General features: G+C 38.4%; 9 protein-coding genes across 10 annotated transcripts in view; 6 read left to right on the forward strand and 3 right to left on the reverse strand.

Annotated features, from left to right (window-relative positions):
• Nucleotides 1-3,709, forward strand: part of LOC139154145 (zinc-binding protein A33-like) — a 27,584-nt gene extending 23,875 nt beyond the window's left edge. The window contains exon 5 of the mRNA XM_070728577.1: nucleotides 10-3,709. Within this exon, the coding sequence (XP_070584678.1) occupies nucleotides 10-560 (551 nt within the window). The 3' untranslated portion in view covers nucleotides 561-3,709. The remainder of the gene's footprint in view (nucleotides 1-9) is intronic.
• A 1,742-nt stretch (nucleotides 3,710-5,451) lies between these two features.
• Nucleotides 5,452-6,454, forward strand: LOC139175978 (olfactory receptor 10AG1-like). Its single transcript, XM_070767413.1, has one exon. The coding sequence runs from the start codon at nucleotides 5,461-5,463 to the stop codon at nucleotides 6,409-6,411; it is 951 nt and encodes a 316-aa protein (XP_070623514.1). The 5' UTR covers nucleotides 5,452-5,460; the 3' UTR covers nucleotides 6,412-6,454.
• Nucleotides 6,455-12,344: 5,890 nt separating this feature from the next.
• Nucleotides 12,345-18,228, forward strand: LOC139154811 (olfactory receptor 5V1-like). Of its 2 annotated transcripts, XM_070729809.1 has the most exons (2): nucleotides 12,345-12,356; nucleotides 17,314-18,228. In XM_070729809.1, the coding sequence occupies exons 1-2, from the start codon at nucleotides 12,345-12,347 to the stop codon at nucleotides 18,226-18,228; spliced, it is 927 nt and encodes a 308-aa protein (XP_070585910.1). The 2 variants fall into 2 exon arrangements, with proteins under 2 accessions (XP_070585910.1, XP_070585909.1); XM_070729808.1 differs by lacking the exon at nucleotides 12,345-12,356 and having other exon boundaries at nucleotides 17,296-18,228.
• Nucleotides 18,229-25,422: 7,194 nt separating this feature from the next.
• Nucleotides 25,423-27,713, forward strand: LOC139154776 (olfactory receptor 5V1-like). The gene is made up of 2 exons (XM_070729748.1): nucleotides 25,423-25,474; nucleotides 26,806-27,713. Exons 1-2 carry the CDS (start codon nucleotides 25,423-25,425, stop codon nucleotides 27,711-27,713), a joined length of 960 nt encoding a protein of 319 aa, XP_070585849.1.
• A 7,100-nt stretch (nucleotides 27,714-34,813) lies between these two features.
• LOC139175716 (olfactory receptor 10A4-like) lies at nucleotides 34,814-35,755 on the reverse strand. The gene has a single exon (XM_070766939.1). It carries the CDS (start codon nucleotides 35,753-35,755, stop codon nucleotides 34,814-34,816), a length of 942 nt encoding a protein of 313 aa, XP_070623040.1.
• A 5,497-nt stretch (nucleotides 35,756-41,252) lies between these two features.
• LOC139175879 (olfactory receptor 10AG1-like) lies at nucleotides 41,253-42,194 on the reverse strand. Its single transcript, XM_070767244.1, has one exon. The coding sequence runs from the start codon at nucleotides 42,192-42,194 to the stop codon at nucleotides 41,253-41,255; it is 942 nt and encodes a 313-aa protein (XP_070623345.1).
• A 3,798-nt stretch (nucleotides 42,195-45,992) lies between these two features.
• On the reverse strand, nucleotides 45,993-50,667 carry LOC139154146 (olfactory receptor 10P1-like). Its single transcript, XM_070728578.1, has 3 exons — nucleotides 50,649-50,667; nucleotides 47,210-48,137; nucleotides 45,993-46,227 (listed from the first exon to the last, which is right to left on the reverse strand). Exons 1-3 carry the CDS (start codon nucleotides 50,665-50,667, stop codon nucleotides 45,993-45,995), a joined length of 1,182 nt encoding a protein of 393 aa, XP_070584679.1.
• Nucleotides 50,668-54,193: 3,526 nt separating this feature from the next.
• Nucleotides 54,194-55,138, forward strand: LOC139154147 (olfactory receptor 10A4-like). Its single transcript, XM_070728579.1, has one exon. It carries the CDS (start codon nucleotides 54,194-54,196, stop codon nucleotides 55,136-55,138), a length of 945 nt encoding a protein of 314 aa, XP_070584680.1.
• Nucleotides 55,139-69,405: 14,267 nt separating this feature from the next.
• On the forward strand, nucleotides 69,406-70,341 carry LOC139175745 (olfactory receptor 10AG1-like). The gene has a single exon (XM_070766983.1). The coding sequence runs from the start codon at nucleotides 69,406-69,408 to the stop codon at nucleotides 70,339-70,341; it is 936 nt and encodes a 311-aa protein (XP_070623084.1).
• The last annotated feature ends 1,405 nt before the right edge of the window (nucleotides 70,342-71,746 follow it).

Consider the following 71,746-nt stretch of genomic DNA (forward strand, 5'->3'; position numbering starts at 1 on the left):
TCCCAACAGTCCCAGCCCCTATAACCTTGGATCCTGCCACTAATCATCCCAACCTTGTGCTCTCCAAGGATCTTGACACAGTACTCTTGGAAGATAATCCCAAAGAAGTGGTCCTGGATGGTCCAGAAAGATTTAGCAAGACTGTATGTGTGCTGGGTGCTCAGGGCTTTACTTCAGGGTGCCATTATTGGGAGGTAGAAGTTGGAAATAAAACCAGCTGGGATATTGGGGTGGCCAAGGAATCAGTGAATAGGAAGGAGGCCAAAGTGACGGTCAAGCCTAGCAATGGCTTTTGGGCCATTTGGCTACGGAATGGCAATGAATACAAGGCACTTGACTCTCCCTCCAGGCAGTTGCTCCTCAATGTCAAGGCTCAGAAAATAGGAGTCTATTTGGATTATGAAGGAGGACAAGTCTCTTTTTACGATGCTGACACCATGACCCACATCCACACCTTTCTGGATGTCTTCTCCGAGTGCCTGTACCCTATGTTTAGCCCTGGGGTCAACAAAGATGGCCTCAATGGTGAACCTCTCTGCCTCCTGTGCCCACGGATCTAGCAAAGGACTTTTGTAAGAGATATTGGACTCTGTATTGACTTTGATTTAAGTTGTGAACAGTCTGAAAATGCCTAACATTTGCGAACTGCGACATGAGCCAGACATGGGCTGGACTTGGAACTGAACTGCAGCCTCGAACTCAGGAGCTCAAGCTATCCACGCCAGTCTCATCCTCCATACGCTGGATTACAGGATTGAAACTGGGTGGAACTGAGACTATTTCTGCGACCACATGAAAGTTGGCTTGAACTTTTCCATCTATATAAAAAAAAAAACATTTAAGGAGAGATAAAGTTAGATCACCCAGAGTTCTTTTTTGATGGAGATGAGAGGTTCAGAAATGTGAAATATAAATAAATAAATATTCCCACAAATGCAAACACAACACAGCAAGTTTTGAGGGGCTCTGGAGAAAGTCTTGAGATTAGGACTATCTATAATGGATGTTCTTCTGCAGACTAGCTTTCTTAATCTTTCACTATACCAGTGGTCTCCAAACTCAGGAATTTTAAGACTTGTGAAATTTAACTACCGGAATTCCACAATTAACCATGCTGGGTGGGGAATTCTGGACTTTAATCCTCAGGTTCACTGCACCCCATTTGAAAACCCTATTCTGTTAGTAATGACATTGAATTAAATCAATCCAAATTCCAATTTATGTGACCAGCATTTTTTGACTATTTTTTCCCCTTTTCAATCTGCATATTAATGCATTGAAATTTGTGTTCAGCATATCTTCATTTAGAAGATATTTTACCAGTTCTATAGAACTAGTAGTAACTTGGCATCCTGGGTTACTACAACTAGCAGTGACCCAGGCCTGTCACATCCCTGAACCAGTTCTTTTGGCAATACCATAGGCTCTGCCGTATTGTTTTTTTGCTTCTGTGTGTTTTGTCTGACTAGGCAACCAGTCAGCAATTAGACCCCAATTAATACTCAGAAACAGAGTTCAGGAGTATAATAGTCTATTGTACAAGCAAACTTGTTGAAAACCACAAATGAAAGCAATGAATGTCTGTCGATAACCAAAATTCAAAGCGAGTGGCAAAACTGATAAAGAATGTTCCAAAAACTGAGTTGTAACATAAAACCTTTAGCTTGGCTGAAGCAGAAATACTCACATACTATTATTATTATTATTTATTAGATTTCTATGCTGCCCCTCTCCGAAGACTCAGAGCGGCTCAAACATAGAAACATAGAACATTGACGACACAAAAAGACCTCATGGTTCATCCAGTCTGTTCTTATACTATTTCCTGTATTTTATCTTAAGATGGATATATGTTTATCCCAGGCATGTTTAAATTCAGCTACTGTGGATTTATCAACCACCTCTGCTGGAAATTTATTCCAAGAATCTACTACTCTTTCAGTCAAATAATATTTTCTCACGTTGCTTCTGAACTTTTCCCCAACTAACCTCAGATTGTGCCCCCTTGTTCTTGTGTTCACTTTCCTATTAAAACACTTCCCCCCTGAACCTTATTTAACCCTTTAACATATTTAAATGTTTCAATCATGTCCCCCCTTTCCCTTCTGTTCTCCAGACTATACAGATAGAGTTCATTAAGTCTTCTCAAAACTATATTTTTTCAAGACCGCAGCGATACTTGAGAGGGGGAAAAACTCTGAACTTGCTCTTTCCCTCTTGTAGGAATAAAGGTTGATTTCCTGCAAAGGGAACCTCCCAGTCCCCTCCCCTTTTAAACACTCTGTGATTACATACTGCGCACAGCAGTATTCAAGGCAACCCTCTATGTCTGTGTGACTGCTCTTGTCTCCCATGCATTCTTCTCACCCGTGTATCTAAAATAGGATCCACAATCTCCCCCTCCTCATCAGACCCAGACAAGGCCCCAGCTGGGCGTTCTATAGTCTCTGCAGGACCCTCAATCTCCATCCCTTCCTCACTCTCACTATCCGATTCATCTGACAGCCGCACGAGCCTATGATGCTCAAATGGGCCCGGTTCCTCCTCTTCAGAGTCTGTGATTAAAGGAGCTGGCTGTGATTCAACCACAACACTGTATATGTGCAGAAGCTTTTTAAAAGCAAAGTGCACGTGCGCCCATGTGGTGTGCCCATGCGGTATGCCGCTGAGTAACCTGCAGTGGAGAAAAAACGAACCCACCCCTGAAACATTTAAATATATTAAAGGGTTAAATAAGGTCCAGGAGGGAAGTGTTTTTAATAGGAAAGTGAACACAAGAACAAGGGGACACAATCTGAGGTTAGTTGGGGGAAAGATCAAAAGCAACATGAGAAAATATTATTTTACTGAAAGAGTAGTAGATCCTTGGAACAAACTTCCAGCAGACGCGGTTGGTAAATCCACAGTAACTGAATTTAAACATGCCTGGGATAAACATATATCCATCCTAAGATAAAATACAGAAAATAGTATAAGGGCAGACTAGATGGATCATGAGGTCTTTTTCTGCCGTCAGTCTTCTATGTTTCTATTTTGAGAAATGAGAAGTTTTACCTAGCCAGCCAATGCTTGTCGCTCATTCTCCATTAAAAGAAGTGGATTTTTCCAGTCCTACAAATCAAATAATAACAACATTCTGGTTGTTTAAAAAAAGAAGTAGCTTGTTTGTTAAAAAGTATCTAAGGGACCCAAATGCTTTGGGGAACTTGTCATTACTTCTGGAAGAGAAAGTATACATGTCCACTGGGGAAGCCTCATGGGGAACACAGCAATATAGAAAGACATTGGTTAAGCCAACCAGAGATTTTCTTCCCTGACAATAGATTGGATCAGATTTTCAAAGATAAGTGCAAAGGTAAGTGTCTGTGAATAGAGTGAATACACTGTCTTAATTTTTTTAATATAATTTCAGGATGAAAGAAAAATCTTTAAAAAAAAGAATTTTAGGTTCCAGAAGACCCTAGTTGTGATTGTTCATGAAGGCCCATTTGAGAGTTGCTTGTTTGATAGAATCTCAGGTAAAGCAATCATTTTATTTCCATTTCAAGATGCTGGAATAATTTTCTGCACTTCACTCTTTGTGATGGCAAATGTACAATCCTGAAGTGCATTCTGGAGGACAGGATAGTGATTCCCTGGGAATTTGTAGTCGCTCATGATTTGCTATATGGAATAAGTTAATATTAAAATTTTATGTATCCAAACACAATAACCTTATGTTTCAAAATTTTTATTTACTACTACCATTTTGATTCTTTTGACCTCTACATGATTCTGCTTAATTATCTAGTGGTTTTACTCTAGAGATTTTTCATTCTGGATTAAAATTAAGACTATCCAAGACCTTCCTTCGAAAAACTTTGGGAGAAGCCTATGATGGGATCTGTAAGTTGGCACTTTTAGCGTTATCATTTATGGGAAGTTGTCCTCCAATATTCAGGAGAATGAACTGGAGTTAATTTGCAGATGACAATTTATTTTCTTTTTATAAATAATAGAAACTTCCCAACCCCTAAAGTGGTACTGTGGTTGGAACTGGAACATTTAGGAAACCCAGATTTATTTAGAATGAGATATAGTTAGATTCAAATATTGCACCATGCCATAGTTTGCTTTAAATAGAATAGAATAGAATTCTTTATTGGCCAAGGGTAATTGGACACACAAGGAATTTGTTTTTGGTGCATATGCTCTCAGTGTACGTAAAAGAAAATATACATTTGTCAAGAATCATGAGGTACAACACTTAATGATTGTCATAGGGGTCAAATAATAAGCAATGAAGAAACAATATTAATAAAAGTCTTAAGGAAACAAGCAACAAGTTACACTTATACAGTCATAATTGGGAGGAAATGAGTGATAGGAATGATAAGAAAAAATTAGTAGTAATAGAAGTGCAGACTTAGTGAATAGTTTGACAGTGTTGAGGGAATTGTTTGTTTAGCAGAGTGATGGCATTCAGGGAAAAACTGTTCTTGTATCTAGTTGTCTTGGTGTGCAGTGCTCTGTACCGACATTTTGAAGGTAAGAGTTGAAACAGTTTATGTCCAGGATGCGAGGGGTCAGTAAATATTTTCACAGCCTTCTTTTTGACTCGTGTAGTATACAGGTCCTCAATGGAAGGTAGGTTGGCAGCAATTGTTTTTTCTGCAGTTTCGATTATCCGTAAATAATACATAAATAAAGTAAAAAAATATGTAAATAAAGTGCAATTGGGTTCTCTCTCTGTGTCCCTCTGTCCCTCCCTCCTGCCCTCCCTCCTCCTCCCTCTCTCTGCTACATGTAGCAAACTTGTTTTCTCTTTCTTACTTTTATACAATTACTCCACAGCTAGGATGAGAAATCAGAGCGTGTCATTATCAAGGAGATAAGTCCATCTTTCTATTAAATAGCAATAACATTTAGATTTATATACTGCTTCACAGTGCTTCACAGCACTAGAGTGCCTTCCGTCCCCTGTCCTATTGCTCTTCTATATCTCTTATACCTTTCTTCTATTCCTATATCTTTTCTTCTATTCTTTCATTGATATGTTCTATTACTATACCTTCTTTTCTATTATTTCTTAGATATATTTTACTATGAGTATCTCCTCTATAACCTTCATCATGTATTTTACTATGTGTATATAGATATATACCCACTAAAACCCTCATTGTGTATTGGACAAAATAAATAAAATAAATAAATAAATAAAAATAAATATTGTCCTGAACAATCTGGATCCTCATTTTACCTGGAAGGGTAGAAGGATGAGTCAACCTTGAGCCTACTTAGATTCAATTTTCCAAACTTCTGGCAGCCAGTGATCAGCAGAAGTAGCTTGCAGTACTGCACTCTAACCACTACACCACCGCTATTAAATAGCAGCAACAAACGAAGAAACAGATAATTTTTCATTGATGATTCTTCATTTTTTCTTATATTTTGCAGATGAGTCATTGTCTGATATGAATTATGTCCAATCATTCTTTTCTGGTGACCGAGTTCATCTTTGCTGGGTTTTCTGAACGGCCACAATTACGGATGCTCCTCTTTGTCCTGGTTTTCTCCATGTATGGCATGTCCCTTACAGGAAACACCATCATCACCACTGTGATCAGGCTCAATCCGGTCCTTCATACACCAATGTATTTTTTCTTGACTAACCTATCCCTCCTAGAAATATTCTACACCACCTCCATTGTTCCTAAGATGCTAGCAAGCTTGATGTCAGAGCATGGCAAGAAGATAGCTCTCTGGGGCTGTGCGACCCAGATGTATTTCTTCACCCTGTTTGGAATCACAGAATGCTGCCTCCTTGCTGCCATGGCCTACGACCGCTATGTTGCTATCTGTAACCCCTTGCGTTATAATATCATCATGAGCCCAGCGATCTGCGCCCAGCTCTCAGTGGCCTCCTGGTCAGTGGGATTAGTGGTGGGGCTGGGTCAGACCAACTATGTCTTTAGCTTGACCTTCTGTGGCCCCAATAGGATCAACCACTTCTTCTGTGACATCCCCCCACTCTTGACGCTGGCTTGCGGTGACACCTCCAGAAATGTAATTGCCGTGTACATGGTGGCTGTGCTTTTTATTACCACACCTTTCTTACTGATCCTGACCTCTTATGTCTATATTGCCATCTCTGTTTTGAAAATCTCATCAGCTGAGGGCCGCCGGAAAGCTTTCTCCACCTGTTCTTCTCATCTCATTGTGGTCTCACTATTTTACGGGTCAGGCATTATCACGTACCTTCGCCCCAAATCCAGCTATTCTGCCAAGAGTGACAAACTGCTGGCCCTGTTCTACACCGTGGTAACCTCCATGTTGAACCCCATAATCTACAGTTTGAGGAACAAGGAGGTTAAAGTGGCTTTGAAAAGAATGTTGAGTAATAAACTATGTTCTAGAGAAGATCCAAAGTGATTCTTATTAGAATGGTTCTTCCTATAACCATCATAAAATACAGTCAGATGACCGTGGGACACAACAAGCCATTGTCCTATGAGGTCCATATAATCTTATTGTGAATATTATTTTTTCTGACCAAAACTAGTTATCACCTACTTTGTTATATTTTTGTATCTCTGCTAAGACAAGTATGTAAATTTTGCTTGGTTGTTACTCCTTGATCAGATAAATCAATGGTTCTCAACCTGAGGGTTGGGACCCCTTTAGGGGTCGAATGACCATTTCACAGGGGTCACCTAAAACCATGGGAAATGATAAATTTCCCATGGTGTTAGGAACTAAAGCTTCTATTCTGGAGCTTTGGAACATATTTTTACAATCTGACCAATTAGGCATTTACAATGGGTGTGTTCCTCTGACATTCCTGCCAATCACCTTAAAGCTCTGTAGGGAGAATTGGTGCTAGACTTATGGTTGGGGATCACCACAACATGAGAAACTGTATTAAGAGATTGCGACATTAAAAGGGTTGAGAACCACTGAGGTACATCTGAATAATAGCAATCTAGAAATTCTGGAGGAGAGTATCCTAAGTAGTTAGGATCTCAACCTTGGTTAGTCTAGTTAGATCTCAGCCTTGGTTAGCTTTTGGATGTGAAGTATCGGAAATTCCAAGACTATAGAGTGAAATGGAAAACTGGAAAAAAAAAATATCCCGAAAGAAAGCAAGGATAAAACACTTCTATTTCACAGCCAAGAAAATATCTATTTATTTTAATGCTAGTTTTAATCTGGATTGAATTAATGTGACACCCAAGGTGCTTTTTCAAGAGGCAACTGGACTTTCTGGTTTTTCTTTGCAAATGTTTCAATTCTCATCCAAGAAACATTTTCAGTTCTGATGGATGGTGGGGAATGGAAGGATTATAAATATAAATCTTTCCATTCCCCACCATCCAGTTGGAGCTGAAGAGGCCTCTTGGATGAGAAGAGAAACATCTTCAAAGAAAAAACACAAAGTCCAAATTGCCTCTTGAGAAAGCACCTTTGGGATAACCATGACCTGGATGACTGTGAATATCCATAGACGAGTAGTGTGACAGTATTTTCTTTGCTGTTAAAAGTCTCTTTGACTGTCACATTTATAGAAAGTTTGGGTCCAAATCCATTACACGTAAGTCAAAGTGAATGATCATATGCAATTCAGGTTGACTTAAGGGAACCTTCGTAATTATTTAGGGGCATGTAGATACTAGATCAGATTTTGGCATTTTATGGATTCAACCCACATCCTGCCCTTTGGTTGTCCCTGTCCAGCCAGCATAAGGTCAATCGGAAACTAGAAATCCAATGTAACTAAGTATACACCATGAACATAATACAACTGCATTACTTTTATTTTGAAGGTGACTGTACATCGCGTGCAGTCCACAACCCATTAGATGTCAAGGTCCTCTGCCAACATAATCAACGAATACCATCACATATGTGCATACATATCTTCATAACTCATGTTTCAACCCTGCGTAACAGTGCCAGTTACTCTTGTGGCCCCTTGGGAAAATTAACTGCCTACCCCTTCACTAGTTTTTCCCCAATCTACACTTTCTATTCTGGTTGCTATAAAGCAGTGATGGCAAACCTACAGCACAGGTGCCATAGATCAGTGTTTCCCAACCTTTTTTGAGCCACGGCACATTATTCACATTTACAAAATCCTGGGGAACATTGAGCGGGGGGAGGGGGTGTGTAAAAAAAGTTTGGACAAAAAGAATCTCTCTCTTCCTCCCTTTCGCTCTATTTCTCTCTCCCCCTCTTTCTCTCTCTTCCTTCCTCTTTCTTTCCCTCTCTCTCTCCATCCCTCTTTGTTTCTCCCTTCCTTCCTCTCTTTTTTGCTCTATTTCTCTCTCCCTCCTTCCCTCCCTATGTCTTTCCCTCACCCTCCTTCCCCCCTCACACACTCTCTCTCTTGCTGTCTTTCTCTCTCTTTCTCTCTCCCCCCTCTCTCCCTCTCTCTCTTTCTTGCTATCTCTCTCTTTCTTTCTCTCTCTCTTTTGCTTTCTCTCTCCCCCTCTCTCTCCCTCTCTTTCTCTCTCTTTCTCTCTCTTGCTTTCTCTCTCTTTCTCTCTCTTTCTCTCTCTTTCTCTCCCTCTCTCTCCCTACCTCTTTCTCTCTCCCCCTCTCTCTCCCTCTCTCTTTCTCTCTCTCTCTCTTGCTATCTCTCTCTCTCTCTTGCTATCTCTTTCTCTCTCTCTCTCTTTTTTTGCTTTCACTCTCTTTCTCTCTCCCCCCTCTCTCCCTCTCTCTCCCTCTCTTGCTATCTCTTTCTCTCTCTTGCTATCTCTCTCTTTCTTTCTTTCTCTCTTTCTCGTACACCACGTTGCAGCAGCGGCATTGGGCAGTAGCCGTGGGGTGGCGGCAGGCTGGTCAGCTGTGAGACGGAGCTCCAGAACGGAGGCATCGGCGGCGGCTGGACGTGTTGCTAGATGCCATACATGCTGGTGTTGTGCTGGGCATGGGCGTGGGGCTGGAGCCTCCATCCAGGCCCAGCCAGCAGGCAAGTGCTAGCCATGCAATGTCAGCATGTACGGCGTACAGCAACATGTCCAGCTGCCACCGTTGGTGCCTCTGTCCTGGAGTTCTGGCTCTTAGCTGACCACCCTGCCGTCATCCAACGGCTACTGCCCGGTGCCACTGCTGCCGCCGCCCTCCCGCTGCCGCCGCCCATCCACCGGGCCCCAAAGCAATTGGTGGTGGTGGTGGTAGTGGGATTGTCAGTTGGGTGATGGGCACATGCACTGTGCACCATTTTATGTTTGTTTTATGTAACTTTATGTGCAAAACCAATAAAAATATATTTTAAAAAAATAGATTCGAACTAAATATAAACCGCTCCAAACTTGACTGCAGAAAATATGACTCCAGCATTAGAGTGATGAATGCCTGGAATGCCATACCTGACTCTGTGGTTTCTTCCCCCAGCCCCAAAATCTTTAACCTTAGATTGTGTACAGTTCACCTCTCCCCATTTCTTAGAGGTCTGTAAGGGGCATGCCTAAGCGCACCACTGTGCCTTCCGTCCCTGTCTATGTGAGAAAACCCTTCTAAAATCCTTCATTTTATACATATTTTCTCATATCCATTCTCAGCCGTGGACCCATTTTGGTTAGACTTTACAGCCACATTGGTAACGGGAGAGTAGCAAAGTGAATAATTAATAATATCTTAATTTTAATATTTTTCTTTCTTTTGTTTTGTAGATGTATTTATATCATTATGTCTTTGTGTATTTTTTGTGTATTGTTTTCTTTTTGTGTGTGTGTATTTTTTTAGTGTTTAAATTTTAATAAAAACTATTTTTTTAAAAAGAAAAAGAATGAAGGGAATAATCATAACATTAAGAACATAAGAAGAGCCATGCTGAATCGAGCCAAAGTCCATCGAGTCCAGCATTCTGTGTCACACAGTGGCCCACCAATTGTCCATGGGGATCTTGAGCAGAGAGGGCAAAACCCTCTCTTTCCCTTGATCCCCAACAAATGGTACCCAAGGGAATCCTGCGTGCCTCAACCAACATAGCGGCTGCACTTGGCGTCATTCTTTCACATGAGATCAAGGTCAGGCAGTTGGAGGGGAGCGAGTGAATTTTGGCAGCAGCTGAGATGGGATTGATTGGGCCATATGATGTGAATGTCACTGGGCAGGGCAGGGTATGAGTTTTAGTGTGGGTGGGGGGGAAATGCAGAATTTCAGATTTGGGTTTTTCCCAGATGTGCTGATTTGACTTCTCTAATAAAATATTAATTACTTTGATGGACTTTATTTTGGAGTTATGAATTGCAGTGAGGAATTAGCTGGAACTGACACCCATCACTTCACATTTCCTAAAAAAAAGATATATTCATTATTACTCTTCTATTGTATATTTTTCTTTAATGAGATCAGCCATTGCATAGCTCAAAACGTATGGTTTACGCCCTGTTATTTTGCATAGAGATGAAAGATCTGGGAAAACAATTCAATGTAATCCAAATTCTAAACGGGCCAATTTTTTTTTGGGGGGGGGTTGCTTTTTTTCTTTTGTGCATGTGCAGAAGCAGAATCTCCAACACTGTACATGCATTGCCATCTTGTTTTTTGAGGGGAGGGGGATTTTTCAGATTTTTTGGCATTGCACATGCATGTATGTGCAAAGTGTGTGCACCCCTTATTCTGTGCTTGCACAGAGGGTAAAATAACCCAAATGTCAATGTCTGGGTAGGTGGGTAGAGTCTTGCACTGCCTTTGTGACAGTCTCTCCAATAACCAAAAGGCACGACTGAACCGGGAGCATTTTACCCCTAGGTATGTGTCTGGTATAAGCTGTTGGGGCCCACCAGTAGCCCATGCACCTAATAGCTGATTCAGACAATGAAGAAACTGATATGGTGATGCGCCTGTGTCCTGTGCAGCTGGTGTCTGATGCCGACAATGAGGAGGCTGGAGAAGACTCAGTGCTAGAAGTGGAGAGTCAGACCGGACCTTCAGAACTTGGAGAAGTGACAAGGAAGAAGGGGAGGAGCCTATTCTTAAGGCATGGGCATGCAGAACTACCAAAAGGCAGGAATGGTTTCTCAAGAGGAGGTCTCCTCAGGAGTAAAGCTTCCTTGGGAGTAAGCCACTCCTCTAGCCTATTTAAGGGATGATGGTGAAGGAGCCAATTTGCAGGAAACAACTTCATTCCTATTCTTTTGTGTCTTGACTAAGGAAATGTCTGATCAGCTCTTGTTCTTTCTCTTGGCATTTTTCCTACAAATTGCTTCTGGGCATTTTGCCAACCCACTGTAAGATTCCTGAAATCTCCAAGACTGTTTGCTTAGACTTGATTTATTATTTCATGGACTTGTGCTGGCTGTCAAGGAAGTTGAATTAACAGCCGGTGTGCAGAAAAGACTGTTTTAAACTGTATTTGTATTTGATGACTACTAAGAAAACTCATTAGTAGTCTTTAATTAGTAAACTAAAGTTTGTACTGCGTTGTGCTGCGTTCTATGTGGTTCATAGTTGGGAAGGAACCTAAGCCATGATGATGGCATACACTTCATGGTGTCATCACCCAATTATATTATAATGTATATGTCACTTCCCTCTCCATAATATTATTTTGCAATGGATTTTAATACAGCTTTCTGTTGAAAATTGGTGAAAAATTGCAACAATTTATTTGGCTTTCCTGCCAAAGTGGAACAGTGTAATCTCAAGGGGATGCAACTAAGGGTCTTGATTGCCCATCCCCTTAACTCAGGCTAGGCCGAATTCAAAGAATAGTCCCATCCTCAAAATGGGGGTAATAATTCAATAGGTATGGGATTATAAAGTGTAAGGAAAACTGACTTTTGTCTAATTGAACCCAGGAGACGATCTGTGAACCTTGAGACATTTGGCTCAGGAGATACCATTACTCACCTGTACTTTGAGGCTCACCTGAGGAAATGCTCCATTGTGAGAGGAAATGAATTTCTTGCCATTAAATTCATTAGTCTTAATAATGCCTGCTGGGATTTGTTTACCAAGTTAAACAAAAGTTGCATCATTTACTTTTCTTTTGTTCTCCTTCTTGAGCTGTTCAATTTAATCAGCTGTAAAACTTTTATATGTTAACACCTTGGTTGAGGTGACCCATTACACTAAGTCCTGATTTGTTAAATTGTGATTCATTAATGCAACATAATTATTCACATTAGACCAGGTCTACAAATTATTACAGATGGGGTCGTACACCAAGCCAGTGCTTCTCAACTTCAACAACTTGAGGATAAGTGAGCTTCAATTCCCAGAATCTCCCAGCCAGCCTAACCAAGGGTGGCAAACACTGCTCTAAGCCAATCCAAAACCAAATAACTTACATCATGTCTTAATAGAGATGTTTCCAATCTTTGCGGCTAGTAGGAACATGTAGAAACTGGTGGATGCTATGTCAGGTGCAAAACATCAGGAGCCAGAATAATGCTCAAAAGCACTACCAGTTTATTTCACGTTACTTGTATACAAGAATCAAGGCAAATTGGTGCCAACTAAGAGTCTATGGACTTCAAAGGGGGCTGGATTAAGGTCTCTTTTGATGGCCTAGAGCAGGAGGTCCCCAATCCCAGCTGTGGTCAACCACTGGGCTGTGTCCTATTTGCAACTGGGTCACGTGAGTGCTGGGGCAGCACATATGCCCATATGCAACTCAATTTGCAAGAGTGGGGGGCTGGCCACTTGCACTAGTGTGCACAGTTCAGCTTGCACAAGTCAAACTGCATATCCATGAGTGTGCATGCTGGTCCACCGCTCTGTGGCCCAGTTCCCCTCTCTCTCCCCACTGGGTTGCCAAGCTGCAAAAGTTGGGGATTACTGGGGTGGAGACTATTTCAGTGATGGCGAAACTATGGCAAGTGTGCCACAGGTGGCATGTAGAGCCATATCTGCTGGCACGCAAACTATAGCTCTAGTGTGCATGTGCACAGCGGCCAGCAGATTTTTGGCTTGCGCGGAAGCCTGGGTGGGTGTTTTTGTCCTCTGGAGGGCCCCCGGAGGAGGCTGGGGAAGCCATTTTAGCCTTCCTCAGGCTCCTCTGGAGCCTGTGGAGGGCGAAAAATGAGCCTACTGGGATCATGCACAGAGAGCGGGGCAGCACTGGGGGACCACACATGTATGCAAAAGGGAGTAGGGGGCATTGAATTATGGGTGTGGACACTCGCATGTGAGCAATAACATGTACGCACGGACTTTTGGCACCCGAGAAAAAAAAGGTTCGCCATCACTGCTCTAATCTAATGATGCACTTGACCCCACCTTTGGGCGTAGCCTAGTCATCTCCTACATACTGTTACAAAACAATGAAGATTTATGTCAGGCTCCAGAAACTAAGAAAGACACATTCTTAACAGATTTTTAAAAAATTGTTCTTCACCTATAGACAGAAATCTTGCCAAATTAAAGCAGACTACTTTCACCATAAAAGATATGTTCTGTGAACTATTGGGGAGGAGTTGTCCTAACTCTTTTCCCCACACAAACTGTCTAAACGTCTCTTGCTTTTCTGGAATGCAGCCTTCCTCTTGGGCAGTGGTAGGCAAAGTTGGCTGTTCTATGACAGCTGCACTTCAAATCCCAGAATTCCTGAGCTAGCATGATTGGTTCGGGGCATCTGGGAGTTGAAGTCCACAAGTCATAGAAGAGCCAACTTTGCCCACCCCCTGATCTTGGGAATCCAGACAACATTCCATCACACTACCATAGTTGAGCTGCAATCATCTGGATGACTTCAAGATAATAGCAGGGTTGTCATTGAGAGGCCTTCTGGAATTTTGCATTCTAGATCTAATAACTCTTCCTCTTAGTACCTCTGTTAACTCTAAATCTAGACTAGGAAGGACAAAGAAAACAGAATTGCTAAAATGAATCAAAGTGAAGAAGAGCAAGCTATTAACTGGGTTCATACAGTCCATTGACCTGTAATGTGTATTTGATCTGGCATTTTCAGTTGAACTTAAAATTTCTGTTGCTAAGTGAGGTTTGCCGCATTTTACAACCTCTCCACATTTGTTAAGTGAGTCACTACAATCAATAAATTAGTAATATGGTTGCTAAGTAAACATTTGCTAATCAGTTTGCAGAAGGTGATCACATGATTCTGGGACACGACAATTGTCATAAATATTTCAGGAGGAATATATATGTATAATGATTTCCTTGCAATTACTCAGAAGGTGCCAATTCCCTTGTGATCCTAATGTGGTGATTTAAAACAGTAGAAAAATATCCCCCATTACCTCCTTTCAGGCAAAGCAATATGAGCCAGTTGCAAGTAAGTATTGGAGATTAGCTTTAAGGGTTTGTGGAAGGCAAACATATCATGTGTTGGAGTGGTTAGGTTTACAAATCTGGGCACTGCCAGAACAAGAAGATTCATAATTAACATGATTGGTGGAGATATCTTTACCTACCACTTCTCCAATCTACAGGAAGATGAAAAGAATTATAAATATTTGATCTTCTGTCTCTGCAGGATGTTCTGTCAAAATCTATTTCAGCTTTGAAATACTAATCCACAGCTTTTAACAATATTTGTAGAGCTATTGTGCATAATAATAGGGTAAAAATGAATGAACATGAAATTTTTGAGACTGATGTTCAGTGATGTGACATCAATTCCTTTATGACTGAAGGGGCTCAAATTTTATTTTTTCCTCCCTGCACAACTACAGCAGGACAATTGTTAGCACTGGTCTGAATCAGGGAATGGTTTTATCAAAGTGCTTTTCAGAGGCAGCTTTGGAAGTCAATGACCCATAAAAATCTGCTCCTTGAAGATCCTCCAGATCACTCTGCAAATAAAGACGCTTTGAACATGATTACCAAGAAAAGATAATTCGGTATGGAAATATCAAAAGAGTAGCTGAACTTAACAAAAAATACTCTCATGTTGATTAGAATTATGAAATTAAATTGATTGACAGTGGATTCAGCGTGGGAAGGGAAGAGTGAATGCAAGAGTCCTTGGAGAGGGGCAGTCCAATTAATAAATAATAAAATAAATAAGAATAGCTTTTATCACAAGAAAGTTCTTCCTGTTGGTTACAATTTATTTATTTTGTCAAGTATGTATTGGTAGTATACATAGAGATAACACTGTTTATATACATGGCATGATACCAATAAGAGGGAAACATTAGGACAGGGATGGTAGGCACTCTGGTGCACTTATGCACACTCCATACTGACCTCTTAGGAATTGTTAGAGAAGTTCTCTATAGTATAATACTTCCAATTCATTTTCTTTCAACCCCTATCATCTCTGGCAAAGATGCACAAAGGCTGCTGATTAGAGGAACTGGAGATAAAGAATTGGGAATGGAATTTAACATCTGGTGATAACATAAGGTGGGGAGAACTGTCAGGAGTGATTTATTAACATTTTAAAATCAAGAACATCCTTATCATCAAAGGCCAAAACAACAGAATAACTCTGCTTAGATTTAAGATATTCTTCCTTTTTTTCTCTATAATGTTTTCGGAGGCTTCACATTGTAGGTTTTGGCATCAGATGTTGAAACATTTTTCCACTGCACACAACTCTGTAATGGAAAGGGAGTGTATTTTATTTTGGATAACATCACAGTGGATTAGACAAGAGTGGGGATAGTGTTTGTGTGTGTGTGTGTGTGTGTTTGTGCATGCATGCATATTTTTTTAGGAGGGAGAGAGATATACTGATTCATTATTCCATTAGCTTTAATGGGTGGGAATGTAAACCACAAAAGCTGAAGTCATGATAAATCCATTTGTCTTAAAATATCACAAGTTTCATTACTATTATTACTATTACTATTACTATTATTATTATTATATTTGCATTAAAATGATAGTAGATATCCCATAATTGTTATAAAATATAACAATTTTAAAATACAATATCTATGGAGATTCCCAGTCATCCAGGTCATGATTGTCCAAAATATGTTTATTCAAGAGGCAACTTAACTTTCTGTTTTTTCTTTGAAGACATTTTGCTTCTCATCCAAGAAGCTTCTTCAGCTCTGACTGTATGGTGGGGGATGGAAGGACTGATACTCCTTGCAGACAACTTGTCATTTACATTTTTTTAGCGAGTCATTAAGGCTACCCAGCCACCTATCAGGGTCACCGGAGTGATGCAAATGGGTGTGAAAATGGCACCACTCAAGTAACCCTGAGGACATAGATAAAGCTCCAGTTGGACACAACGACTTGATAAAGAATGCAAATGACCAGTTCTCTGCAATCAATACAAATCCTTCCATCTCAAACTATCAATCAGAGCTGAAGAAGTTTATTGGATGAGAAGCAAAATCTCTTGAAAGAAAAAACAGAAAGTCCAGTTGCTGCTTGAAAGAAGGAACTTTGGGACAACAAGCCACCTAAATTTTCAGTAGAGAGTGAGGGGATAGAGAAGAAGAGGGAGAGATGAAGGGAGGTAGTGGGAGGGGGAGGGAGAGAGAGAAAGAGAAAGAGAAAGAGAAAGAGAAAGAAAGAGATGGGGGAGATTCACATTTTAGACATGGAATGCAAAAGTTGACCAGTTCTGTAGGAAGTATCTTGAGGAAGACTACAGAAATTAATTTAGGAAATAAAGTTGAAGGTCTAACTATTAGAACACTTCTTTAAAATAATAATAATAAAGTTTTTATTGAAAATCTTAAAAAATATATACAATATCAAAATTGTGATACATAGGCTAAATAGTTACGACAAAGAACTAAACAATCAACATAAAAAAGACAACCCCCCACAAAACAACATGAAAAAAATTAACTTACTTTTAGCTTGTATCATTCCATATCTGATGTAGTATTTCATATCGTTTAATGTGTTAAAGTTCCAATAATTATTGGTTGATAATAAAGATATTAAAATTAAATAGTTTATAATATAAATAAGTCTCTCCACATTTATACAATAAACAATCTTCAGTTTCACACTTCTTCATTTATCATACACTTTTGTCTAAAAATTGTTCTACTTCTCTATATATTCTAATTAATATCTCTTCTATGCTAGTTATATTATTTTGTTTCCTTCATCTTGTCCAACCATTTATACCATTTGTCCCAAAATTTGTAATAGTCTGTTTGAACATTTCTAAAATCCCAACATTGGACAAGTATGCCTTTATAATGTGTTTGTAGCAAATAACATCTACCATATTACACTGTTTGATCCTACTGGGTGGCAATTGGAAGTAGATAACCTCTTTAGGGAGTTGCCGGAAACCGTGTTTTGTTTTATTTTTTAAACTGTGGTGTATCATGTAAGTATTATTACAAAATTCTCTATGCGTTCTCTATGCTTTAAGATGTCACATCTTTCTTCAATTTCTTTCAGGAGAGCTCGCAGATGGGCAATCAAGTGAAGAATGTCACCACGGTGACGGAATTCATCCTAACTGGACTTTCGGAACTCGCTGCCGTCCGCTTCTCCTTGTTTGTGGCTTTTCTGCTTATCTATCTTATAACACTGCTGGGCAACGGCACCATCCTCCTGGCCATAGGTACCAATTCTCAGTTGCACAACCCCATGTATTTCTTCCTCAGTAATCTTTCCTTGTTGGACATCTTCTGCCCCACAGCTACAGTGCCCAAGATGCTGGAGAACCTATTGACCGAAAACAGTTCCATCTCCTTTGCTGGCTGTGTGCTACAACTCTACTTCCTGGTGGCCCTGGCAGGCACTGAGGTCTTCCTCTTGGCCGTCATGGCTTACGACCGCTACGTGGCCATATGCAACCCTTTGCGATACACGGTCATCATGAACAAGAAGCTTTGCCTTCAGATGACTGCAGGAACATGGGTCACCGGCTTCCTCAATTCATTGCTTCACACTGTCATGGCCTTCATGCTTCCTTACTGCCAACAGAATAAAGTCAACCAATATTATTGTGACATCCCACCTGTGTTGGCTTTAGCGTGTGCTTCCACCTATTCGGCTGAGATGGTTGTCCTTATCTTTGGGGGGATTTTCGGGGTGGGGGCGTTTCTGGTCACTCTGATCTCTTATGTTTATATCATCTCCTCAATTCTGAGGATCCGTTCTGCGGAAGGGAAGCGCAAGGCGTTTTCCACTTGCACCTCTCATCTAATAGTAGTCTGCCTTTTCTATGGGACTACCATCTTCACTTATGCCAGGCCTTCCTCAAGCCACCATCCAGACCAGGACAGGCTGGTGAGCATGCTGTATGGGGTGATCACCCCAATGCTGAACCCCTTAATCTACAGCCTCAGAAACAAGGAAGTGAAAGGGGCCTTGAAAAAACTGATGAACCCTAAATAGTTCTAGCACTGAGGTGGTGGAAAGGGTGGGTCCAGCAAAATTTGTTGTACCTTCAGCGGTGTTTAATTTAGTCATCCTTGAAATTACTATTACATGGACACTCATATAACTGTATGTTATGTGTTATATGTATGTATGTAACTGTAATTTTAAATTTAATTAAATTTGCCTTTGTGTTGTATTGTTATATTATATGATGTGAGCTGCCATGAGTCCTTGGAGAAGGGTGGCATACAAATCTAATATCTATCTATCTATCTATCTATCTATCTATCTATCTATCTATCTATCTATCTATCTATCTATCTATCTATCTATCTATCTATCTAGATAGATAACCTTAATCCTGATTCAAGTAAAAGAAGCACCTAATTAATGTATTTGCTGTTCTGTTCTATTAGTACTATGTACATAACAGTTGGGTTTGGCAATATGTAAACTAGCTAACAATGAACACTTGTATGTATTGAAACACTATGGCTTTAAGAGTTAGTGTTGGAAATTGTCATAAGAGGGAGGTAGAAGCATGATTTTTGCTCTCCGTGTTTTTCTATTTATTTGTGCTGATTCATTGTTTCTGCTGTAGTAAGAACTGTGTGTTCGATGATAGTTTATGTATTTGTAAGCTGTACAAGTAAGGCTTGTAGTATTGTTAATGTATTGAGAGATATTGACTGATTTGACTATATATGGCTGGACTGTTCAACTTGACTACAATATTTGCTAAAGTAAATACTATTATATATACTTTAATATATCTGGTTTATATGACTGAACCATCTACTGACTATCAACTGGATATCTGCTAGAATTCCATGCTTCTTTTGCATAAGTGTATCCTTGATAACTCAGGGGTCACTCTGCATACTTCTTAACATATTCTTCTTCAAGGTAGCCTGCCATAAATGTTAAAAACATTTGAATGCTAAATTATGAAATTACAATAAGATAAGGAGGAATGTTGCAGTGGCCTAGAGGTGGAGCTCTCACCTCACAATCAGGAGGTTGTGAGTTTGATCCTAGGTAGAGACATATATTTCCCTCTCTGGGCACAATAAGACTATATCTGCTGAATGAAACTCGGCATTGGACATCTGGCCATTAAACACACTTGTAACTCTATTTAGTTCCCCAGACTCCACCCTGCAAGGGATTATGGGGTCATTAAAAGATGATGAAGGGATCTTCCTCAAAATCAGTGAATATTGAGAGAATGTTTGGTTAAGGAGTGTAAAGTTTTTACTTATTGGCTAAAAGTGATTGGGCACAGAAAGAGGTAGCACCTAGGCTCCGAGATCTGGTTTTTTAAATCTTTGAGGCAAGATGTGGTTAGTACACTCGTAGAAGAGACCACTAGAAAATCAATTGAGGTGTACATAAATGCACTAGTGTGCCTTCTGTCCCCTGTCCAATTGTCTCTCCTATATCTCACATATCTTTTCTTCCTTTCATATATCTTCTCCTCTATTTTTATATCTTTTCTTCTATCCTTTTCTTTATATATATTACTACATGTCTATTCTCTTCAATGTGTATTGTGTATTGGACAAAATAAAAAAATAAAAAAAATATAAAATAGAATGGGAAAGTGAAAAAAAATGTTCAAAAAGAGTAATCAAATACTTCTGTATGGTTGTCTAGAAAATGATAGGAGATGTATTCATGTAGTCACAGAAAACTGAGCTTAGGTGTGAGAGTAGAGAAGGAGGAGAATGTTGAACTACTGTTGTTGGAAAGCATTTCAAGAATGATCAAAAAACCATATTCTGCTGGCTGTAGTTCACCAGTTCAAATCTCACCAGGCTCAAGGTTGACTCAGCCTTCCATCCTTCCGAGGTGGGTAAAATGAGGACCCAGATTGTTGGGGGTGATATGTTGACCCTTAGAGAGGGCTGCAAAGCAATGTGGTATATAAGTCTAAGTGCTATTGCTATTGCTATATTATACAGTAGCTAGAGTTAGAAGTAACTATTTAATCTTCACACCAAGTGAAATTTTTCTTTAACGTGAGAGCATTGTTCATTTATGGTGGCAGAAAATCAGGAATCTGGTGGTCCCTTTTCAAATTAGAAAATTTTAATAAAAGGCACAATACATCTGATTATGTCAGTTGCAGTTAAAAAAAATACCTCTCTACTTTTTAATCAAATGTGCTAATCAGAAAAAGTGCCACTAGGCCCTCCTGATTTTCAATCCTTTACATAAGTTAACATCCCTTGATGCTCTTCATTGCATTGTTCCACACGAGCTTCCTTCTTTCTTCCTTTTCTGTACATATATTAAAATTATCAGATGTTTGAAAAAGAATCTGTTTTTGTTTTTGCTCATAGGGACTCCATAAAATATATATACCGGTTTATATATATTATTATTATATATATATATATTATTATATAGAGCCTACAAAACTTATGCCAGACCCATCCTCGAATACAGCTCATCTGTCTGGAACCCACACCACATTTCAGACATCAACACTATCGAAAACATCCAAAGATATTTCACCAGAAGAGCCCTTCACTCCTCCACTCGAAACAGAATACCTTACGAAAACAGATTAACTATCCTATGTCTTGAAAGCTTAGAATTGCAGCGCCTAAAACACGATTTAAGTATTGCCCACAAGATCATATGCTGCAATGTCCTTTCAGTCAACGACTACTTCACCTTCAACCGCAACAACACAAGAGCATGCAACAGATTCAAACTTAATATTAACCGCTCCAAACCTGACTGTAAAAAATATGACTTTAACAATCGAGTCGTCGACGCGTGGAACTCATTATCGGACTCTATAGTGTCTACTCCCAATCTCCAACATTTCTCCCTTAGACTCTCCACGATTGACCTCTCCAGGTTCCTAAGAGGCCAGTAAGGGGCATACATAAGTGCACTGATGTGCCTAACGTCCCCTGTCCAATTACTTTTCTTTTTCTCATATATCCTATATATTCTCTCCCTCTCATCCACTCCTCTTCTTTTTTACTTACTATCCCTATATATACTACTTAATGCCTATTTCATTTCATATGTATTGTATATTGGACAAAGAATAAATAAAAAATAAATAAATAAATATGTATAAAAAAACAAAAAAACGAATGCATGAAAAATCCAAAACGTTGTGGTTTCTTTTACTGTATACAAATACTCCTTGACTTACAATTCAAACTGAGCCCAACATTTCTGTTACTAAGCAAGACAGTTGTTGAGTGAGTTTGGCCCCGTTTTATGACCTTTCTTACCACAATGGTTAAATGACTCGTTACAGTTGTTAAATTAGTAACACGACTGTGAGGTGAATCTGGCTTCACGGTGGACTTTATTAGTCAGATGGTTGTGAAAGGGCATCACATAACTCTGGGGCACTACCACCGTCATGTTAGTTGCTGAGCCTCTGAATTTTGAACATGTGACTATGGAGATACTGCTATCATTTTAAGTGTGAATAAGTCAGTGGTTGGACTACCGACGGAGTAGCCATGATAGCACATGGAGGGTCGGTCTCCTCGTCGCCCATGTAATAACTCTCAAAGAAGGTTGAATCAAGCAAGGTTTATTTGCCACAGGACAAGGTAGTCAATTCAGTCAAAAAGCAATGAAGTATTGAGAGCACTATATAATGACAGTTCTCCTATTTATACAATCTAGCCCAGCAACAGGGCAGTTTTACAAAGATACATTTTAAGTGCCAAAAAGAAGGCAATCAATCAACATGCAATAAACAAATCTGAACTTTTGACTTTTACCCTGTCTGGGTAGGTCACCCGGGCAATATCTAACAATTATAATTTCCAACTGTCACTAAACAAAAGGTTCAGAACGTTTCTCTCTTTTTAAAGCTTTCCTGTTAAAATCAACTTAGAAAATGATGCAGATGTCTCATGATTGTCTGCGACTGTGTAACTCAAGGTCGAAAATAAAATAAAGTCTAAATTTAAATTTAAAAGTCTCCAGGAACACTTGCCACATCCAGAAGACCAAGAGCAATTAAAATATCCAGAATTGATTCCAGACTAATGCTCAGGCGGGGATTGCTATTTACCGCTGCCTGCAGTGTGATGTGTGCACAGCTTTGTGTCACTGGTGTACACGCACATGTATCTCAGTGAGATTTTGTGTCAGGCCAAAGTCTTCATGTGGAGTTATAGAGTTCAGCCTGACACAACACAAGGGGGGATGGGAGGGGTAGTGAGTAGTCAGAGGGGAAAGTTACTAGACACAACCAAAAATTCCTTTCTCCAAGCCAAGGCCACCACTTGTTCTGCCTCAACTGAAGAGAAGAGGAAGTTGATAAGGCCCTGCACAAAGACTGGTTCTTGTGATGAACTTGTGGGTGTGGGGGATGTAAGATGAACCTTAACCTAAGTGGGATTCTGGGAAGGACTCAGAATCGGAATGACAATGGCGTAGCTAACATGGTTCTGTTAATAAATCAAGCTCTGATTGAGAGAATTGGACTGGGACTTGGTTTATTTCTCAGATGCTATTTAGAACGCTGACATTTTGCTTCTGGGCATGCGCAGAAAGCAAAATCTTGTGAGAGGACGTGCAGGAGCGCAAGATTTCAGTGATTTCAATGCCAAAATCTCATACATATGCGCATGCTCTCACAATATTTTTCTTTCTGTGCATGCGCAGAGGCAAAATCTTGTGAGGGGATGTACACATGTGAATACCAGAGCTGCGTGCACAGCTCCATTTTCACCAGCGGTGCTCAGTGTTGCCCATATGGGTAGGAAGCCGATCCTGTTAATGTTACAAATGAAGACTCAAGGACCTGAATGTAAAGAATAAACCAATTTTATTGACAGCTGCCCTGGAATGAACAAGACATCACTTAGTTGTTGGATCCATGACAGTCCATCCTACATAAACAGCAACTCTAAGAAAAGTTGACCCAAAGTCCCCAGAGAGCTTCTGTGGTTAAGAGTGGACTACATATTCCTGGTTTAACAGTTTTGCCATTGAACCCCCCCCCTCGCTAAAAGAAATGGACTAGCCCAGTCATCCAAGAAGTTCCATTGTTGAGAGGGTGGTGGTGGCTAGAACATGGATTTCTCAACTTCTAGGTCAGCATCTTTATCATGGAACCATTATGCCCCTGAGAGTCTGAGAGAAATGGACTGGCCCAGTTACAGAAAACTTCCATTGCTTGGGGGGGGGATTATAACTTGGATCTCTTAGCTTCTAGTGCAGCATCTTCACCACTGGAATAACTTGCCCCTTTTACTGACAAAAATAGACTCGTCCAGTCACAAGAAGCTTCCAATTGTTAAGGTGGACTAGAATTTTGATTTGTCCATTTTTTTTTGTCCAACACCTTCACCACTCAATCATCTTGCCCCTGAGAGTGAGACATGGACTAGCCCAGTTACAAGAAGCTTTCATTGCTGGGTGGGGGGGGGGGCACTAGAACTTAAGTTCTCTTAGCTTCTAGTGCAACAACTTCACTACTGGAACAACTTGCCCCTTTGACAAAAATGGACTGACCCAGTCACAAAAAGCTTCCATTGTTGAGGGGGAATTAGAACTTGGATTTGTCTATGTTTTTTTGTTCAACACCTTCACCATTGAATCATCTTTCCCCTGAAAATCTGAGAGAAAGTGACTGTTACAGCTACAGGATACTACCGTTGTGGAGTGAGGGACTAGAATTTGGGCTTGTCCATTTTTGGGGGGATTTGTCCATTTGTTTGTCCAACACCTGCAGCAATGAAGCATCTTGCCCAAGGAGAGTCTGAGAGAAATGAACTGGCCCAGCTAAAGGAAGCTACCATTGTAGAGGCGGGGGAGACGACTAGAAATTGGATTTATCCATAAGGGGAATTCACAAGCACACCATTGTGCCTGCCATCTCTGCTATTCTGTCCTATTGTCAAAATTTACCTATACCTACTTTGCTTTTGTTTCTGTTTATACCACACTTATTGTCTTGTACACATTTCAATCAATCAATCAATCAATCAATCAATCAATCAATCAATCAACCAAACAACCAAACAACCAACAAAAAATAAAGACAAACAAACATTTTTTTTGTCCAGCATCTTCACTACTGAATCATCTTGCCCCCTAAGAGAAATGGACTAGCCCAGCAACATGAAGCCAATATTGTGGAGGGGGATACAATAGAATATGGACTATAGGCTATGCACACTTGTAATCCAGCACCACTGAACTCTCTTGCTCTTCAGGCTGTGATAAATGTTTTCAGTAGCAAAGTAATATAGGTATTGGAAACCAAAATAAGGCCTTGTCTTGAGCTTGGGCCTTTCGTGGCTTTTAAAACTCAGGTTTTAACCATGTACGGTATAAACCGTGGACCTTTATAAACTAGGAATCATAGTTTAGCCAGCCCAGTGCCTCCTAAATGTAGGGAATTATCCAAATTGGATAAATGTGTGTCTCCTTTTGTGTAAAGACACTGGAAACAATTATCTATTACAACAAGGAAATTTAAATTGACTTTAATTTCAATTTAAAATTTCAATTAAAAATTTTCAAATAAAATTTAAATTACCCCCTGTGCTAAAATACATTATTATTATTATTATTATTATTATTATTATTAGTAGTAGTAGTAGTAGTAGTAGTAGTAGTATTTAGATTTGTATGCCGCCCCTCTCCAAAGACTTCAAAGATCTCCCAAAATATGCCTATAAGATCAAAATCAATGAAATTAGCAATCATAATTTGTTAAGATAACATTTAAAAAATCATTTGGTGATATAGTTTTTATAATGCAGGGAGTCCTCAAGTTACAACTGTTCATTTAGCAACTGCTCAAAATTATGGCGGTGCTGAAGGAGACAACTATTCTACTGGGCCTCAAAGTTCGATAAGACTTTTTGATAAGTGGTTTTGGGTAATGAAAGATAAAGTTTGGGCAGCACTGGCTTAGCTCTTGGCAAGAGCCTGACCCTTATGCATTAAAGATTTGCTTTGCTTTCTCCTCTGTTGCAGCAACTTGCCATGGGAGGAATAACAACACGACGGAGAATATCATCCTTCCCTCGCTGCTCTGAGAAATAGTTCTGTGGTGGATATTGAAAAGACAACATTGCTGCGAAATCCTTAGAGCTTCCAATTCCCCAACCCCAATAATTCCCACTATATTATTGCAGACTTCATGGAGGAAATTTGGCTGGTGACAAAAAGGACGAGTCCCCCTTTTGTGTGTTTTCAGAGCACATGGAAACAATTATTGGGTTTTTGGAGTTAAGAAGATGGAAATACAGCAGCGGTCGACAGTGAGTACTGGGAGAGATTAACAAAAAGAAAGCATTGTGAGGGCCAGGACTGAAGGAGGAGAAGAAGGAGGAAGAAAGGAAATGGGGCAACTAGGATTTAGTCCAGCCATGACTAATCAAATCCAGCAGGAATACCAGGAAGGATCTAAAATATAAGCCCAGGGATTCAGACATCCCAACAGGAATGCAAAATAGAAGAAAAACAGCGCTGAAATTGACCAACATCTAGAATAGAATAGAATAGAATTTTATTGGCCAAGTGTGATTGGACACACTGTCCCCTGTCCTATAGTCTCTCCTATATCTCGTATTTCTTCTCTACTATATCCTCTATAACCTTCATTGTGTATTATTGTGTATTGGACTAACTAACTAACTAACTAACTAACTAACTAACTAACTAACTAACTAACTAACTAGATAAATAAATAAATAAATAAATAAATAAATAAATAAATAACTGTTATCTTTTGGTTATTGTGGAAATTAAGATTCCTCTCAAATAAAGCAAGCAAAAAAACCTTTAAAAACCTCTAAATTATGTACTGCTCCCAAATGAAAATTTGAATGGTTTTGCAACAAACTTGAGTAAAACCCCTATGAGAACATATTGGGATGGGATTTAATAGACCAAGATGAAGAGAAATCAGTGGTTGCTATCTGAATTATGAGGCTCCAGGGCTATCTGATGCTTTTAATACATGGTTTTATACATTTAAAAAAGGACTTTCCATATTTCCCTCAGATTAAACATATCAAAATGATATGATAATGGTTGTCATTTTCCTAAGGCACAGAAAGAATTAACGAATTCATTGCTCATTTCCTATGAAGTGGAATCTTTCCAATTTAACCTTTAGAATGTAATTTCTTTTGTGTTTGGTCTCTTACTGCAAATAGGCCCTTGGTATGGAAACCTATTTAGGTCAAGATGGATTTTGTTTCCAAAAGAATGATTGTAGACCCAAGCAAGGACTGTTGTACTCATATTAGCTAATAACTCTGTCCCTGCAAGAAAGAATTGAATGCTTTAAATTACTACATTTTGCATCTATTCTACTTTCTGCTTTTTAGATAATACTGTCAGCTGTAGACATTGGGAATATCTGGGAAGGACCTGATTGGGAAATAGCCCATTTTCTGTAAAATAAATCAAAGTCAGTATTCCATTCTTGAAACAGAAATACATTATGGCTTTCTATTGTCTGTCTCTCCTACTTTTTTTTTTTTACATGTTTTGTACATACACCCCCCCCCCCCTTTTTAAACATCTTACAGGGAGAATACTCCCCTACAAATCAAGGACCAGAGAACTCAACACAAGTGACAGAATTTATTTTAATGGGACTTTCAGACCTCCCAGCTGTCCGCTTCTCCTTGTTTGTCATCATTTTGCTTATCTATCTTGTCACACTACTGGGCAATGGCACCATCCTCCTAGCAATAGGAACTAATTCTCAGTTGCACAACCCCATGTATTTCTTCCTCAGTAATCTTTCTTTGCTGGACATCTTCTGCCCCACAGCTACAGTGCCCAAGATGCTGGAGAACCTATTGACCAAAAACAGTTCCATCTCCTTTGCTGGCTGTGTGCTACAACTCTACTTCCTGGTGGCCCTGGCAGGCACTGAGGTCTTCCTCTTGGCCGTCATGGCCTACGACCGCTACGTGGCCATATGCAACCCTTTGCGATACACGGTCATCATGAACAAAAAGCTTTGCCTTCAGATGACTGCAGGAACATGGGTCACCGGCTTCCTCAATTCATTGTTGCATGCAACCTTGACTTTCATTCTACCTTACTGCAACTCCAATAGAATCAACCAATTCTATTGCGACATACCACCCGTCTTGGCCTTATCTTGTGCTTCCACCTATGTAGCTGAGATGGTTGTCCTCATTGTTGGTGGCATATTTGGCGTGGGGGCTTATCTAATCACCTTGATTTCCTATACTCACATCATCGCCACCATTCTGAGGATCCGTTCTGCCGATGGGAAACGTAAGGCCTTTTCTACCTGCGCCTCCCACTTAACAGTGGTTTGTCTTTTCTATGGAACCACCATATTTACGTACATAAGACCTTCCTCCAGTTACCATCCAGACCAGGATAGGCTAGTGAGCATGCTCTATGGGATGATTACTCCCATGCTGAATCCTCTGATTTATAGCCTTAGAAACAAAGAAGTGAAAAAGGCCCTTGAGCGCCTAATAGTTCGCCAATTTCATTAACAGGCAGAAGAATTGAATGAGATTGTTAGAAAATGTAATTTGTTTAGTTTATTTTACTTTAACTTACGTGATACAAAGGTGTGTCCATAATTTTGGAACATGGAGAAATATAATTTATTGGGGGCAATATGCTCTCTTTGTAAAATGTTTGAGAAGGATGTAAAGCAGTGTGAAACAATATATAGCTCTAAGTGCTATTGCTATATGACAAGTCACATTACTCAAACTGTTCTGGGCTATTCCCCTTCTCGCCACTTTTATTAATCCTTGATTGGAATTAAGTAGAAAAGGATTTTATCTAATGCACTGATGGGTGCCTCAACCCATGGTGACAGATGAGGTAATTCAATGGCCTCATTGGAAAGGTCTATGACAATTCAACACAGCCAATTTGCCATGATTAACTCATCATGGCCAACTCACTAGAGGACAACTCATTGCAGAACAAGAGTTACAGTCAGGGGTAAGTTGCAACTTTCCTTGCTGTCAGTTCCCTTGCTCCCATGCTGCATGGCAGCGCCTCGCGGCCATGCACGTGTTTTGGGTGCACAATTATGTACAATGCACAATCCCCCAATTTTATTTAAAAAAATACCAAAAACAAAATGATAATGCATATGAAGTGCTGGAAATTCAGCTTTTGGTATTCACAGAAGGAAAAATAAATCAATATTTTTTTAAAAAAATTTGGATGGCGCCCATGGCCTGGAACCGACCAATCTGGTTTGGTGACATCATCATGAGGTCACCAGCGGACTGCTATTGGTTCAGGTGAACCGGTCAGAACCCACTCTGGTTATACGAATATCAAAGAAATGGTTTAATAGAACCTTTTTAAAAATGATGCAAAAGGAGGGACAGAATTACATGCCCATGGCAAAAATTAAAACAATCTTTTATTTATTTAAAATAATTAAATACAGTCATTAAATTTTCCCAAAGCAAGTTGGCCTGTGGTTAATTGGCTGCAATGAGATGTCAAGCAGTGAATTTTGGCCATGGTGAAATGGCTGCAGTGAGTGGTGCCTGACGAGTTGTCCTATTCAGTTATAGGAATGGAAAAAGTGTGTACCTTGTGGCACTCCACATAGTAAGAATCAAGAACATGTTGACCCAGGCCCTGATGATTCAGTATACAGTGGAACCCCGACATAAGAGCTGCTCTACTTAAGAGCAACTCGAGATAAGAGCTGGGAGGGGAGAGATATTTTTGTTCTACTTACAAGCCCAAATTCGAGATACAAGCGCCAAGGAGCTGTCTCCTGAAGCCAAACGCTAACTTCCGCGTTCGGCTTCAGGAGACAGCTGCGAAGCGGCGCGCGTGTTTTAAAAGGTTGCAGCCGGCCTGGGGGGCTTGGGGGGGTGCTTGCAGCTTTCTTTCTTGCTCTTTTTCTTTCTCTCTTTTACCTTCCCTTCCTCTATTTCTTCTTTTCTTTCTCCTTCTTCCCTTCTTCCCTCCCTCCCTTCACTCATTCCTCTCTTACTCTCCCCTTTCATAAGTTTCCTTGCTTCCTTCCTCTGTTCCTGTCCCTTCCCCCTTTCTTTCTTTCTTTCTTTCTTTCTTTCTTTCTTTCTTGCTCTTTTTCTTTCTCTCTTTTACCTTCCCTTCCTCTATTTCTTCTTTTCTTTCTCCTTCCCACCTTCTTCCCTCCCTCCCTTCACTCATTCCTCTCTTACTCTCCCCTTTCATAAGTTTCCTTGCTTCCTTCCTCTGTTCCTGTCCCTTCCCTCTTTCCTTCCTTCCTTCCCACCCTCCATCCATTCATTCACCCATTCCTCTCTTGATCGCTTAAAGCCGGTCCCTGGTGCAAAAAGGGTTGGGGACCTCTGTCCTACAGGATTGGGTGGCAGAGAAGTTGAACATATGTAAATTTAAAAGTTTAAGAAAGTTTACAAGTTAAGTGAAAGAAACTTCATTATTCATTTATATGTACATGTACATTTCTTCATTAAAAACATGTCTTTCTGCATAATTTAGACTAACTTTGTGAGTTTTTTGAGGGCTGGAACCAATTAAAATTATTTACATTAATTCCTATGGGGAAAAGTCGTTCGAGATAAGAGCTGCTCGACTTAAGAGCCCAGGTCCGGAACGAATTAAACTCGTATCTCGAGGTACCACTGTACATGCATACCAAGCCATAGCTCGAATCTGGCACAAAAGATGGGATCCCTCTTCCCCAAATCACCAGCAACTAGAATTGATCCTGAAGAAATGAGATTGTGTTCTCCACCCCAATTCTCTGAGTTGATCCAGAAGAATACTATAACTGAGAAGGCCAAGATGGGCTAGGATGGATGTATAACGCTCGCCAGATATTTGGGGATGATCCAGATTTCTGTAATTAATGGTGGAGACAGAACTCTCCAATGGGGGAGATCCAATATCCTCCAGCTAGCAACTTTCTCACAGTTGGGCTACCAGTTCGTGCTCACGCTCGCGTGTGTGCATGACACTTCTGTCCATGTGCAGAAGTGTTTGGGGTGGGTAGGTGGAGCCTCCTGCCACTGCCTCTACCACTGGTTGTGACACCAGAGTTGTAATTTTCCCCATCTTAAACATATATTTAATGGATTTGTCAATGAAGAATGAGACATATACAACATTTCTATTTTATACAGCGAAGCATCAATATTATATACGTGTGTGTGTGTGTGTGTGTGTGTGTGCTTGTGTGCGTGTATACTGCTCAAAAATAAAGGGAACATTCTAATAACACACCCTAGATCTGAATGAATGAAATATTCTAATTGAATACTTTGTTCTGTATAAAGTTGAATGTGCACAACAGCATGTGAAATTGATTATCAATCAGTGTTGCTTCCTAAGTGGACAGTAAGTTTGGAAATTATGGTTTGGTGTCTGGATGGCCTTTGGAGTGGGACTGAAAAGGCAAAAGGGAGCAGTGATCTCCCTCCCATATTTGGATATGCTGTGTAACTTGACAGAAAAACAAACAAACAAACATACATACATACATACATACATACATACATACATACATACTGTATATACATACATACATGAACACACATACATACACAGTGTGTGTGTGTGTATATATATATGTATGTATGTATGTAAGTATGTATGTATGTATGTATGTATGTATGTATGTATGTATGCATGCATGCATGTAGGTAACACATTGTCCTGATAATGAAAAGGAAGGGAGACTACTATAGATCTATTTTGGGATTATTTGCCTTCATCAGGTAGCCACAGTGTTACTGGGATTTGAACCTGGGGCCTTTGCCTTGTAATATACATACAGGCCTTATTCTTGGTGCTGTTTTAATAATGGAAAAAAAATACTAAATTCATTGTTTAGTTCCATATGTACTTTAAAATAAATACTGGTTGATAGTCTTTTATCTTCATTTGTATGGAGGTAGTATTTATTTATTTATTTATTTGTTCTCATTTGTATGCCGCCCTTCTCCTCGCAGACTCAGGGCGGCAAGTAATATTAGTACTATCACACTAATATTTCCTAGATTCAAAGTATTAAATAGATTTCCTTGAGTTTATTGAAGATCAGCACTCTGAAGTTGAAGATGAAATCCATTTTTGATGATTTAGTATAACCAGTGACAAAGTTTTCTTAAATTTTTAATTATTTCAGAGTAAGTTGAGTTACACTGCTACCGGTTTGGCCTGGTTTGGGCATACCAGTAGTGGCTGCCACCAGTGGTTTGGATAATCGATAGTGGTGACAGCACAAGTCTCCACGTGCCTGACCAGATGTCATCATTTTCTTATTTTTAACCCTCTGCATGCACAAAGCCTTCGATGCATGCACTGATTGTGAAAAAACGCATGATGGTAGTGTACACATGCAAAGCATGTGCTTTCAAATCAGTAGGGAAGGTAAGTAGATTTCACCACTGCAAAAAAGCACCTATTCAGAAGAATGGATTTACTTAATGCCCACACAGCTTGCTTAACAATTGCAGTGATTTCCTTAATGACTGTGACCAAAAAAAAGTCAGAATAATGTATCTGCTCACATAGTGCCTCAATTTACGACTGCAACAACCAGATTTTGTTAAGATATTCATGAACTAAGAGACCCATGTTAAGAAGGTCAATGAGTAGGCATAGCAACTAAGTCAGCCAATGGGAGTTAAACACTTCTGAGTCTGTGCAGAGAATCAAAACTGAAAATTTAAGCTTAAGGCTGGGCGTAAATCAGCTGATTCTGTACTCTGTGTCCATTCTGTACTCTCTGAATTCTGAACTAGAAGCTGCTTCTGTTTTGTTTTTAACTGTTGCTACATTGAATATATAGAAGATTATTAATGTATATTTATATATAGATTATAAAGAAGTTAATGAATCCAGCTGAATCAGTTATCTCTGTGCGCTTCTGATCTTGATTTTTGCAACAAACTTTAATAGATTTGTAATCCTAATTATAGTCGTAAGTGGAAGATTATCTGTAATGCTATAAGGAAGAGTAAATAAAGGAATTTTTAAAAAAGCAGCGAGGTAATTTTTTTCTTTTCCCTGTACATGTCTATTTCTGTTTGTTTCCCTTGTTCAAACCTCCCCCATCCCCAAACTATTTATGTGACCTTGCCTCCAAAAGGTGAGAAGCTGTAAATATATGCTTACCAGGGTGAAAAACTACTGGTTCAGCTTGGTCCAGGCATACCAGTGGCAGCGACCAGTGCTGGTGGTTCAGAGAATTGGTAGTGGAGGCAGCGTGAGGCTTTGCCCACCTGCCTGGATGTCACAATTTTCTTGATTTTACATGTGCAAAGCACTCAAAGCATGCAAAGCATACACTTCCAAACTGATAGGAAAGGTACCCAAAAGAGAGTGGAAATGTCAGTGCATCTTATCTACCAAATATAGCCATTTTTGGCCTCCCGAAGACAAACCCTCACATTTTTATTTATTTATTTATTTATTTATTTATTTATCCGTTCGTTCGTTCGCTCGTTCGCTCGTTCGTTCGTTCATTCATTCATTCATTCATTCATTCATTCATTCATTCATTCATTCATTCATTCATTCATTTAAGCCCAGTCCCAAAGGACTCAGGACCAAAGGACACATCCCATTTTTGTAAACAATGGGCCTGGGTTTTTTTGCAAAAAATAGGTGGGCCGAGGGTCTGGGAACTCTACAGAGAACTCCTGGGGACTTGAGGAAGGCAAAAACACCCCAAATTTTGCAAAAAACCCCAAGAGGGTGAAATGGCCTGTTTTTCGCAAAATGGGCATTTTTACCTTCCCCCAGCCCCCTGGAACTCTCTACAGGCTTCCCAGACCCTATTTTTTTTGCGAAAAAATGTACCTACCAAGAAGGCTCAGAAAGTTCTCAAGGTGGACAGGAGAAGTTCAGCAATGCTACAACGATAAACATCCAGAGTGCCAATGTCACATTCCAGCAGAGGAGAATAATAAAAAATAATAAAAAAATTGAAAGGATCTTTAGAGTTCTTCTAGTCCAATTTCTTTTTTTTATTTTTAAAATAGAGTTTATTAAATATATACAATTTCTATATACAGTACATTTCAATGAGGATAAGTCTCCTTCAAGGAGAGGTTTCTTATAAATGAAATGGCTAATTTCTGTGGGTCTGCAAAAATGTAACATGGATAATAACTGAACTGATAGGAATGCTTTGCTTTGGTAAGGGAACTTAGAAGCATATATTGAGCTGTGGTGGCACAGTGAAGTGCAGTACTGTGCACTGGTTAGAGTGCAGTATTGCAGGCTACTTCTGCTGACTGTTGGATCCCCGAAATTTGGCAGATTGAATCTCACCAGGCTCAAGGTTGACTCAGTCTTCCATCCTTCTGAGGTCGGTAAAATAAGGGCCCAGATTGTTGGGGGCAATATGCTGACTCTGTAAACCATTGTGAAGCGGTATACTATTCAATAGCTATTGCTATTGAATAGCATGCATATCAATAAGAAATACAAGAATGATAAGACACATTTATAGAAAACCAAATCACTTATAATTATGGGAGTGAAAAATAAATCTAAAATATAGTTTTAAAGATAGTCAATAATGTTGGATCCTCTAAGATATTTTCAGACTTTCTAAGACTTGCATGAATTGTAGTGTTTGTTTTAGTTTACACCAGTGTTTTCCAAACGTGGCTATTTTAAGATATGCGGACTTGAAAAAGTGGAAGCTGTAGTTCACTTATTTAAAAGCAGCCATGTTTGAAAAGCCCTAGTTTACCCCATTCACTTTGCTTTATAGGAAGAGGAATAGAAGTAAATTAAAATAGGTATTTTCTTTCTATCTTTCTTTTGCCATGGGAATTAGAAATGCTTTGTGATACCTGATCAATTCCATGAAAGCAAATGTCATCTGTTTGGAAGATGAATAGATGTACAGTGGTACCTCTATTTAAGAACACCTCTACTTAAGAACTTTTCTAGATAAGAACCGGGTGTTCAAGATTTTTTTGCCTCTTCTTAAGAACCATTTTCTACTTAAGAACCCGAGCCTGGAAAAATTTCCCAGGAAATTTGAGAGCGGCACGAAGGCCCGGCCAGTTTTCTGCCATTCCCCTTGGATTTCTCTCTCTGGTGCAGTGTATGGGAGGCAGCCTTGTGACGGGTGCATGGGAGGCGCATGCTCCTCCTTGCCGCCTTAGAGTCCCTCTTTTTTTTAAGCCTTAAAGTTTTGGATTTTTTTGATTCCCCTCACCACACCTTCTTCCTTCGGCAGCAACCGTCCTCCTCCTCTTCTTCTTCCTCCTCCTCCCCTCGGAGCTTTTATTTCTTTCCTAATGGCTTTGCATGCATTATTTGCTTTTACATTGATTCCTACGGCAAAATTGCTTCTACTTACAAACTTTTCTACTTAAGAACCTGGTCATGGAACAAATTAAGTTCTTAAGTAGAGGTACCATTGTACTTTTTATTCTTTCGGAAAAATAAATTAAAGTTAAATTAAAATAAGTTTATTTTGGGGGCTCTTTCCTTATTCAAATAAATCTGTCTTCAGAAATAAGTCACTTCAGAATTAAGGCTAATGTTAGCCATTGATATTTTCTAGAGTTTATTCCACGCCAATCTATATGTGGGTGAGAAGATAATCTGTTGAAGAGATGAAACCAATTGTCTATCACCTAAAGAAAACCAAATTCCTGCCTACAGATTTCTTGAAAGCAGTTTTTATCTCTTTGTTCCTCAAGCTGTAAATGATGGGATTCAAGCTTGGGGTCACTACAGTGTAGATTAGTGCAAAGAATCTCTTGCTATCCATGGAAGACCCTGAGTTGGGACGAATGTAGGTAGCAGTGATAGTTCCGTAGTAAAGGAAGACGACAATGAGATGTGAGGAGCAGGTTGAAAATGCTTTGTGTTTTGTCTTGGCCCCTGGCATCATGAAAATACTGGAGATGATGAGGATGTAAGAAAAGAGGATGAGCAAAAGAGGTACCAGCACAAATACCACAGTTATTGTAGCAGTGGCCATCTCATTTTTATATGTATTGGTGGATGCCAATCTCAGAACAGGCATAAGGTCACAAAAGAAATGGTTGATTCTATTTGACCCACAGTAGGGAAGGGTGAATATTGAAATAGATTGCCCCAGACCCACAGTAACACCAGTGACCCATGATGCAGCAGCAAGCTTAGTGCATTTTCTGAGGTTCATGATATATGGATATTGCAAGGGTTTGCAAATGGCAACATAGCGGTCATATGCCATGACACAAAGAAGACAACATTCAGTGACACCAAAGAGAAGAAAGAAGCACACTTGAATTCCACAGCCCCCAAAGGATATAGTCTGCTTATACGATAACAAATTCACTAGCGTCTTTGGGCTGATAGTGGAAGTGTAACCTATTTCCAAAAAGGACAAGTTCCAGAGGAAGAAGTACATTGGGGTGTGAAGGGTGGGACTGACTATAGTGACAATCAAAATCAGTGTGTTGCCCATCAAGGCTATGAGGTAGAATATTAGAATCAGGCAAAACAGAAGTTCTCGTATAATATAGAAGTCTGAGAAGCCCAACAGAACAATCTCAGTCAAACACGTCTGGTTGTCTTTTTTCATGGCATCATCCAGATTGAAGCCTGAGAACACAAGAGAAATGTGCAATTAAACAATTATTATGAATACTTTTTAACAAATAAATATGTTGTACAAGAGACTGCTGTCTATTTTGATAAATGTATTTTGTGTCATCCAGTCAATTAGTTGCCACAAAAATGGATATTTTCCATGATGAGTTAATCCACTTACTTAAAAATAATAGGTTGAATTAAGACATTGGGAAAATGAAATTTAATTTAGGGCTATGTGTCATTTTGGTAACCATTCTAGTTCTCAACGGACAGAGGTTTTAATGTTAGTATTTTTTAGCTATTAGCTATTAGATTTTAGCTATTAGATTTGTATACCTATTGTTGTATTGTATGCTGTGAGCTGCCCCAGGCCCCTGAGAGGGGCAGCATAAAAGTCTAATAAATAATAATAATAATAATAATAATAATAATAATAATAATAATAATAATTTTAAATGTGGCCATATGGAGCTTAGGGTGTTTGTGTAATATAAACATTCTTTATAATTTATTTATTATTTTCAAGAATTCTGTATTCCATAAATTAAATATCTTAGTTATCTTGGAATGATTTGCTTGCATTTGTATTTCACTGAATATCTTCTACAAATAAACATATGTTTTAAAGAAGTTGTGTAAGGAAGAAACCAAGTCACCAAACATTTATCTTACCTTAATGAGATATTGATTTTACTTTCTGATAGCTTTCTGATATTTTTTATAAAGTTGGGATATTTATTCTTGTGGAAAAAAAAATTCCCTAGAAATAGTCTAACGTTCACTAACTATTATATATGGAAAGCCATGTAATCCTTCCTCTGGAAACAAATACTGTATCTCCTATATGTAAGCTTTTTGCATCCTCCCACATCAAATACTACGGAGACTTGACTTCTGCAGGGTCATAAATTTTAGAGATACTTAAAAGTCTTTTTACTAACAAGGTCTCCTGATAGAAGAGTGAGGTTTCGTACTGGGCATTTCATAGCTTGATGTCAGGGGAAGCATTTATTTTATTTTTATTTATTTTTATTTAGTTTGTCAAACATGTATGAGTTAACATGTATAAATATAAACATAGATGTGAGCACAGGAAATGAGTATAAATTAATGGGGACCTTACCCACGCTCCCTAGTTTGAGGTCCACGGTAGACAGTTTGAGGTCCACGGTAGACAGTTTAAGGTCGAAGCCTTGGGGGGTGGGGGTTGAGGATATAACAATGGAGTCAGATAAGCATTCCAGGCATTGGCCACTTTATTGCTGAAGTCGTATTTTCTGCAAGTGACAGTTTACCTTGAGTTTGTATCTATTGAGAGGCTGGGCGAATTAACGCCCAGCCGACATTTGCTGAAGGTGGGAACCAACTCAGCACCTCCTATCAGCTGGTATGATCCCACACGATAACGCGGTAGCACCCCAGAGTACCCCGTTGGCTGCTCGGGCATTGTGGGAAGCCGAGGTTGGGGCGAGTGCCCCTTATCAGGGCCTGATCACCACCCTGGCTTCCCTTACCCTCTGAGCTCGACACCAGACAATTTTTGTAATTTTAGAGCATTTGCTACGGATTGTTTTTTTGCCTACTCCATCCTGGATGAGTGAAATGGATTTGTGGTTATGGGCTGCATCTGTATGTAAATAGGTTTTGATTCAACATTTGGATGTATATGTACTATATGTACATATATGTATATGTATGACAGAAGGAAAAGGGGGGACATGATCGAAACATTTAAATATGTCAAAGGGTTAAATAAGGTTCGGGAGGGAAGTGTTTTTAATAGGAAAGTGAACACAAGAACAAGGGGACACAATCTGAAGTTAATTGGGGGAAAGATCAAAAGCAACATGAGAAAATATTATTTTACTGAAAGAGTAGTAGATCCTTGGAACAAACTTCCAGCAGACGTGGTTGGTAAATCCACAGTAACTGAATTTAAACATGCCTGGGATAAACATATATCCATCCTAAGATAAAATACAAGAAATAGTATAAGGGCAGACTAGATGGATCATGAGGTCTTTTTCTGCCGTCAATGTTCTATGTTTCTATGTTACTTGGTCACTATATGTCAGAAACGGGGTGGAACGGGTATCAGTAGCAACTGTGTGTTCTCCTTTGGGCATCGTTTGTAAGATGATTGGCACTCCTATTGCACAACTCATGCTTCCTAACCGGATGGAGCAGTGTGAAGGGGGTGCCCTTGGGGCTCACCTACGTCATTTCCAGTTCCGGGTCATGCAGGGTGAGCCCTCCCACATGCTGGGCGTGGTTTTACGGGCTGGGTGTAGGCGGGGCATGCCTCACCCTGACCAGGTATGGAGTTACACCCATTTAGTTGCCCAAGCATGTTTGTGTTCAGGAAACTCCGCCCCATTTAATGACCCCTGCAGGTCTTTCTGTTAATATTTAATAAAGTGACCCATTTTACCCAGCTTGGTGTCTGAGTGTTCATTTCCCGTCCGATGCAATTGTTTGCCCATGTAGTTTTTGACAGGTGTGATGTTGTAGCAGACAATTTTATGTACTATGATAAGTACACAAGGTCAGACTGTAGGTGCGTAGTTCAAGCTTGTCCAAACCCCAAATCTCAAGCCTGGTGGCATAAGGTATTCTATTGTGAACAGAGGAGTGGCATATTATTTTCATGAAATATCTCTGGACCAGCTCAATTGTATTAATCTGATATATGGTGTGGATTCTAGGAAGACGAGCTGTATTCGAGAATCGGTCTGGCAAAATCAAAATAATAAAATGAAATAAAAAATATCAAAACTTGATCTGGTTAAAAGCATTACTGACAGCAGAGTTAGAAAACCCTGTGCCCTCATATGTTGACAATTTCCAAGATTTTATGACCGACTGGCTGGGTCTAATAAGAATTCCTTTTCCATGTTGGCCCACTCTCCCTGGAACATCACCCGCCCCAGAGATTAGAATGGCCCCCACTCTAACACTCTTCCAGAAGGCATTGAAGATCTTGTTTTGTCAGTGGATCTGGGAAACCCCCAGCTGAAATGGCTCATGCGAGGTGCTGTTGCCAGGGTGTGTGTGTGTGTTTTTGTGTAATTTTAGTACATTAATTTATTATATGACTCTTCTTTTATTAGTTTTATTGTTTTTATATGAGGTTTCATATTCTGTAAGCTGCCTTGAGTTGCAATGTGCAAATAGGCAGCAGTAAATTGTAATCCAAAATAATGTGACAATGGAATAACTGATATTGGGATTACAAATTCGGATCAATAACCAGGTTTAAAATGTTCAGATAGATTTATATCTGAGCATCATTTTTCACCTCTGAGCCTCCACCTACATGGTTAAGATGATTGTCCTCAATGTTGGTTGTATATTTGGCAAGGGAACATTATTGATCATCTTGATGTCTTACACTTACAGCATGCTTGGGATTGGTTATTATGGTTACGTATTGTTTCGTTCCGAAAATGGTGGTTATGTCACCAGAGTTACCATTACTATATTTGTAGATATTAAATCAAAGCTTCTGTAGATTTGTCAGTGAAGAATAAGAAAAATGTGGAGAGAAATATTTCAATACAGGATAATGGCACTCTAATATTATATAAATATGATATATGAGCTTGGTGCTGTTTTAATAATGGAAAATAAAAACACTAACTTCATTTTTCAGTTCTATATGTACTTTAAAACAAAATCCTTATCTCTGACATTGACCTGCTCCATTTTTGATGATTTAGTACAAGCAGTGACAAAAGTTCTCTCAAATGTATAATTATTTCAGAATAAGTTGAAGCTCCCTTCAGTCTGAAACTGCCATCCATCAGAATTTTGTACATGTGGTTGAGGCAAGCTAAGTTATAACTTACATCCAGCATTTTTCGATATGCAGCTTTCATTATGGGACAATTTATACCTGGCCTTGCACTCCCACATTTCCTTTGTATTTAAGTTTCCTAAAAGACTCTACTGCTTTTCATTTGAAAAAGATGAAGAATATCACACGCAAGATGTGCCTTTTGGATGCGCGCTCCATGAATGGTGATGCTTTCTTAGAGCAGTGGTCACCAAATGGTGCTCCATGGACCACTGGTGGTCCGTGAGAAAATATCGGTGGTTTGCAGAAAAATTATTTGCATTTTTCATATTGTTCTAAATCAGCTATCCTCAAACTATGGCTGGATATGTGTAAATCGGATGTGAGGGTGGGGTAGATGAAATCCTAGTAATCTAATCCAACCCCCAGCTCTTATATCAATCTCATATTTCCTGTTTCCTGTTTTTTTGTAGTTCCACCCCAAAGGCAGAATTCCCTTGAGTACCATTTGTTGGGGGTCAAGGGAAAGGGAGGGTTTTGCCTTCTTTTTCTGTTCAAGATCCCCATGGACAATTGGTGGGCCACTGTGTGATACAGAATGCTAGACTTGATGGGCTTTGGACCAATTCAGCATGGCTCTTGTGTTCTTATGTTAAAACTCAAGAGAGGCTAAATGGTGCATAAGTCTCGTTATATTCCATCACCTTTATTCACAGGTTCAGTTGAAGCAAGCTCCTTGCTTCTCTTGAAGAAATTCATCACCCAAACTCCTTTGAGTTTTATTCCAAATGCTTGATAAGATTTCCTTCTGGTTTATGTAGATTCGTATCATATCCTTTTCTTTTCTTTTTATATCGTCCAACTTTTGACTTGCCTGTCATATTTTACACAAACCAAATATTAGACCAAAAGTGGAAAATGACATACAATTTTGGTCACCACAGTATAAGCAAGAAAGATAATTAGAGGACTGAAGACTAAAACACATGAACAACAGTTGGTGCAGTTGCGTATGTCTAGTCTAGTGAAAAGAAGGCCCAGGGGTGACATGATTAGCATTGCTTTGGACCTATATGGTTTCATCCTCCTTGCCTCTTTTAGTCTTAAAGGTAAAGGGTCCTCTGTACATGCAGGCTCTAGGGGAGGCGTTCATCTCCATATTAAAGTGGAGATGGTCATGTGGCCAGCATGGCTTAACACTGAAGCATGGAGTGCTGCTACCTTCCCACCAAAGTGGTCCCTATATGTCTACTTGCATTTTTATGTGCTTTCAAACTGCTAGGTTGGCAGAAGCTGGGACAAGTAACAAGAGCCTTCCATCCTTCTATGGTTGGTAAGATGGGTTTTGAACCACTGAACCGCTGACTTTTTGATTGACAAGCTCAGCATCTTAACCACTGAGCCATTGCATCCTTATGGTCTTACACTGACTCTTTTTCTCTATATTGTCCAGCAGCCTTCCTACTAAGAAAATGGACAAATAACATTTACTTGTATTCTTTCAAAAAAATAAATTAAAATTAAAATAAAATAATTTGGGGGGGGGCTTTCCCTATTCAAATAAATCTATCTTCAGATATAAGTCATTTCAGAATTAAGGCTAATGTCAGCCATTGAAATTTTCTAGAGTTTATTCTACCTCTACCTATATGTGGTGATAATCTGTTGAAGAGATGAAACCAATTGGCTATTACCTAAAGAAGATCAAATTCCTGCCTACAGATTTCTTGAAAGCAGTTTTTATCTCTTTGTTCCTCAAACTGTAAATGATGGGGTTCAAGCTTGGGGTCACTACAGTGTAGAGCAGTGCAAAGAATCTCTTGCTATCCATGGAATACACTGAATTGGGATGAATGTAGGCAGCAGTGATAGTTCCGTAGTAAAGGAAGACAATGATGAGATGTGAGGAGCAGGTTGAAAATGCTTTGTGTTTTGTCTTGGCCCCTGGCATCACAAAAATATTGGAAATGATGAGGATGTAAGAAAAGAGGATGAGCAAAAGAGGTACCAGGACAAATACCACAGTTAGTATGGCAATGGCCACTTCGTTTCTGTAGGTGTTGGTGGAAGCTAACTTCAAGACAGGCATGAGATCACAGAGAAAATGGCTGATTATATTCAACCTGCAGAAGGGAAGTGTGAAAATTGATGCAGACTGCCCTACACCCACCAATATTCCAATGGCCCATGAGACAATAGCAAGGGTTGCACATTCCCTGATGTTCATGATATATGGATATTGCAAGAGTTTGCAAATGGCAACATAGCGGTCATATGCCATGACACAAAGAAGACAACATTCAGTGGTACCAAAGAGAAGAAAGAAGCACAGTTGAATTCCACAGCCCCCAAAGGATATAGTCTGGTTATCCGATAACAAATTCACTAGTGTCTTTGGGCTGATGGTGGAAGTGTAACCTATTTCCAAAAAGGACAAGTTCCAGAGGAAGAAGTACATTGGGGTGTGAAGGCTGGGACTGACTATAGTGACAATCAAAATCAGTGTGTTGCCCATCAAGGCTAAGAGGTAAAATACTAGAATCAGGCAAAATAGAAATTCTCGTATAATATAGAAGTCTGAGAAGCCCAACAGAACAATCTCAGTGAAGCACGTCTGGTTGTCTTCTTTCATGGCATCATCCAGATTGAAGCCTGAGAACACAAGAGAAATGTGCAATTAAACAATTATTATGAACAATTTTAAACAAATAAATATGTTATACAAGAGACCGCTATCCTATTTTGATATTTTGACCTCACTGGATTCCCAAGAAGTCATTATGGCGCATGCATAAGAACATAAAAGACTACCTCAAATTTATCCCAAATTAAAACCAAATTGCTGGAGATGCACAAATGACAATGGAACTGTTTTTCACTTGTGGTGGACTTGTCCAAAAATTTTAAAAATCTGGAATAAAACTAGAATGTGGATATATGAAATTGCCAAAGTTAAATTGCAACTTAAAGCAGAGGTCTTCCTTCTAGGCATAATAGACATGAAAATTAAAAAAGAATATTATTATTTAATACAACACTTAATCACTGCAGTTAGGATCACCATAGCACAACATTGGAAGAAAGAAGACACACCAACGGAAAGAGATATGATCAAAAAAATACTTGACTGTGCAGAATTTGATACATTAACACAAAAACTTAAAAACAACAAGCAAGCACGTGATAATGATATGTGGAAAGATTTTTATAGTTGGGTTGAAAACCGAAAAAAGAATAGCTGTACATACTGTGGAAAACAAAAAGTTAGATATAGCATAAACAAAACTGGAATTATAAGTAAAAATAAGGATATAAATGATTAAGATTGTAAGCAACACTTATTTATTTATTGTAAGATATTTATTATTATTATGATTATTACCAATGTTACACTGACAATTACGCTGACGCTATAGACCATAGAATTGCAAAATATAAACTGTCGAAGACACAGTTTGGGGGGGCGGGAGGGAACGGGATGTGTGTTGTATTGTCCTACAACAGACATACCACAACTGTATTTACAAGCTGAAAAATATAATGTTCTGTCTTCAGAGAGGGGCGGCATACAAATAATAAATAAATAAATAAATAAATAAATAAATATGTATATATTAAATAAAATTTTTCTAAAAAATTAAAAAGAACATAAAAACATAAGAAGACCACGCTGAATCAGGCCAAAGCCCATCAAGTCCAGCATTCTGTCTTACACAATGGCCCATCAATTGTACATTTTATTTATTTATTTTATTTATTCAATTTTTAAATGCTGCCCTTCTCCTTAGACTTAGGGCGGCTTACAACATGTTAGCAATAGCACTTTTTAACAGAGCCAGCATATTGCCCCCACAATCCGGATCCTCATTTTACCCACCTTGGAAGAATGGAAGGCTGAGTCAACCTTCAGCCGGTGATGAGATTTGAACTGCTGACCTGCAGATCTAGCAGTCAGCTTTAGTGGCCTGCAGTACTGCACTTCCCTTGACCCCCAACAAATGGTACTCAAGGGAATCCTGCTTGCCTCAACCAACATAGAGGCATGCCTACCATCCCTGTCTTAATGTTTCTCTATTATTAGTACCAGAATCATGTATATAAACAATGTTATATCTTTGTATACTACCAATACTTTATTTGACAAATAAATAAATAAAATATGAAATATGCAATTAAGCAATTATTATGAACAATTATTAACAAATAAATACGTTATACAAGAGACTGTACATTTTGATAAATGTATTTTGTGTCATCTGGTCAATTAGTTACCACAAAGATGGATACTCTCCATGAGGAGTTAATCCACTTACTCAAAAATAATAGGTTTGATCAAGTCCTTGGAAAAATGAAAGAGCCTCAAATTTAATTTAGTGCTATGCATATTTTGTGTGTGTTTACATCATTTTGGCAACCATTCTAGTTCTCTTTCCTAGCATTGAATGGACAGACCTTTTTTCGGTATTCAATAATAATATCTTTAATTTAAAAAATTAATTATCTTGGAATAATTAAATAATTATTAGACAGATTCATGGATGCCAAGTGTATTGGTGGTTATTAAAACGGATGTCCAAGTTGTCTATGTTGCTTGAGGCAGATAGGATTCCCTTGAGTACCATTTGTTGGGGGTCAAGGGAAAGGGAGGGTTTTGCCTTCTCTTTCTGATCAAAATCCCCATGTACAATTGGTGGACCACTGTATGCTGGACTCGATGTTCTCATTCAGCATGACTCTTCTTATGTTCTTGCTTTTTTATGCATGAAGTTGGCTGTCATTCTGTCTGGAAATTTTGAAATTCTAAGATAGGTGAAGCATTAGAACTTGCAGAAATCTGATTTAGGCTTAATTTCTCATTAACTGAGATTTGTGCTCATTTTTATCATCAATGATCCATCATTCTTGTTAACTAAATAATATTTTTTTTCATTTCTGTGCAGAAATTTTACATTACCTGTACCAAGCTATGTTGCTTTAAAAAATACCTACAGAATTAAACTTTCTTAATATTTCATTGAATATAATAATAATAATAATAATAATAATAATAATAATAATTTATTAGATTTGTATGTCGCCCCTCTCCGAAGACTCAGGGCAGCTCACAGCAATATCTTCTACAAATAAACATATATTTTCAAGAAATTGTGTAAGGAAGAAACCAACCCACCAACATTTACCTTACCTTAATGAGATATTGATCTTATTTTTGTATTGATTTCTGATATTTTTTAGAACGCTGGGATATTTCTTCTTACGGGGGGAAAAAAACCCTAGAAATAGTCTAACATTCATGGACTACTGTATATGGAAAGCCATGTAATCCTTCCTCTGGAAATAAATAGCACCCCTATGTAAGTTTTTTGCATCCCCCAACATCAAAGACTATGGAGACTTTAACTTAACTCCTGCAGGATCATAAATTTTAGATATACTTATAAGTCTTTCACTAACAAGGTCTCATGATAGAAGAGTGAGATTTCATATTGGGCATTTCATAGCTTAATGTCAGGGGAAGCATTTATTTCATTTATTTATTTTATTTAGTTAGTTTGTCAAACACGTATGAGCACAGGGAATGAGTACAAATTAATGGGGACTTTAGGACTGGGATGGTAGGCATGCTGGTGTGCTTATGCACGCCATGTGAGGTGGGCAGAGAATCTGGGAATATAATCTAACTTGCTACAAGTTTCTTGAAAGCAGCTTTATCCCTTTGTTCCTCTGTGGCTGCCATATCATGTTAGGATAGGATTTAATATCTGGACTTCTAACATAACTGTCTTATACACTTTTATTCCATTAGCAAGAAGAGGACTGAACGTAAAAACCACATAAGGACAAGTCTGCATTTCTGGTGAACTCTGCTTGAGGAAGTGACTGGCCATAAAGCGGTTCATGGCAGCCCCCCTTGAATAACAAGAATGTGTCGGTAGGATGAGAACTGTGTGATAAAAGGGTGCATATTTACATTTCCTGGGATAAACAGGACGAAGGCAGCAATAAAAGACCTTGCTTTGAGGTAAACAGGAGATAGCCATTCTAACAACAAAGATCCCAGGAAATTGGCCATGAAAGATATTTGTTCAGTTGTGTCATATCTTAGAGTTATGTTATTGGATGTTTGTATACCACTTGACATATACGGATAACCTTACCCAATTTGCATATTCCCCCCAATAAAAGGAAGTGCGCAGCCCAAAACTGTGTCATTTCACCTGGAGTGAAATGTGTCCACGTTTTCTTTCTAGGATTCAAATTTGTGAGTGACCCCACGCGTCTGGGTTGCCCTGTTCCCCACAGGGACTTTGCGGCATCCGCATTCCTCAAGCTATCAATGAGGGGATTCGGCCTTGGGATCACCACTGTGTAAACCAGGCAAAGGACTCTAGGACTAAGGAGGTAATAATACCACTCTATAATTCCCTAGTCACACCACACCTGCAGTACTGCATTCAATTTTGGTCTCCACAATACAAAAAAGACATTGAAACTCTGGAAAAAGTACAGAAAAGAGCAACCAGAATAATAAAAGGACCAAAAAGATATGAGGACCAAAACCAAAACATATGAGGAAAGGTTGCAGGAACTGGGCATGGATAGTCGAGTGAAGAGGAGGTCCAGAGGGGACATGATAGCAGAATACAGGTACTTGAAGGATTGCTGTGTAGAGGAGGGGGTCACACTGTTTTCCAGGGTACCAGCAGGCTAGAGAAGAAATGGAGGGAAGCTGACCAAGGAGAGATTCAACCTGGAAATAAGGAAGAACTTTCTGATGGTGAGCGTGATCAACCAGTGGAATGGCCTGCCTGCAGAGGTTGTGAATACCCCAACACTGGAGCAAAATATCACTTGGATCAACATACACATATGCCGGAGACACGAAGCTGTACACACAGCTCAATTTCCGCTACCAGTGTGGCGTCCTTATCCATAATGGTAGAAGCCCAATAGGTGGCATGCGGAGTCATATCTGCTGGCACACAAGCCATTGCCCTAGCTCAGCTCCAACGTGCATGTGTGCGCTGGCCAGCTTATTTTTGGCTTGCAGAGAGGCTCTGAAAGGGTGTTTATGGTTTTCAGAGAGCCTCCAGGAGGATGGGGGGGGGAAGTATTTACCCTCGCCCAGCTCCAGGGAAACCTTTGGAGTTTGGGGAGGGTGAAGCACGAGCCTACTGGGCCCATCAGGAGTTGTGAAACAGGCTTTTTCTGGCTTCCAGAAGGCCTCCGGAGGGTGGGGAAAGCTGTTTTTGCCCTCTCCAGGCATTGAATTATGGTTACACGATGGATGAACATCATCATCATCATCAATATGTATATATTCATGTCATATATACATATGAGGAAGTAGTACATTTTGAATGTTCAATCGTTTTAAATAAATAGACAGGGAAATTGCAGGCCCCTTGATGTGAGTGACGTCAAGTTGGCCACACCCATCCAGCCCATGACTATTAAGTCACACCTATCCAGCCACATGACCAGGAAACCATGCCCACCCAGTCATATGAACACCAAGGCATGCTCACCAAGCAAGCCATTCATTATTTATTTATCTATTATTTAAATTTCATGCCCACAGAACCGGTAGTAAAAAAATTAGAATCCCTTATTCCTTAAAGAAACCATGTTTACTTTGCTAATAATTTCTTGAAAGCAGCTTTTATCTCTTCATTCCTCAAACTGTAAATGATGGGGTTTAAGCTTGGGGTCACTACTGTGTAGAGCAGGGCAAGGAACCTGTTATTATCCTCAGAAGACGATGAGCTGGGCTGAATGTAGGTGAACATGATAGTTCCAAAGAAAATGAAGACAACGATGAGATGTGAGGAGCAAGTGGAGAAGGCTTTACGCCTTTTCTTGGCTGCTGGCATCATAAGGATAGTAGAGATGATGAGGACGTAAGAAAAGAGAATGAAGACAAGGGGAATGAGGACGAACACCACTGTGAGTGTGGCATTGACCACTTCATTTGTGTAAGTATTGGCAGAGGTCAGCCTCAGAACAGGCAAAGGATCACAGAAGAAATGGCTGATTTTATTCAACCTACAGTAGGGAAGGGTAAATATTGAAAGAGATTGTCCCATACCTGAAAAACTCCCGGAGGCCCATGAGAAGGCAGCTAGTTTAGTGCATATCCTGTAATTCATAATACAGGGATATTGTAAAGGTTTGCAGATGGCAACATAGCGGTCGTATGACATAGCACAAAGAAGACAACACTCAGTGATACCAAAGAGAATAAAGAAACATAATTGACACCCACAACCCCAGAAGGATATAGTTTGGTTCTTTGATAACAGGTTCACTAGCAACTTCAGGTTGATGGTTGAGGTGTAGCTGATTTCTAAAAAAGACAGGTGTGAGACAAAGAAGTACATCGGAGTATGAAGGCGAGGACTAGCAATGGTTAGCATCAAAACCAGGCCATTTCCTAATAGGGCCATGAAGAAGAAGAATAGAACCAGACAAAAGAGTAGTTCTTGCAGAGATTGGAAATCGGAGAAGCCAAGCAGAACAAACTCGGTGAGGCAAGACTGGCTGTTGTTTTTCCCGGTATCATCCAGGTTGAAGCCTGAGAACAAAATGAGATCATTAAATATTAAAAAAATCAAATACTTATTAGCATTTTTAAACAATGAACTATACCTGTTATCCTTATTATTGCCAGAATGGGACAATTTGCCACAGCCAACTCACTAGGGCAAACTCACCCCAACTAACCTACTATGGGACAACTCCGCACAGGACAATTTAACAGTTCAATGTAATTATTTAGAATAATATATATATGAAAGTCTTGGCATGTTCAGGTTTCTTCCCATGTAAGTTTCAGAGATTACAGGAAGAAACCTGAATATGCCAAGACCTTCACACACACACACACACACACACACACACACACACACACACTTTTTTGGTATTAGTGTCAACTCTTGTCCCATGGTGAGTTGGCCATAGCAAGTTGTCATAGACCCGAGTATTGCTGTTTTCTTATGCTAGAAATAGTGAATTGGATCAAGTGCTTGGAAATAGGAAATGGGGGATACATATTTAATTTAGTGCCATTTTCATTTTGGGTGTAATAATACCACGAGTATATCATATAAACATTCTAGGGTAATTTCTCAATGAAGTTAGTTTGAATTTTCAGCGCCAGAACTTCTCAAAATAATAACATGTCTCATTTCAACTTTGGCCAAATTAGCCAACTTTATCCCCCCCCCCCTCCATAAAACAAATTTGGTTTTTAACCTATTCAAATGATCACAATCCCTTGCTATGGATGTCTTCTAACCTCTAAAAAGTCTCTTTTGTAAGTTCCAGCTAAAAGAAAATATTCAACTCATTGTTTAAATTATTATTTCCTTTTCATTTTTTAGAGGTTCATGCAATTATTTTTGCATAGCCAGTAATAAATTCTTGTTAATGTTTTTCTCCATAATAATTTCGGATAGGTTTCATTCAACACCTTTTTTGGTAAGAACATCTTCTGGTGTAACAGGTTATGTGGAAACATGGTGTTCATAAAAATGCATGACAGGGCTATGCACAATTATCTTTACCTCTTACTATGCAATTGCAACATACCATTTATTCCATTTCATCTTCAAACCCACAAATGACACATTCCTTTTATGCATAAAGTTTTATAAATCACAATCATAAATCAAACCCATAAATCATACATTCATTTCACGTGTAAAGTCAATAAGGGGCTTCCAGTGAGTGATAAATGTATACATTATATTTCTCTCTCTCTCTCATCAAAGAGGTCAAATAAGCCTTCTCAGCATTTTGAATCATTTTCCAAACATTCCTCTATTGTGGATAATGACAAATCTTTTGGTATTTGTGCATATAATACAGTGATGGATTGATCCTGGTTCAACCCGGTTATAAGAATTGGTACTGCCAGTGATGGGATGCTCCGTCAAACCCACTCAGGATGCTCCTGTGCATTCACAGAAGCATCATATGTTTGCACAAGCATGCATGCAAACCAGTAGTAAAGAGCTTTAGAAGCCACTATAAATATATAATACTTAAATTGAAGTTATATAACTTCAATAAAGTTCTATAACTCTTTTCCAGCAATTTACTCATCAGTCCCAAAAGACAAATCTCTGCTTTCAACTTTATATTATCTTTAAAAGCTTCTGGAGCTGTGTATGTATTTGGATCCGATTTTTAAAAGTTTTTTTTTTATATATCCACCACAGGTGAAAAAACATCCCTTCTTTTTGTTCATACTTCCAACATAAATTTGACATGATTTTCTACATTGAAGGAAATTTCTCTAGTGATAAATACCAATGGTATACAAATTCTTCAAGATTATAACAAAATGTAAATTTCCGCCATATATTTTCCCATTGTTCCATCAGTATAATATAGCATAGTAATATAGCTAAACTTTAGCCCACATTGTCATACAGTCTTTTCTCATATGCAGTTCAACTTCTGTTTCATATTTCAATAAAAATGTATATATTTTAGCAATAATAAATTCCTCATTTATACACAATTCTATTTTAAATGTAAGATTTAGAAAGTCCAAAACCATATTTTTGACTACTTTAAAACTTCCTGATAATTACGAATAATAGAACCATGATCAATCTTGGCAATAGTTCTATTACTTATAGTTATAATCCTGCCACCAAATGTTAAAAAAAAATAATCATTTTTTATTTGATTTCATTGAAATTAAGGATTTTTTATAACTGTCCATTTAGATTCCGGTTGGAAATGCTGAAAGATTGCAGGTTTGGGAAAACTGATTTAGACTGAAGGTAATCATAAAATATGAGTTGCATCCACTGTTTATCGTTAATGACCAAACATTTCTGTTAGGTAAAAAATGTTTTTTTCCTAGCCAAATATAACACCAACAGTTGCAGAAATGTAAGTCATGATCTATACCAGGCTGAAAAGAATTAACTAGTAAAGTATAAGTGAGACACTGACAATAAAACTCTTGATTGAATATCATTTAAAATTAGAAGTTTTCATAAAGTTGTACCACAGGAACAACCAACCCACCAAACAAGACCATGAGGGAAATACAAACTATTAATCTTACTTTTGAATTGTTTTTCCATATTGTTAGGAAGATGGAATATTTCTTAGCTGGAGATGCACTAATATGCACGGCTGATTTAAGGCCTTAAAAATTTCCCTGACAAATTTGAGTATTTATGCATTTCTTCCTCTGGAAAAATATACTATATACTATTTCATACAAATATGATGCATTTTGCATCAGCCAACATTAAGGTCTATGAATGAGCCTTTTAAATTATTTGATTCCTAGAGGACCAGAAATTCTAGAGGGGATTTTAACAACGACAGTGGAAGAGACATATTAAAAGCGTCCTTGGTTTGCAGATTTTCCATTTGGTTATTGATCATCATGACAAAGAGTGTGCTCAGAAAAAAAAGAGAGTAAATTATCCCACTAGCAGGCCTTTTGGACCAAAATAAGAGAGTGCCAACAGAAGGACAGAGTCCTGGAAATGGAAACTAAAATATCCAGCATCTGTGGGCCCTGGATTTCCCCCAATTACTAAACAATGTTTCCCAAAGGCCCTGGTTGTCCTTGGAATTCATTAATCAAATCCCCAAAATGAATCCTCAAGAAATCTTGTTAGAGAAAAGTCCTTAAATCTCTCTAGAATTTCTGATCCTCTAGGAGTCAAGTGATTTCATAGACTCATTTACTCCTTTGATGTTGGCTAATATGAAATGTCTGCATATTAAGAAAATACATCTTTTTTTCTAGAGAAAGGGATACATGGAGAATCACTGAAGATCTTAAATGCTTAGTGCTTTTTCAGGTTTTTCATGGGAAGGAATTTTCCATCTTTCTAAAAATATGAGAAAAGAAATCTAAAGTAAGGTCAATATATACCCTTGATTCATATTTGGTGGGTTGGTTCTTCCTGTTGTAAGGTTTTATGGACTGAGCGTACTACTTATTTTATTTTTATTTGTTTATTTATTTGCCAAACAATTATAGGGTGATAATTTGTACAAATAAAACATTAGATAAGTAATGATAAAATGTAACAAGAGAAGACAATAGGACAGGGACGGTAGGCACAGTGGTGCGCTTACGCACGCCCCTTACAGACTTCTTAGAAAGGGGAAAAGGTCAATTGTAGATAGTCTAAGGTTAAAGGTTTTGGGATTAGGAGTAGAAACCACAGAATCAGGTAGTGCATTCCAGGCGTTGAATACTCTGTTGCTGAAGTCGTATTTTTTGCAGTCAAGTTTGGAGTGGTTGACATTTAGTTTAAATCAATTTCATGCTCGTGTGTTGTTGCGGTTGAAGGTGAAGTAGTCATTAACAGGTAGGACATTTTGGTATATGATTTTATGAACTATAATTAAGTCAGAACGGAGACAACGGAGTTGTAAGTTGTCTAAACCAAGAATTTCAAGTCTGGCGGAGTAAGGTTTTTTGTTGTGAGAAGAGGAATGAAGGACTCTTCTTGTGAAATATTTCTGGTCTCTCTCAATTGTGTTGATGTCAGATATGCAATGTGGGTTCCATACAGGCGAGTTGTATTCTAGGATTGGTCTGACAAATGTTTTGTAAGCTCTTGTTAGCAGTTCAAAATTACCAGAGAAGAAACTGCAAAGGATTAGGTTAACAACTCTTAAAGCCTTTTTGGCAATGTTGTTGCAGTGGGCTCTAGGACTTAGGTCATTGGATATGAGTATTCCAAGGTCTTTGACAGATTGAGAGTTATCAATGTTCAATTCCTCCAAGTTTATATTTAATATTCTGATTCTTTTTACCAATGTGTAAGACAGAGCATTTAGTGGTGGAGATTTGAAGTTGCCAGGTTTTAGACTATTCTGCTATGTGGTCAAGGTCTTTTTGAAGCGTAGCAGCATTGTCGGTAGTATTAAATAGTTTGACATCGTCTGCAAAGAGAACGCAATTATTATTATTATTATTATTATTATTATTATTATTATTATTATTATTATTATTAGATTTGTATGCCGCCCCTCTCCGAAGACACTTGCTAGTGATGCAATCGCAAAGATCGTTTATGTATAGTATGAATAGTGTGGGTCCTAAAACACTACCTTGAGGGACACCACTGTTAACAGGAGCAGGAAGAGAAGTGGCTCTTCCTATTTTGACCACTTGTTGTCTGTTAGATAGGAATGCTGTTAACCAATTGTGTAGTAGTCCAGAGATGCCATAGGATTTGAGTTTCAGAAGAAGTTTGTCGTGGACAACTGAGTCAAAGGCTTTGCAAAAGTCGATATAGATCGCATCAATTGGATTACCTTGGTCAAGTGGAATGGTCCAAATGTTTTTACAGTGTAAGAGTTGTAGATTACAGGATAATTTTTTTCTGAAACCAAATTGTTTATTGGAAAGTAGGTTATTAGTTTCAAGGTGGAGTGTAATGGATTGGTTTATGATTGATTCCATAACTTTGCAGGTGACACAACACAAAGAAAAAGTCTGTAATTTTCAACATTGCTTGGATCTCCTTTTTTGAAGATAGGGATGACTGTGGCAAGTGACCATAGTGTGGGTAGGGAGCTAGTACTGAAAGATTTATTAAAAATTATGCTCAGAGGTTCAGCCAAGGTGGAGGAGAGCATTTTAAAGAAGTATGCACATAGTCCATCTGGTCCAATAGATAAAGATGGTTTTAGGTTGTGTATTGCCTTTCTAATGTTATCTTCTGTAACATCAATTTGTGTAAGATTATTGAGGTTATTTGTGGTGTGATTAGGAAATGTTGGGCATGAGCTATTGTTGTTAACAAAGATGATCTGAAGAAGGTGTTAAAGAGGTTAGATTTGTCTGATTCATCATTATGGTCTATGTTGTTTGGTCCTTTAAGGGGTGGGATGGATCTAGAGTCTTTGAGTTTATTGTTAACAAAGTTGTAGAAGGCACGAGTAGACCTTGTCCATAGAAGGTTTTCTTCTTGGATGATGTGATAATTGGTACATTCAGTCTTTATTTGGTGACACAAATTTTTATAGCGGCTTTTAAAGTTGGAAACATGGCCTGCTTTATTTTTGCACCAAAGAATTCTTTTTTTTGGTTTGGAGCTTTCTTATTTTTATGGGTAATTTGTTTTTCTTAGTTTTGGTGAATATTAGTGGTACGTATAATTTGATGAATCTTTGAATTTCAAGTAAAAACATATTGTAGTGATCTTCAGTGGTGATGCAATCAGAGAAAATTGTGTGCCAGCCGAGAGGTGAGAGGTAGGCTTCGATGAGGTCGTAATTGGCCTTTTTGAAGTTATAGTTGGTTGTCCTTTCGTTAAGATGGTTTTTGTGAGGGTGTATGTTTAGGTAAAAGTCAATCATGCTATGGTCACTGTTAGAAAAGGGTTCTTTTATTTGTAGTCCGTAAATTGAGTGTAGGCTGTTGCAGAAGATTTGCAGTTTACATAGAAACATAGAAGACTGACGGCAGAAAAAGACCCCATGGTCCATCTAGTCTGCCCTTTTACTGTGCAGTTTACTGTGGTGTGCCATGTAGATTTCAAGGATAGTAAGTCTAGTTCATTCTAAAAAAATAATAATGTCATGAATAATTATTTAATTCTCCATTTTTCTTCTTTTCCTAAGGTTTTGATAATGGAGAAAGAAAACTGGACATGTTTGACTGAAATTGTCCTGCTAGGCTTCTCAGATTTTCAGTCTATGCGAGAAATTTTGTTTTTCCTGATTTTAATATCTTACCTCATGTCTTTGATTGGCAACAGTTTGATTTTGATCCTCACCATCTTCAGTCCTACCCTGCACAACCCAATGTACTTCTTCCTCTGGAACTTGTCTTTTTTGGAAATTGGCTACACTTCCTCCATCAGCCCAAAGATGTTAGTGAACTTATTATCAGACAACCAGAACATATATTTTTGGGGTTGCGGTTGTCAAATGTGTTTCTTCATTCTCTTTGGTATTACTGAGTGTTGTCTTCTTTGTGTCATGGCATATGACCGCTATGTTGCCATCTGCAAGCCCTTGCAATATCCATATATCATGAACTTCAGAGAATGTGCTAAGCTTGCTGCTGCATCATGGGTCATTGGTGTTTCTGTGGGTCTGGGGCAATCTATTTCAATATTCACCCTTCCCTTCTGTGGGTCAAATAGAATCAACCATTTCTTTTGTGACCTTATGCCTGTTCTGAGGCTGGCGTCCACCAATACTTATGAAAACGAGCTGGCCATTGCTGCAATAACAGTTCTAGTTATTCTCGTACCTCTTTTGCTTATCCTTATTTCCTACATCCTCATCATTTCCACTATTCTCACAATGCCGCTAGCCAAGAGCAGGAACAAAGCATTTTCCACTTGTTCCTCACATCTCACTGTGGTCTGCATTTTCTTTGGGACTGCCATTTCTACATACATACATCCCAGCTCAGAATATTCCATGGACAGTAGCAGGTTCCTTGCCCTGCTCTACACAGTAGTGACCCCAGGTTTGAACCCCATCATTTACAGTTTGAGGAATAAAGAGATAAAAGCTGCTTTCAAGAAATATATAGTGAGGAAACAGATCCTATTTGTAGGATAATACAAGTGTAACCATAGGCTTTATGCAATTAATTAGTTACAAGATACAAGATAACAGGTATGCTATAAACATAAACAAAAGCAAGTAGGTATAGGTAAATTTGGACAATAGGACAGTAGGACAGGGATGGTAGTGTGCTTATGCATGCCTCTTATAGACCTCTTAGGAAATAAAGTGAGTTCGACTGTAGACAGTCTAAAGCTAAACTTTTGGGGGTTTGGGGAAGAAACCACAGAGTCAGGTAGTGCATTCCATACATTGATTAGTTTAGTTTAGTTTAGTTTAATCAGATTTGTATGCCGCCCCTCTCCGCAGACTCGTGGCGGCTCACAGCAACAGCAATACAAGACAAATCCAATATTAAATTAATTTTAAGAACACCACAAGTTAAAAACCAATCATACACACTAGCATACCATACACAAATTTTATAAGCCTAGGGGGAAGGAACATGTCAATTCCCCCATGCCTGACGACAGAGGTGGGTTTTAAGGAGCTTACGAAAGGCTAGGAGGGTGGGGGCAACTCTGATATCTGGGGGGAGTTGATTCCAAAGGGTCGGGGCCGCCACAGAGAAGGCTCTTCCCCTGGGTCCCGCCAAACGACATTGTTTAGTTGACGGGACCCGGAGAAGGCCAACTCTGTGGGACCTAACTGGTCGCTGGGATTCGTGCGGCAGAAGGCGGTCCCGGAGATATTCTGGTCCGGTGCCATGAAGGGCTTTATAGGTCATAACCAACACTTACTCTGTTGCTGAAGTCGTATTTTCTGCAGTCGAGTTTTGATAGGTTTGCATTGAGTTTGACATGTGTGTTGTGCATGTGTGTTGTGGTTGAAGCTGAAGTATTTAATGACATTGTGTAGGACATTGTGGCAGATGATTTGATGAATTACATTTAATTATAATTATTAACACAATGTGGTTGCTGTGCACATATTTATAGTGTAGAATGGGCTCCAGGCTGATTTCACTCTTTGCAGCAAAATAGTTCAGACAGATTGGCTTAAAACAAGTAGAGAGACCTGAAAGATAACTTAAGTTTATTATTGTAGTAGAATTAAAGTAAAGGTCGACTGCTCATTTATTTAAAAGGAAAGCTGCTGGACTATTCTTAATGTCTAAAGAAAAAGGAAGGAGACAAAATATGCAATCAGGGTGTGGCTATGAAACAATGGAAAAGAAAGCTGGGATTTTGTTTTTTGAAAAAAAAACCCAAGGTATTATACTGTACATACAATTTTGGTGCAGGGAATTACAATCTTTTGCTTTTCCAGAAGACTTTTCAACTTGTACTATCTTGTCCTTTTCCGGGGTTATCATCATTTCTTAACCTTGCAAAGGTTATACCTGAGCTTATATTTTATGCCTGAGCTTATATTTAGTTATTCTGGATAAGTGTTTCTATAGATTAGATGATTGCATAATTTGAAACTCCGTGGCTATGCATGTGCTTTATTTCTCTTAGGAAAATATATTTGGTCGAGCAGCTTCTAACTTGAGCTGCATGAAAACTAGCATGTAACATTTACTACTTCCATGGGAAGAGAAATCAAGGAGCATCAGACAGTATTATTTATTCAAGTGATACGAGGACCCAGATTGTTGGGGGAAGTATGCTGACTCTGCAAACCACTTAGAGAGTAAAGCACCGTGAAGGGGTAATTAACACAATGTGGTTGTCATGCACATAAGTGCTATTGCTACATGTACAGTTGAGCACTGAATTAAAAAATGTACCATACAGGAACTTTAGACTAATTTTGATTTTTTTTTCTCCAAATATTCCCCGAGATAGTGATCTTATTAGAATCGCAACGATAATGCTCTTTCTTACCATCCCTGTAGGCCTTGATATGAGATAAATATTACTGAAATATTTCTTATTCTCATTCTTCATTGACAAACCTATGTAATCCCTTATTTAACATCTACAGATGGAATAGTCCCTTACCTAAATTGGATATTGAGATATGGTCTTTCCTTCCGGTTTCTGGCATGTGCATGCCAGTTAGTCTTCCGGGTTTCTGGCGCACATGCACACACGATGATTAGCTGGCCGGCGTTCATGCTTGTGCAAGAAAATGAAAGATGGGTTTCTGGCACTGCTGCACACGTGAGGCCAGCTGGCACATGGATCCCAGAAACCCAGAAGAGGAATGTGTGATGTTGTGCATGCCAGGCTTTTTTCAAGAGTATTTTTTTTCTGGAATAAATATTTTCTATATTAAAAAAATACGTTCTTAAAAAAAACTGGAATAATAATAAAATATGTTCTTCCCTTCTCCATACAGGGGACCTATTTTAATATGTGTATTTTAGATTGAAGTTGTACATTTTGCAAGAGATATTGGAGACATTTTTACAGGCCTCCTGTTGAATAAAATAGTGTGACCATGAAACCAGAATAAAGTTCATCATTAACAAAGCTTGATAGGACCTTCCTGAAAATATTTCTTATCTCAGAAATTTCTTAGCAAGTTTGTTTGTTTGTTTGTTTATTCATTCATTCATTCATTCATTCATTCATTCATTCATTCATTCATTCATTCATTGAACTTCTATGCCACCCAATCCTGAAGGGTGGCTTACAACAATAATAAAAATACAATAAAATAGACACAAAAGATAAAAAGAAGTCAAACATTTCTAAGACTAGAAGGTTATAAAACAAAAAAACCCATAAAAATATAAAAGGTAGCCCATAATAATATTAATAATAATAATAATAATAATAATAATAATAATTTATTATATTTGTATGCCGCCCCTCTCCGAGGACTCTACAACACCCTTCTTGTCAATGACTACTTTAGCTTCAACTACAACAATGCAAGAGCGCACAACAGATACAAACTTAAAGTAAACCGCTCTAAACCCAACTGCAGGAAGTAAGATTTTAGTAACCAAGTAGTTGATGCATGGAACTCACTACCAGACTCTGTAGTATCATCACTTAATCCCCAAAATTTTACCCTTAGACTATCCACTGTTGACCTCTCCCAATTCCTAAGAAGTCAGTAAGGGGCGCACATAAGTGTACCAGAGTGCCTTCCATCCCCTGTCCTAATATTTCTCTTTTACTAGTATCATGTATATAAATATTACTATATTTTTGTATACCACCAATAAACAAACAAACAAACAAATAAATGTCACTTTGGGCACACTTGCCATAGGTTCACCCTCACAGCCTTGTATCATTTCAGACAAGTTGTTTTCCAAGCTCTTCTTAAAAATCTCCAGTGGTGGAACACCCAGTGTCTGATCTGATAGCTAGTTACTCTGGAAAAGCGTAAAAAGCATCATTTGTTTAGCAGGGATAGTTGTGTCATTTGAAACTATAAAGCTGTTCCATTGCTTTATTTTTGCTGGGAAGATAAATTTGGTTTAGGAGCTTTCAACTTGAGGTATAGAAATTAGAGCATGTGTGATTTACTACTACTACTAATATTAGACAGTATTATTTATTTAAAGTATATATACAACTGAGCATGGAATTCAGAGATGGTATCACACAGGAACTTTAGATTAATTTTGATTAAATATTCCTGGATATATTGGTTTTCTTAATATTGCAACAGTAATAAAAAAAATCTGTTCTTTTTTAATTAAAAAACCCTTAATCCATTTACCATTTGTACGAGATCAGTGTTTTATTATCCCATATTCTTCTTCTTATTCCTCACTGACAAATCTATTGAATTTCTGTTTTAACATTTACAGATGGAGTAATTACAATTTGGGTGACGTAACAATTATGCATGGAGATTTTGAGTTAGGTCTTCCCTTCTCCTACTGGATGCAGAAATCCAGATCTTTCTTTGAATATTCTTGTAACGTCATTCTGGTTTCCAAAAAACAAAAACAAAAAAACAAAAGAAAAAAAAGAAAAAAGAAAAAAGAAAAAAAGAAACCTGACAAAGACAACTATAAAAGTAACATAAAAATTGTCCCTTATTAAAATCTGGGCCTGGGAAATCTAGGCTTGATGGAGCAATAAATAATTTTTCAGTATCAATAAAGTAATTAATCAATGGTATTCTCAGCTGGTTCCCCTGTGAACTATTCAATTTCTAATAAGTCGTTAAAACTGCTATCAGAACAACAGCAATATGTACTCTTAAAACCATGAAAGCCAGGACTGATGTGCTTATAATTTCAATTTTTACATATGCCCAATCACAGAAGGTTCTAGATGAATCACCAGAGTTTACCCAACAATGAGAATATTTAGTTATAAATAAACTATAGTATTTGAGATCCACATCATGTGTGTGTCAGATGGTATGGAGGAAGTGGGAAAGGAATTGAAATAAAGTTGAACTTTGTGGAGCTCAAGGAAGAGAAGAGATATTAAAATCAGCCCAAAGACTTTCCATGCGGTTGTTGATTCCATGGCAGAAGTTTAGGAACAAAATCTGTCATCTTTTGAACTAAATTCCCTATAAGAATGAGTTAGCATGGTAAATGGTTAGGGAGTTATGGAAATTGTAAATGAAACCAATCTCTTTATGTTGCATTATCTGCAAAGTCATGGAATCAATCATAAACCAATTCATTACCCTCCACCTAGAAACCAACAACCTACTTTCTAACAAACAATTTGGTTTCAGAAAAAAATTATTCTACAACCTGCAACTCCTACACTGGCAAAACATGTGGACTATACATCTCCATCAGAGTAAAACAATAGACACAAATTACACAGACTTCTGTAAAACCTTTGACTCAGTGGTACATAACAAGCACCTTTTGAAACTCAAATCCTATAGCATCTCAGGTCCCTTTCATGATTGGATAACTGCATTCTTGTCAAACAGACAAGTGGTTAAAATAGGGAGTGCCCTATCAAATCCTGCACCTGTCAATAGTAATATACCTCAAGGGGGTGTTCTAGGATCAATACTATTCATACTTTACATAAATGACCTCTGTGATTATATTACAAGAAACTGCATCCTTTTTGCTGATGATGTTAAATTATTTAATACTACTGACAATACTGCTACCCTTCAAAAAGACCTTGACCATGCATCAGAATGGTCAAACAACTGGCAACTTCAAATCTCAACCAATAAATGCTCTGTCTTACACATTGGCAAAAAGAATCAGAACACAAAATACAAACTTGGAGGCCATGACTTTATAGATGACCCTCACTCTGTCAAGGACCTTGGAGTACTCATATCTAATGATCTAAGTGCCCGAGCCCTCTGCAACAATATTACCAAAAAGGCACTAAGAGTTATTAATATAATCGTGCATAGCTTCTTTTCTGGCAATATTAATCTACTAACCAGAGCATACAAAACATTTGCTAGATGAATTCTTGAATACAGCTCACCTATCTGGAACCTGCACTGCATATCAGATATCAATAAAATCAAGAGAGTCCAAAAATATATCACAAGAATAGTTCTCTACTCCTCTTCTCGCAAAAGAATACCTTATTCCACCAGACTTGAAATTTTGGGCTTAGATAGTTTAGAACTTTGTCGCCTTCAATCTGACCTAAATGTAGGTAACAAAATCATTTACCACAATGTCCTATCTGTCAATGATTTCTTCAGCTTCAACCACAACAATACAGAAGCATACTATTGATTCAAATTTAATGTAAACCGATCCAGATTTGACTGCAGAAAATACGACTTCAGCAAGAGAGTAATCAATGCCTGGACTTCACTACCTGACTCTGTGCTTTCTTCCCCAAACCCCAAAAAGTTTAACCTTAGACTATCTACAGTCAACTTCACCCCATTCCTAAGAGATCTGTAAGGGTTGTGCATAAATGCACCATTGTGCCTACCATCCCTGTCCTACTGTCCTATTTCCTAATTTACCTATATCTACCTTGCTAACTTTTGTGTTTATACCAATGCCTACTACCTTGTATATGCTTGACAAAATAAATAAATAAAATAAATAAAATATTCAAGGTTTACTAACTCAGCGGTAGGGAATGCCCTATTGTCCAAATTTACCTGTACACATTTGGCTTTTGTTTATGTTTGTACCAATACCTGCTCCCTTGTACATGTTTTGACAAATAAATAAATAAATAAAATAAAATAAAAATAAATGCATTTCCCTAGGTCCAGGTTTCCTTTCGGTATTAATTTACTAGATCCCCAGGATGAAACCTTGGATGTTTCACGAGACCTTGTTATAGAAAAAAATTTAGTCTCTCTGGAATTTTGGAACCTCTAGGAGTCCAGGGGCTTCTCCAAATTTGATAATATCAGCTCCACTAAACAGCCTACAATAAAACATTTTTTTTTCACGAGGAAGAACTGCATAAAAACTCATCTAACATAACAAAAATTTCAATATCTCGAATTATCAATGAATATTTCAGAACGTGGCTCGTTCCTTAAGAAGAAATATTATCTTTATAAAAACCTCCAGAATACCATTCACAAAGTAAGATTGATATCTCATAATTTATCAAGGTCAGATTTGGTGGGATGGTTCCTGCAGATACTCAACTTAATTAAAAGAAGTTTTTGAATAATTGTCTGAGGAATATTAAGAAAATTTTATCATGAGCAATGTAGTTATAAAAACTTTTTATTTCAAGGAAACTCGGTAACAGTTGATCAGAATCTGTGAAACAAAGAATTAAACAAAGGAAGATTGGTCACCTTGAAATGAAGTCTGTGCCCTAAACTCAAGAAGACTATATTTCAATTCTGAGCATTGAAAATTCTGACAAATCAGTTCTGAACAAAAGAGAATTAACTGTATGATTCATTAAAATGATATACAGTAATTGCAAAATATGTGTAGGGTGATTAAATTTAAATAAGCAGCCTCCAATTTTGAATAACTTGATTCAGTTGACTATTTTTGAGTAAATGTGAGGGATGCAGGATTTAAATATTTTTATAAAAAGAGTATTAATTGTTAATAGTTGCTATAATTGATGGATCAATTAGGTGCTATCAAATCAGTGTTGACTCTAAATTTTCTGCATGGTGATTTGGTGACTGTTCTTGTGCACATATTCATGGGTAGAAGCAATTCTTGAAAATAACAGTAGTCAATGTTATCTTTAGAAGAAAGCAGAGATGGGGCAAGATTTATTTTTTAAAAAAGGGGAGAGCCATGTCAGGACACCTAGGTCAAGGGTGTGACATGTTAATAAGTGCTGAGTCATAGGGGGTAAACTGCAATCTGATTGGGGCAGAGCATTATAAAATGCAAAGCAACTTTACAATGAATGTTGGCTGTTAATTTGACTGTTATTGTTGACTATTGTTAGTTGGCTGGAGAAGTTTGAGTTAAATTGAATTAGAGCTGTAGTGTCAATACGGAGAAGTTATAAGTAAGCTTTGCTGTATATTGTTAATGCAACAAATGTTCCTGTAAATAGATTAAGACAGAAGATATTTTGAATGCACTGAAAAATAAAACCGCTTACTACTGTTTTCCACAAAAGTATCTTTGTTATTTCTCTGTACTGGTTCCTAAACTGCCACAATATAAATACTGGTATCTTGTCAAGTCCTACTGCGTGGCTCTGTATAACCGGACAACCTAAATTTATTATTTTGATAGAATCCAAGAAAACAGATTGATTGGCAAGTTCCTTACAAGGAAGGATGTCACTCTCATAACAAGTTCAGGTTCAGATGGGGAGACTGACAATTAGCATTCAGTTTCAGTGTTGCTGCCTGATTAGCTGCAAATAAAGGTGATGGGGCTATCCAGGAACCGGTAGGCACAGCTGCTGGCAGTCTCTGAAAATGAGGACACATCATGTCCCAGTGCAAGAACTCACAGTGTGATAGCAGAGCAGAGTAAAAGCAACCTGAAAGGCTCTGTGCAAGAAAAGAACCTTGCCCTTCCAAATGAGCAATATTGGAATTGCTTGTCCCAAAGGTGACCTGGATGACTGAGAATATCCATAGATATTGGGGTTGCTTCCATTTAAGAACAGCAAATTCCAGTCTCTCTATTGGCAACAACTGACTCTGTGGGCCTTGTCCCAAAAATGTGAAACTTCAGGACTTTGACTCTAGATCTGGACTGGCTGATGAACCTTCTGCATTTAGTCCCTTGGACTTTTGATCAGTCTTGTCTCTACTATTTTGGATTAGAACTCTCCTAAGGCAAATCTATTGGATTTTGGGGGGGTCTTGTGTCTCTGCTGTGAGCATGGATATTTATTTGTTTGTTTGTTTGTTTATTATTTTGTTCATATTTGATGTATGATATGAAATTATTTGAATGTTTATTTATTTATTTATTTGATTTGATTTGTATGCTGCCCCTCTCCGTAGACTTGGGGCATGCCCACAGAACCATCAGTAATTTTTTTTTAATCCCACTACTCATCTAGTGGGATCAACACAAGCTAATGGGATCAGTTGGTCTTGTAAATAACATAGCTCTATGCCATACAGGGATTTAAAGGCAACAACATTTGAACTGCACTTGAAGCCTACTGAGAACTAGGCCAACTCACATAAGTAATAGTTTTATGTGGATTTCCTTGATGTATGAAAAAAATCGCATGAAGTGACGTATTCGTTTTTAAAATATTTTTTTATTTTTCACCATCTTTACACAAACATCCATGCATATAACATAATATCAAAAATATGTAATTATACATTTCTGTTCATAAACAAATATCCTAAATGTGCACCTTTTGTACTTTTATCACCCGTCTGTTTTCCTTCCATATTTCATAGAAGGATTGAGGGCATGGCCAACAACACAGTGCTACGGTTGTCTCCCATACTCCACATGAAACCATGAATTCCAGCTGCTTGGAGACTTGAGGAAGAAACCAAACCAAAGGCTTGGGATCCTGAATCAAGAAATGTAATACCTTGGCTGGTATTGCATGACTACCAGACATACCCCCTATGGCAATGGAGTTGCTGGGTCACGTTATATAGTAGTAGTAATAATGGGTAGTAGTAATAATGTCTATATAAAACTGACAAGACAAAAACATTATTATTATTATTATTATTATTATTATTATTATTATTATTATTATTATTATTATTATTTAGATTTGTATGCCGCCCCTCTCCGAGGACTTGGAGCGGCTCACAACAAAATACAATGTCACAAATCCAATATATTAAAAAACACATTAAAAACCCATTATTAAAAACCATACAACTCAGACAGACAATACACAATTCTACCATAGCCTTAGCATAGCCTAGGGGCAACTCAGAATGCATGTAACACTGTGATAGTACCATCCTCAACTTTGTCCCTATTTTAGGGCTTTAAACTGCAGCGATGAAACCAATCCTATTTTTTAAAGGGGTTTGAAACATACTCTTTCTAATAAAAATGATTTAGCAGAGTTTACAGAAGGACTTTTTTGGTGAAGGCGGCCTGAAAATACTCTATTTTTGGCATTTTTACAAAAATCGCAAACTTTACATTTACTTTGTGCACTATTGGAAAGCAGTAGGAAAATAAAATTTTATATTCAAAAACTTTGTGTTGCTAAGTTATTACACACAAAGTTTCACATTTCTCATACCTTTCCTTCCAGAGATATAAAAAGCAATTTTCGGCCAACTTTGTTCCAAATTATCTAAATGGAGAATGCTCATGAGAATATTTTTATTATTTTGTTTTATAGAGCACAAAAAGTTGTACAAGATGGCCAAGGTTTTTTTCTCAACAAAATATTGCCAGGAATATTTTGTGTCAAAGTTGCTGAAACCTCAAAGTCCTACTAAAGAAGGCTGCAGTATGGGGTCACACAAATGACTATATTTTCACATGTATTATATCAGCACATGTTCACACAAAATTTCATCAAAATCTGTGATGGTTGAGCAGGGAGCCTCAGACCACTTGACATGGAATGTCCCAAACGGGAGTTTTATTTGTGGAATTTTATTATTGTTTACTTCTGTGTAGGAAGGTGAATTGATAATCTGTCACATTCTGCTTTGGTGGAGAATATTCATGCCTTGATTATTGAAAAGAAGCAGTGGATCCCACTTTCAATGAATGGGATCCCAGCAGACATTTTTCTAAACCAGATTTCCTATCATCTTCCTGATGTGTTAGGGGAAAAAAAAATCTTCTCTCTATTGGGGCATACAACCCAAGAGGCTATGCCAGGGAACTTCTTCATCACAATCCGCATTGGGTTGTTGCTGGTTTGAACTCTTTTGACTATACTGGTGACAGAAATTTGCACCCATTCGCTGAACTGGCAGCAATGGCCAGCTGTCTATGTCCTCGAACTGGTTCTCCCGTCACTGCAGCTGGCAAAGAACCCTCTGCACTTGTGCAGGGGGTCATTTCCCCAATGTCATGTAAGCATGTGCATGAACGAAAGGAAACAATAACTTCCATCGTGATGCGAACCAGTAGTGTAGGTAAGTGGAACCCACCCTGATCACAATTGGCACAGTCCAATTCATTAGCATCCCTTCCCTTCTGGAAGACTTTGTGTATCTCCTCCTAAAATGTGTCTATATCTAGGAGGACCAGTGATAGGCTCCTACAGGTATGGTCAGGTACACAGAACTGGTTGAAAAAATTTGGTCAGGTATGCAGAACCTTTTCTTTATTCTCTTCTTGGCTCTGGGTATGTTTTCCTATCACAGTTAATGAGGTTGAATTTGTATAATTTTAGAATAGCTGTGTGTGTGTGTGTGTGTGTGTGTACACATGCACATATAGTTTATATAGTAGATAAGGTATATTTTTGTATGCCTGTATGTAAAATGTATGTACACATATGGCATATGTACATAGAATTAAATAGTATATTTTAGATGTTCAGTAATACCGGTAGTTAATAGATAGGGAAATTGAGGTGAGGAGAGGCCAGGCACCCTAACCCTTGACGTGAGTGATGTCAAGTTGGCCACCTTTAAGCCAGTCACATGACTTTTAAGTCCACTCAGTCATATGATCATCAAGCCACTCCCATCTGATCACATGGCTGGCAAACCACATTTACAAAATAAGCCATGCCCACAGTGTGGCAATAAATTTTTTTGTAGCCCTTCACTGATCAGAGCTAGATTCAGCAGTCCATCTGCATTTAAAAAACAAAAGCCACTCTTTGAAAACAGAAAAGTCCACATTTTGGACAGAAAGAATTGCTGGCTTGAAAGACAGGTCAAAGAGGCCATCTCTGTCAAAATTGAAAATCTCTCTCAATAAGAGGGGGTAGGGATACAATATGATCTATTTTCAGTCTTCAACACAGTCTGTTCTGTCCCAGTGACAAGCCCCCCAGAAAATCACACACAGATTTTACAATATTTAGGCATGTAATTTTAATATTTTAGAGGCAGGGAGGTTTAGATTTAGAAATTCAGCAACAAAGCAAGAAATAAGTCTGTTTGGTGCCAGCTGCTAATTAGAGTCCAAAACAGAAACCAAAACTCACATATATTTTTCTTTGATCACACAGCTCTCATTAACTGACAGTCTGAATTGGCAGGAAGCCTGGAGATAATGATCCCAATTCCCCAGTTCCTAATTCATCATTGAAATAATAATATCCCAAGAGAGAAATTTGAGCGGACATCTGGAACATAATGAAAGTTGACTTCTGCACTGAAGCATCATGTGGCTCAACCTTAAATAGCCTAAGAGTGTGCCAATTGTTCTAGAGATCTATTCAGATAGAGACCACCTCTTGCTTAGCCACTCATGCCTTCTGGCAACTCTGCATACCCTAGCATCAAGAAGAGGCTCCTGGTGGATTTACTCATGTGCACCTTGGGAGGTGCAGAAGACCCTGGTTGGCTTTCAGCCTCTGACACCTCATCCTCTCTGACCTCCTCACTATCAGACTTGGGTGCCAGGTACATGGGCCTAGGGTATTAGGCCACAACTGTCTCTTGACCCTCTGGATCTGTGACCAGCTGCATGGGATGTGGATGGGCCACAACACAGCCTTTCAACAATTCCAAGAAGGCTCCATATCCAAGAGCCATGGTTGAACATTGCTTAGAATGCACTACTGCAGGGCTAACTCACTACTAATTCCAGAAGTTCAATTCTTAGAGGCTCAAGTTTGACTCAGCCTTCCATCCTTCTGAGGCCAGATCCAGATAGTTGAGGGCAATATGCTGACTCTGTAAACTGCTTAGAGAGGGATGTAAAGTACTGTGAAGCATTATATAAGTCTATGCACTACTGCTATTTGTACCACTCAGGTGACCCTGAAGACATAGATAAACCTCCAAGGACAAGTGCTTCAAGGACCCTCTAAAAAATTGCAAATGACCAGCTGTCTGCAAGGAGTATAAATCCTCCCATTCCCCACCATCCAGTCAGAGCTGAAAAAGCTTCTTGGATGAGCTTGCTGCATCTTCAAAGAAAAAACAGAAAGTCCAGTTGCCTCTTGAAAAAGCATCTTTGGCATCCTAAAATGTGTCTTTTATATAATGCTTTCAGGGAAAAGAACATCAAAGAATGAAGACTACTATCCATTGGTATCTCATTTTGTGCTTACGGGACTTTTTTATGTTTAGGAATTAATTGATTAACAATGAGAATGTTCCTTTGGATATTTATTGTTACCCCAATTTATATTGTAAGCACCTGGAATCTTGGTTAGATAAACAGCCTTTAAATATCATAATATTTCTTTTAGAAACAGGATGAGACATACCGGTATTAAAAATGTCCTAAGATTTTCTCTGTGTTTATTGATCCCCATGGCAGAACTGTATAAATTATGCCACTAGTAGGTTTTATTTTTGGCACTACAGTTTCTGCAAGACCAGCTACATGGCAAGTGATAAGGCAGACAAGATAATTGTAAACCAAAACATCGAGTGTTTGAGGCCACAGGGTTTCTTTACTTTGCTGTAAACCAGATGTTCCCTAAGATCCAGGTTGTCCTCTGGTAATTCATTTACCAAATCCCCAGGAAGACTCCTTATACTTCTGTTCCGAGACCTTATTAGGTAAAAAATCCTCCAATTTCACTGGGATTTCAGATCTTCTAGAAATCCACATAAATCTCTCTCTTTTGTTCAATTCTGATTGATTCTTGGAGACTGCCTGGATAGGTCTGTGCTGTTTTCTTGGCAAGGTTTTGCTACAAGATTAGTATCTAATATTTGATCAAAGATTGTGTTTGGTGGTTTTATTCTTTACGTGGGGCATGCTCAAGCTAAATAAATTTTGCTTATAAATGAGTGGAATATTACAAGAGTTTTATTTTCAACCATTTGTGCATTGTCATTTAATTCTCTTGAACCTGGGAAAGAGGATGACCAATATTTAGATATTTTGATGCTCTTATTAGATAGTAAAAGCAGTCCTTATCTAACAGGAATGGCTGATCACTGATGATAAACAATAGGCATTAACCCATTGAAGAAGATCAATTTTAAAGTCTTAGGATTGTAAGGTGACCAATTTTTTTTACAATGAAAAGGATGAAAAAATTTAAGAAAAAACTACAATGTAAATAAATGAAACATTTATGTCATTATGAATAAACAAAATTAATAATTAAAATGAAATGTAACAAAAGCGATAAAGCTTTACTAAATCTATATTTAAATTATTTTACACTTATGTTGAAGACAAGATTGTATAAAATTGAATTAATGAATTAATAAAACGTGAATTGTACTTACCTGAGTATAATATTCACTGAGAAAGAAATAATTTCGTATTTCCATTCAAAGTAAGCAGGAAGTATAATATAGAGGCAATGGTGGGAGACATGTGCAAGACATGTGAAGTTCTCCTGTGCCCTGCGCATGCATTTCATAATCGCGTCTTTCTGAACTGTACCATTACATGATGCGCAACAATTCGGCATGGCATCTCTGAATACAGAGATTAACAGATTAGTTTCAAAATATCGAAAAGGAGAACACTTTTTGAGGAAGGACAGAATCTACAAAAGAAGAACTGTCCTTCCTAAAGGAGGATGATTGGTAACCTTAAAGATTGACAACTTTGGCAAATTATTTCTGAGGAAGGATCTTAGAATGATCCAATCTAGATTGGTCTCAGATCCTAGAATTGTTTACATGATTCATTAGGATGAAACAATCACAGCCAAAATGGATATGGTGCTAAATTAAAATTGTAGTTTTCCTTTTATATAGTACATCCAAGTTACTGTTAGTGAAGAAACAAGTAAACAAAGGAAAGAATCTAAAGGAAGAAATATATAGGTCTCTAATATGACAAACCCAATAGTATATTGTTAGTAATTCTAAAGAATAATTATTGAATTAATAGTTTAATGTTCCTCTTGCTTTTAGCCTTTGGTCTGGATGAAACCATGAAAAATGACAACCACTCCTGTCTCACCGAGATTGTCCTTCTAGGCTTCTCAGATTTCTACTCTATGCGAGAACTTATCTTCTGCCTGGTCCTCATATTCTACTTCATGGCCTTGGTAGGCAACGGTCTGATCTTGCTCCTCATCTTTCTCAGTCCTACTCTTCACACGCCAATGTACTTCTTCCTCTGGAACTTGTCTTTTTTGGAAATTGGCTACACTTCCTCCATTAGCCCAAAGATGCTAGTGAACTTATTATCAGAGAAACAAGCTATATCCTTTTGGGGCTGTGGCTGTCAAATGTGTTTTTTCCTTCTCTTCGGTGTCACTGAGTGCTGTCTTCTTTGTGCCATGGCATATGACCGCTTTGTTGCCATTTGCAAACCTTTGCAATATCCTTATATTATGAATTACAGGGAATGTGCTATACTTGCTGCTACCTCGTGGGCCATTGGTATTTCTTTGGGTTTGGGGCATTCAGTTTCAATCTTTACCCTTCCCTTCTGTGGGTCAAATATAATCAGCCACTTCTTCTGTGATATTATGCCTGTTCTGAGACTGGCTTCCACCAATACCTACAAAAATGAGGTGGCTATTGCCATTTTAACAGTGGTAGTTGACTTGACGCCCTTTTTGCTCATCCTTGTTTCTTACATCCTTATTATCATCACTATTCTCAGAATGCCAGTGGCCAAGAGCAGGCGGAAAGCATTTTCCACTTGTTCTTCACATCTCACTGTTGTCTTCATTTTCTACGGAACTGTCATTTTTACTTATATTAGTCCACATTCAGAATATTCTGTGGACTCTAACAGATTTCTTGCCCTGCTCTACACAGTAGTGACCCCAAGCTTGAACCCCATCATTTACAGCTTGAGGAACAAAGAAATAAAAGCTGCTTTCATGAAATTAATAACCAACAAACAGTTTTCCTGAGATAATAATCAAATTGCATTAGTTTACAATTGTGTCAAACATATGTATACATAGAATAAAGTTTAGAAGATACCAGCACTATGGAATAACTCTGGAATAATCTAGAGCTGGAAACAGATGTATTCAAAATGAGGAAACAACCTTGACAGGAAATGTAACTTGATTATTCTGGTGATGTATAAATAAAGAGGTCACTGGCCTTTTCTTTACAAGAAAGACTGCCTGACAGCTTAAAAAATGTAGAAAATAAGGGTTAAAGGAAGGAGGAGGAAGTGTTTAGGTTGAAAGGATTGAGGTAAGTAACAAGAAGCTTGAGATCATACAGGCTCATTGTCCGAACAATCGACCAATGTAAAATCCTCTTCCACTGATAATCTCAGGTGAATTTCAGCAGGTTCTTGAGAACTGATACCTGGATGTTTGAGTCTGACTGGCCCCAGAGTGGGGTCAGAATGGGGATTTTGCAGTATTCTTACCCTATCACACCCACCAAACCATACCCGCAGAACCGTTAGGAAAAAGTTTTGAATTTCATCGCTAGAGGAACTGATAACTCTTTATCCATTGCAAGTGTAAAATATTGTTTATAAATCATACTTGGACTAGTTGAAGTCCAATTTGAGGAGATAATGTTGATATTAATATAATGAAAGTATGCATAGTTATCAGTCTATTTCCTGCCTCAAATAAAAAACTAATGAAAATATAAGAAATTTCTCCCCCCCCCAAGTCTCAAAATTCAATTTATAAGTACATACATACATACATATGTACGTGTGTGTATGTGTGTGTAAGTCTAGGCATATTTGGGTTTTTCCCCATGTCAGGTTGATAGACTCCTGGCGACATTTCGACGAGGTCCCACTCGTCATCTTCAGGTGGTTGTCTTTGTTTTTGTGTTCAGGCAAACACAAAGCCAAAGACAACAGCCTGAAGATGACAAGTGGAACATTGTCGAAACATCGCCAGTAGTCTATCAACCTTGCCTAGACTTACATACCTATACCTGTGAAAATCTAGAAACACACACACACACATGTGGTAAATCATGAGCACTTTAGCAAATGAGTTTATTTTTGTCATGGCCCCATCAGAGCCTGGGTCCGAGTAGGATGACGAGATGGAACAAAGACCATTGGAGGAGGATGGGGTGGCCTCTCTGGCCTTGGAGGAATGACCAGAGCAGCAGTATGAGACCATCCTGGGTCTCTTAGACCTGGGAAAGGTTGCCAGTGAAGGAAAGTGGGCATAGGATGACCAAATGAGGAGGGAGGAGCGGGCAGGCATGGAGCATAGGAGTGACGGAGCTCCGGCAATGAGCAATTACCTCTCTTCTGCTTCCCTGAGTATGGCAAATAGAGAGGTGGCAGGATCAGCAATGACTCGGGAAGAGGGCGCATCACCC

Source organism: Erythrolamprus reginae, chromosome Z (assembly GCF_031021105.1).
Source record: "Erythrolamprus reginae isolate rEryReg1 chromosome Z, rEryReg1.hap1, whole genome shotgun sequence".
NCBI classification, from domain to species: Eukaryota; Metazoa; Chordata; class Lepidosauria; order Squamata; family Dipsadidae; genus Erythrolamprus; species Erythrolamprus reginae.

Excerpts from the sequence above, each read along its gene's own strand:
- LOC139154776 (XM_070729748.1), top strand. The coding sequence starts at position 25,423 with ATGGAAACAATTATTGGGTTTTTGGAGTTAAGAAGATGGAAATACAGC. Across the intron at positions 25,475-26,805 it reads AAGATGGAAATACAGCAGCG|TGACAGAATTTATTTTAATG; the intron begins GTCGACAGTGAG and ends ACTCAACACAAG.
- LOC139175978 (XM_070767413.1), top strand. The coding sequence starts at position 5,461 with ATGTCCAATCATTCTTTTCTGGTGACCGAGTTCATCTTTGCTGGGTTT.
- LOC139175716 (XM_070766939.1), bottom strand. The coding sequence starts at position 35,755 with ATGAAAAAAGACAACCAGACGTGTTTGACTGAGATTGTTCTGTTGGGC.
- LOC139175879 (XM_070767244.1), bottom strand. The coding sequence starts at position 42,194 with ATGAAAGAAGACAACCAGACGTGCTTCACTGAGATTGTTCTGTTGGGC.
- LOC139154146 (XM_070728578.1), bottom strand. Across the intron at positions 46,228-47,209 it reads ATAAAAGCTGCTTTCAAGAA|AGCAATCCTTCAAGTACCTG; the intron begins ATTATTAGCAAA and ends CCTCCTCTACAC.
- LOC139154147 (XM_070728579.1), top strand. The coding sequence starts at position 54,194 with ATGGAGAAAGAAAACTGGACATGTTTGACTGAAATTGTCCTGCTAGGC.
- LOC139175745 (XM_070766983.1), top strand. The coding sequence starts at position 69,406 with ATGAAAAATGACAACCACTCCTGTCTCACCGAGATTGTCCTTCTAGGC.
- LOC139154811 (XM_070729808.1), top strand. The coding sequence starts at position 17,296 with ATGGGCAATCAAGTGAAGAATGTCACCACGGTGACGGAATTCATCCTA.